The 71,302-nt window shown below is 39.7% G+C and overlaps 6 protein-coding genes, 1 long non-coding RNA gene and 1 pseudogene across 11 annotated transcripts in view; 4 read left to right on the top strand and 4 right to left on the bottom strand.

Moving 5' to 3' along the window:
• Positions 1–3,211, top strand: part of LOC128621065 (olfactory receptor 2AT4-like) — an 8,344-nt gene extending 5,133 nt beyond the window's left edge. Inside the window, exon 2 of the mRNA XM_053646544.1 lies at positions 3,141–3,211. Within this exon, the coding sequence (XP_053502519.1) occupies positions 3,141–3,211 (71 nt within the window). The remainder of the gene's footprint in view (positions 1–3,140) is intronic.
• Positions 3,031–4,718, top strand: LOC128621438 (olfactory receptor 2AT4-like; annotated as a pseudogene).
• A 19,641-nt stretch (positions 4,719–24,359) lies between these two features.
• On the top strand, positions 24,360–25,933 carry LOC128621434 (olfactory receptor 2AT4-like). The gene has a single exon (XM_053647197.1). It carries the CDS (start codon positions 24,863–24,865, stop codon positions 25,847–25,849), a length of 987 nt encoding a protein of 328 aa, XP_053503172.1. The 5' UTR covers positions 24,360–24,862; the 3' UTR covers positions 25,850–25,933.
• Positions 25,934–32,717: 6,784 nt separating this feature from the next.
• LOC128621064 (protocadherin Fat 4-like) lies at positions 32,718–35,186 on the bottom strand. The gene is made up of 3 exons (XM_053646543.1): positions 35,116–35,186; positions 33,342–34,441; positions 32,718–32,834 (listed from the first exon to the last, which is right to left on the bottom strand). Exons 1-3 carry the CDS (start codon positions 35,165–35,167, stop codon positions 32,718–32,720), a joined length of 1,269 nt encoding a protein of 422 aa, XP_053502518.1. The 5' UTR covers positions 35,168–35,186.
• A 10-nt stretch (positions 35,187–35,196) lies between these two features.
• Positions 35,197–38,888, bottom strand: LOC128621876 (uncharacterized). Its single transcript, XR_008388325.1, has 3 exons — positions 38,590–38,888; positions 36,510–36,689; positions 35,197–36,018 (listed from the first exon to the last, which is right to left on the bottom strand). It is a non-coding gene; the product is annotated as an uncharacterized LOC128621876 (long non-coding RNA).
• Positions 38,889–38,891: 3 nt separating this feature from the next.
• LOC128621063 (protocadherin Fat 4) lies at positions 38,892–44,664 on the bottom strand. The gene is made up of 5 exons (XM_053646542.1): positions 44,592–44,664; positions 39,819–44,153; positions 39,336–39,437; positions 38,954–39,180; positions 38,892–38,912 (listed from the first exon to the last, which is right to left on the bottom strand). Exons 2-5 carry the CDS (start codon positions 44,131–44,133, stop codon positions 38,892–38,894), a joined length of 4,665 nt encoding a protein of 1,554 aa, XP_053502517.1. The 5' UTR covers positions 44,134–44,153; positions 44,592–44,664.
• Positions 44,665–56,395: 11,731 nt separating this feature from the next.
• Positions 56,396–59,930, bottom strand: hmgb1b (high mobility group box 1b). Its single transcript, XM_053646757.1, has 5 exons — positions 59,798–59,930; positions 57,596–57,752; positions 57,329–57,474; positions 57,059–57,233; positions 56,396–56,970 (listed from the first exon to the last, which is right to left on the bottom strand). The coding sequence occupies exons 2-5, from the start codon at positions 57,740–57,742 to the stop codon at positions 56,842–56,844; spliced, it is 597 nt and encodes a 198-aa protein (XP_053502732.1). The 5' UTR covers positions 57,743–57,752; positions 59,798–59,930; the 3' UTR covers positions 56,396–56,841.
• Positions 59,931–60,571: 641 nt separating this feature from the next.
• LOC128621176 (testis-expressed protein 26) lies at positions 60,572–70,874 on the top strand. Of its 5 annotated transcripts, XM_053646752.1 has the most exons (9): positions 60,578–60,611; positions 62,125–62,232; positions 62,331–62,454; positions 62,880–62,961; positions 64,080–64,242; positions 66,293–66,425; positions 66,634–66,789; positions 67,925–68,086; positions 68,195–70,874. In XM_053646752.1, exons 3-9 carry the CDS (start codon positions 62,442–62,444, stop codon positions 68,329–68,331), a joined length of 846 nt encoding a protein of 281 aa, XP_053502727.1. In that variant the 5' UTR covers positions 60,578–60,611; positions 62,125–62,232; positions 62,331–62,441; the 3' UTR covers positions 68,332–70,874. The 5 variants fall into 5 exon arrangements, with proteins under 5 accessions (XP_053502728.1, XP_053502729.1, XP_053502727.1 ...); XM_053646753.1 differs by lacking the exon at positions 62,125–62,232 and having other exon boundaries at positions 60,572–60,611; XM_053646754.1 differs by lacking the exon at positions 62,125–62,232 and having other exon boundaries at positions 60,575–60,620.
• Positions 70,875–71,302: the final 428 nt, after the last annotated feature.

Here is a 71,302-nt window from a genome sequence, read left to right as displayed (position 1 = left end):
CCTCTGCCAGAACTATGGAAACTGTGGGTCTGGTCCCAAAGGGGCACCAACTCATAGATTCTGGTCTCAGAACTGAGGTTGTAGAGACCATGTTAAATGCTAGAGCACCATCCACAAGGAAATTGTATGCACTCAAGTGGCATATTTTTGTCTTGTGGTGTGAGGAATGTTAACTAGACCCACTGAACTGCGTAATATCTACAGTCCTGGAGTTCTTACAAGAACATTTCTCAGCGGGGTGGGCTCCTTCTACAGTCAGGGTTTACATGGCCGCCATTTCGGTCAGCCATGCCTATGTTGATAGAGCCTCTGTGGGGCAACATCCTCTAACTTTGAGGTTCATGTGTGGTGTCAGGTGGCTGAGGCCGATCTGCAGGCCATGCATACCTTCCTGGGACCTTTCTGTGGTCCTGGAAGGTCTGTCAGGGGCCCCATTTGAGCCCTTAGAGTCAGCCTCTGAAGAGTTTCTGACTCTGAAGGTAGCTCTTCAGCTGGCACTGACATCTCTCAAGTGAGTAGGAGATCTACAAGCTCTCTCTGTTGCCCCTTCCTGCCTTGACTTTGCCCCTGGATTGGCCAAGGCCTTCCTGTATCCTATGCCGGATTATATTCCTAAGGTGCCTACATCGGCTGCCCACCCTGTGGTGTTGCAGGCTTTCTGCCCTCCTCCATTCCCCACACCGGAACAAGAGAGAATGCACCTACTGTGTCCAGTAAGGGCTCTCTGTACTTTCGTCCACCGCTCCGGCCAGTGGCGTAAGTTGGAGCAGCTGCTGGTCTGCTTTGGCGGCGATAGTAGAGGTGATGCTGTGTCAAAGCAGCGCATCTCTAATTGGATAGTGGAAGCAATCTCTATTGCTTATGAGGCACACAGTCTCGCTACGCCTCTGGGCATAAGGACTCATTCCACTAGGGCGGTCACCTCCGTGAAGACTTTGTCCAAAGAGGTTTCCATACAGGATGTCTGTGCTGTGTGGTCTACGACACACACATTCATTCATTATTACAGCCGGGATATTCATTCCACCCTGGGCTCGAGTGTCTTGCAGTGACCCTCGGGCTTGGGTCTTTTTGAACAAGCCGTACCCTCGGTATGACGGAGTGGGTATTCTCATTCCCATAGTGTTATGCTAAACGCAACATCAAAGTTCCCTTTGAAAGGGAACGTCTGGGTTATGCATGTAACCCTGTTTCCTGAGAAGGGAATTAGATGTTGCGTAGCTTTGTCATACCAGGGCAGGCCTGTGAATTGCGTCTTCGCTTCAGATAATAGAGGCTGATGGCTCGGTTCACAGGTGCCATATTTATATCATGCGACGCGCTTAATTGCTACGTCACCTGATCATGGCAGGCCTATAAATAGGCATGATTTTACTCAATCTTCAGATGCCGGTCGTGTGCAAAGGGCACTCCCCATAGTGTTATGCTAAACACAACGTGGAGTTCCCTTTGAAAGGGAACACAATTACTAAGCACAACAAAATCTAAACTGTGTTTACAACATGTGGAGTGAAGGCTTATTAATTTCCATGTTGAAAGCAGGAGCAAGACTTTGCAAATATTTGTAGAATGTAGGAGTGTCATGGGGAGGCCAATGGATGTGTGGATCAATGAGTTTTAGGGGTACTCACCTCACGGAAGGTACCTGCTCCAGTTCTGTTCATTATTAAAGCAGTATTTGCAGAGGAATCAGCTGTTCGTCTGGTTTCAATCTGTCCATTTTTATTGGGGGAGATCATCTACTGAGGATAGATTAACACTTATGTTAAGCCACTTGCAAAAAGATTACCAGCCTCGAGAGGTGAACAGGACCTCAGCATTTACATTGCCATGGGAAAGGGAATGAAGTGGCAAGTGATGGAAAACCTATGGAAAAAGTCTATGGTTGTGAGTATGGTAGTGTGGCCCTGTGAATCAGGAAGGTCAGTAATAAAGCACAATACAATATGTGACCAGGGACAGGAATGGGAAAGGATTCTCACAGCTCACTTGATGGTTGATGAGAGGATTTGGTTTGTGTGCAATAATGACATTCCTTGACCTACTGCTTTGTGACTCTTTTTAAAATCCCCCACCAGAATTGTTTCCCACTATTCCAGAGTTGTGGGGTCCTCCTGATGTGCCTGCTGGATATCCGCCATGATTTCCCAGAGTACCAGGGTGTGACGACGAGCCTGTAGCCCACGCACTTCAAGGATGCAGCACTCCTCACACAATTACCCACAGGGTGCTAGAAGGACAGCACCACTTCAGTATTGTCCCTCTATCTATATAGAGGAGAAATAAGTCACAAACATGATGGTTGGCGTTACTTCCACGAGAGCTTTACTCGAATGAATTACAAAAATACAATATACACAAACAAACAGTTGTACAAAACAGTGAACCTAAAGTGCATTAAGACATTATTTAAATAAAAATACAAAATACGCCTTTCATGTCCACATGTTCAAATTACGGCTAAACACAAGCTAGCACTGTTCTGGTTTTCAGTACAAGGCGAGGACCTGCACGTGCGCGCGCGCACACACACACACGGCAAAACTTACTTATATCTACTCAAAAACTATCATAAACAAAATATAAGTACGTTTCTATATTTCAGCAAGTTAACACGAATAAAACAGGTGAATTAAGCATGCACAACATACCTATATAGAGGAGAAATAAGTCGCAAGCATGACGGTCAATGTTACTTCCACGACAGCTTTACTCGAATGGAAAATTACCGCTTTTCCTCCAGGTATTTGGGCGGAGACTAAAGCAATTGATCCCAGAGTGCAGGATTCAGATCATCCTAATAGATGACTGATCAGCGTTATACTTACTTGAATCGTCAATGTATTAACACATTAAAATGGAACAACAGCAAAAAATAAACACTCTTTTAACTCTCTTTTTTAAACATTTGAATATTTAACTTGTTATATCAGAACGCTAAATGTTTTGGACAGTATGAAAGCACATGGCTGCTAGGGGGGTCGGCAGATGCACACATGGCCGGCACCTGATGAGTGGAGCAGCTGCTCTTCACCCTAACAGGGAAGACAGGAGGATATAAAAGGACACAGCGAGCATGCTGAGGTGAGCTGCCTCTCCTATGATAAATCTAATAACGCGTTTCTCTGTCTCCCGTCTAGATGTGGACCAGGAAGACGACGACGTAGAAGTCAGCGCTCCCCAGCCTCCCCGCGCTTTTCGCTGGTGCTGAAGCACCGCTGCCGTCTCTCTTGGCACTGTCTCAACGCTGCCACATTTGTGTTCTGTGTTCTGTGCAGCTATTTGCTCTAAGAAGCCACACAGGGCTAGGATACAAGACATGAAATGAGAAATCATACAAGAAATGATATGTTGAGGGTTTTGTTGGAAGTTAGGGCTTTCAAAGCTATATGACATTTGGTCTGTAGGTGGTGTTAAATCAGTAAGTTTCTCAGATGAATTTTACTGCTGTTCTGGAATCTAGGAGGGATGGGAAAACATGAGATTCAGGCTGGGGTGATTTTTTTTGTTTGTTTTTGTTGTTGTTTTTTAATTTAAGAAATCTTGGAAGAAAGCTTCAGGCTATCGGAATCCAGCAGGATGAAATAAAAAAAATTATAACTGTGTAATAATTAATGGTCTCAGATCTCTTGCCATATATTCTTCAACCTCATCGGGCATTACAGGAAAAGATGCAGAGCCGTTGTCTTGGCAAAGGGCGGTAGCACAAAGTATTGAATAAAAGGGTATCAATATTTGTTGCACACCTATATTTAACAAGATTTTTTTTGGATAAACCTGTGTTGTGTTTGCAATTGTTTGCTATCCATGAGAGTAGAGAATTTTGGTGATTTTTTTTTAACAGAAGATCAAAAGGTTAAACAATAAAGGCAATCTGTTGTTTGCAACAAACAGAAGTCTTTATAAACCCATGTATTTTATTTATATAAGTCTCATGTTGTCTGATGTGTTGTTCAGTACATGCACCTTACCAAAGATCATTGCTCAATATTGGTTCCAAGATGGGACCATTTCTTTTGCAGCTTGTTTTTTTCAGATGTACTTAGTGCATTATTTTGGTACAGTCAATTCATACACACTAGCTGTAATGGCCATAGATCGATATGTAGCAGTCTGCTACCCATTTCGTTACCATTCTATTATGTCAAATAGAAATATATTAATTATGTGTATTGTAGTCTGGGTTTTTGCTCATTCTAGCATTATAATGATGGTTGTTCGGGCTTCTCCCCTCCCTTACTGTGGAGCCAACACCATTGTTCAATGCTATTGTGATCATGTATCTGTTACCCGACTTGCATGCACTGACAGGACTCCATATTGTTTTCCTGCTTTTGTTTATGCCATGGTAGTACTGTTGGGATCTTTTGCCATTATTGTGTTCTCTTACTCCTGTATTATTTTAGCTGTCCTACAAATATCAAGTGCACACGGGCGGCTAAAGTTTTTTTCCACATGTAGTTCTCAACTTATTATATTGCACTCTTCTTCTTAGCCAGGTGTTTTAATTACTTGGCTGCGAATATAGGTATCACCTTTAATGCTGATTTGCAAATAGCCATCATTATGCTGTATAGCCTGCTACCTCCAATGATCAACCCTTTACTCTACAGTCTAAAAACAGAAGAAGTTAAGAAAATCTTGATAAGAAAAGTAAAAAAAGCCAAGTTAGCTTGACCTAATATGAAAGATCTTGAAATAATTTATGGTACATGTGGACTGGGTTTTTTGTTGCTCTGTTTGTACTGTAATTGGATTCACACATCATGCCTGAGTTCGGCTGATGATAATCTGAATTCTGTGGGAAAAAATCTAAATGTTTTTTTTTAAATGGGCAGGTAAAGAAACATACAGTACTTAAATCACAAATGTTCAATTTATTTTTCACAAGTGGGCAAGGCCAAGTATATTCCATGCTTTAACATGCTTAATTCAATATCACTCAAAGCTTGAAAATATGATGCACTTTTATTAAAAGTGAGAATAAAAAAACAGTCCATGGTCAAACAGGTAAACAGGATAAAAAACAGAGAGAAAACAACGCGTTGAAACCAGAGATGCAATAAGGTATTAATGCTCAGAATTCATTTATAACAATTAGCCACAATTTTCTGCCAATATTCCAATTTTTTAAAACAAACTTAGATGACAATTTTTAGTATAATATACCTTTATTAAATTTGATTTTAGTATGTGTCCACCATACAAAATAGAATTTATGGATTAATATCATATGCAGACCCACTACTCATCCAGGAGCAACTCTGAATCCAGCCCAGACATTACAATGCTCACATGCACCTGAATTCTAACCCCCCTGTTTCCTGTTTTTCTTCAACCACTCTGTGTACTTAAACAGCTTTTTCATGTATCTCCTTTGCAAGGTTTGTGATTTTTTTTGTGTGAAGTTATCATACATTTTAATGTAATACATTATAAATAAAGTGCAGTGTAATACTTAAAATACTGAATAGTCATTGTAAGACCTGCTATTAGAGAGAAGGTTGAGACTCCAGGTGCAGAATGCTTATTACAAAAAAAGACCACAAAAATAAATAAAGTTTCATCACAGGATCTGCTAGTAATTGAAATGTTGTAAGGCAGTACATGCAAGAAAACCCTCAAACATCTACAGTCATGTGAAAAAATAAGTACACCCCATGGAATTAATTTTTTTAATACATGTTTGGATAAGCAAACATTTGATAATCTTTGAAACTGTGCCTATTAATTAAGTTGACGTACCTGAACAAAACCACAAGGAAAATTAGCTTTTTCAATCATCAATCATTTATTCAACTGTGTCATATCTCAGCCCAGCCACGACTCAGTTTCCCAGGAGGCACCGCTAACTTCAAACATGACCGCTGAGGACTACACTTCCCCTACACGCCTGCGCTCGCCTTCCCCGGAGTTCTAATCAGATACACCTGCATCCCATTACAAACATACTCACACCACAGCATAAGAGAGACTTTGGAAGCGAAGAGACTTTGTGAAGTAATGTTCAGCTGAATTGTTTCTCTGCCATTCTCTAAGCCTTTTGCTCGTGCATTACAAAGTTACTTTTGACCAGTGTTTCCGTCCCCGCCCTCCTATTTTTGCCTAGCCTCGTTTTGTTTGTTTGCCTGATCTCCTGACCCTCGCCTGTTTATCGACCACAAACTTTGTCTTTCCCCTTTGGATTATTCTGCCTGGATTCTGTCACCCGCGACTGCTTCCGTCTCCACCCACGGTACATGACAGATTACTTCACCTTCCTATGGAAGCATCGGGTGATCCGCTGTGGCGTCAAGCCATTAAAGGCCACGGTACAATGAGTAGCGACCAGAACCAGCAGCTAGCCAACCTGAGTGCGCAGGTGGCTAGGTTAGTTCAAACCGCGCCGGTCACTGCACCGACGCCTGCGCAGTTTCCTCCAATACAGGCACCGGAGAAATATGACGGGGATCCGGTATGCTGTCGGGGTTTTCTCCTCCAGTGCTCCCGGTTTTTCTTGTGCTACCCAGGGATGCCGGTGAGTCGGAGAATTACCCAGTTCATGGAGCTGTTGACTGGGAGACCTTTACTCTGGGCCACGGCTGAATGGGAGCAGGGAAGCAGCACCATCACATCTGTGGAACAGCTGATGGACCGCTTTCGGATGGTCTTTGATCACTCTCCAGTTAACGAGAAGACAGGGGAGGAACTGCTAACCCTAAAACAAGGTGCACACTGCGTTGCGGATTATGCCTTAGAGTTTCGCACTGTCGCAGCCAGGTGTGGATGGAACGAGCCAGCTCTTAAGACTATGTTTCACCTGGGATTGAACCCGGATATAATGACAGAGCTGGCATGTCGCGACAACCAACTCACCCTCGATTCACTCATTAACCTGGCTATCCGCCTAGATTGCCTGCTACAGAGACGCCATCCAGTATGCAGCGAGGCTGCTGTTGCCATGCAAAGTCTCCCCACTGAACCCATGCAGCTGGGGCGTGCGTGGCTCAACGCAGATGAGAGAGAGAGATGGCGTCACAAGTTTCATTGCTTCTACTGCGGTGAGGAGAGGCACCTCATCAGACAATGTCCTCTCAAGCAGTGTCGTGACCTAGGAGATAGCGGAATGGCTAAACCACTTCAGCCAGGGATGAGTTCGGGTCCTTCACCCAGATCGCATCTCAACTTGCATTTGTGTTACCTGTCGTAGTGGAATACTCAGGGTTGTCCTGTACCTTAGAAGCGCTGATTGACTCAGGATGGCCCACTCCAGTAACCGTGAAGGAGCTACAGAGATTCCTGGGTTTTGCAAACTTCTACAGGCGGTTCATCAGAGACTTCAGCTCCATAGCACACCTGTTGACGTCCCTGCTGAGAGGAAATCCCAAATGCCTGCCCTGGAATCCAGCTTCCCAAGCAGCTCTAGAGCTACTCAAGAAGGCCTTCAGAACCTCCCCATTGTCAAACACCCAGACCCGTCCAAGCCGTTTGTGGTGGAGGTCGACGCGTCCGAGATTGGCGTAGGAGCCGTCCTCACACAACATTTCGGAGAGAGGCCCAAGCTCCATCTAGTGGCCTTCTTTTCGCAAAAACTATCACCAGCAGAACGAAACTACGATGTGGGCAATAGAGAACTCTTGGCTGTAAAGCTAGCCCTGGAGGAATGGCGACACTGGCTGGAGGGGGCAACCCACCCCTTCCTCATATTCACCGATCACAAGCACCTAGAGTACCTACATACCGCCAAACGGTTATCTCCTTGTCAAGCCCGATGGTCACTATTCTTCGCAAGGTTCCAATTCACCCTGTCATACAGACCCGGGTCCAAGAACACTAAGGCTGATGCCCTTTCTCGTCTGGACAGCACTGAGGTTCTGAGGAAACATGAGGAGTACATCATTCCCCCCTCCTGTATTATCAGTGCCCTGTAATGGGGGCTGGATCAAACCTTAGCAAACATTCCCCAGTCACAGGTTCCAGCAACATGCTCCTTGGGAAGAAGATTTGTGCCTGAGCGGCACCGGCAGGAACTCATTGTCTGGGCCCACACGGCGGTTGCCACAGGCCACCCAGGTGCACACCACACCTACCATCTGTTGCGAGCAAAGTACTGGTGCCCTAACCTGGAGAGGGAGGTACACAGAGTAGTGGCTTGATGCTCTTCGTGTGCTCAATGTAAAGTCCCACGGACATTACCGGCCGGCAAGCTCAAGCCCCTACCTGTACCGGAATGCTCTTGGTCCCATATCTCCATTGACTTTGTCACAGACCTACCAGAATCCCAGGGTAACACAACCATTCTGGTGATGGTGGACCAATTTTCGAAATCTGTAAGGCTCATTCCACTACATGCCCTTCCCACCACCTTCATGACAGCCTAGGTACTCTTTCAGTACGTGTTCAGGTACTTCAGCATCCCGGAGGAAGTAGTCAATGATCGGGGACCTCAATTCACGTCCAGGGTATGGTCCAGTTTCATGGAGAAAATGGGGATCACTGTCAACCTCACATCTGGCTACCATCCACAAGCCAATGGCCAAGTGGAACGAGTGAACCAGGAGATAGGCCGGTTCCTTAGAACATTCTGTGCCTCAAGCCCCGAGGACTGGAGCAGATTCCTCCCCTGAGCCAAATACCCACAGATTTCGCTGCGTCACTCAGCCACAGTGCTCACACCATTCCAATGTGTGCTAGGATACCAGCCTCCACTGTTACCCTGGAATGCGAACCCCACGGAATCACCAGCAGTTGACCAGTGGTTCCAGATGAGCAAACAGGTTTGTGCCAGCACACACCAGCGCCTGGTACAGACAGCACACACCTACAAGCACAAGGCTGATCGTCGTCGCAACAAGCACCCACAGTACCACCCGGTGATAGAGTCTGGTTGTCCACCAAGGACTTAAGACAGCCACATGGCTGCAAGAAACTCACCTCAAAGTACACAGGGCCATTTAAAGTTGTCAAGCAGATCAATGAGGTCACCTACTGTCTGGAACTACCTCGACACAGTCGCATAGCTCCCGCCTTCCATGTGTCACGAGTCAAGCCCGTCATCACAGGACCTCTAGCTAAATCCGTCCTGTCCTACTGGAGATCGATGGGCAACCCGCCTACCTCATCAAGAGTATCCTAAACTCACGGTGCAGGAGGGGTAAGCTGGAGTATTTAATCGAGTGGGAGGGCTACGGGCCAGAAGAACAGTGCTGGGTGCTGGCGCAAGACATCCTGGACCCGCAGCTATGTAAAGACATCCACGCATCACACCCCGAACTTCCAGGACCACGACCCTGGGGGAGACCCAGAAAGGACTCTGCTCCCGGAGTGAGCCCTTCGGGGGGGCTCTGTCATATCTCAGCCCAGCCATGACTCAGTTTCCCAGGAGGCACCGCTAACTTCAAACATGGCCGCTGAGGACTACGCTTCCCACACACACATGCGCTCGCCTTACCCAGACTTCTAATCACACACACCGTTACAGTTACTTTTGACCAGTGTTTCCGTCCCCGACCTCGATTTTTTCCTAGCCTTGTTTTGTTTGTTTGCCTGATCGCCTGACCCTCACCTGTTTATCGACCACGGACTTTGTCTTTCCCCTTTGGATTATTCTGCCTGGATTCTGTCACCTGCAACTGCTTCCGTCTCCACCCACGGTACGTGACAAACAGAAATATCAATAGATGTGATATTTTTCTATGGAAAAATTAAGTACACCCTTGGTCTCCGAAGCTTGCCCCCTTTAACAGAAATTACTCCTTGTAAGTGTTTTGCATAATTGTCCACCAGGCTTGCTGGAATTTTTGACCATTCTTCCAGGCAATATTCTTTCAGTTACATTTACATTTATTCATTTAGCAGATGCTTTTTTCCAAAGCGACTTACAAATGAGGAAATACAAGCAAAGCGATATATCAAGCGGAGAACAATACAAGTAGTGCTACCATACAAGATTTTTAATTTAGTTCTAGAAAAGCAGAGTGAGCAGAGTACAGGTGTAAAAGCCAGTGTAAGGTTGTTTTTGTGTTTTGTTCTTTAAGATAATGTTTGGTTTGCATTTTAGGGTTTAGTTATGTGCTCACGGAAGAGGTGGGACTTTAGCTGTTTTTTGACAGATTCTGTGGTCCGGATTGAGGTTGGAAGTTCATCCCACCACTGACCAAGGGACAGTCCATGTGAAGGTTCTGGAAAGGGACCTTGAGCCACGCTGAGTAGGCACTACTAAGGTCACAAATCGATTGCAGATTGCGTTGGGGGATGTAAGCCTGCAGTTGCATTATGTTTGAGGTTTTTCCTGCATGTACTGCTTATTTCAAATCCCTCACTCCATTTCAATGGGATTCAAATCTGGGCTTTGTCTAGGCCATTCCATAACCCCCCATTACTTCTTTTTGAGCCATTCCTTGGTGGATTTCTAGTATGCTTAGGATCATTATCCTGTTGAAAGGTCCACTTTCAGTTCAACTTCAACTTTTGAACAGATGACCTTAAATTATCTTCAAGCACTCCTTGATATGATGCGATGCAGAATTCATAATTAAATCAGTGAATGCAAGCTGTCCAGTCCCTGAGGCAGGGAAACAACCCCAAACCATTTCCACCACCAAAGCTCTCTTTGCTCTGCGCCAAACATTGCTGTTACTGTGGCCAAACAACTCTATCTTTGATTCGTCTGTCCAGAGAACAGAATTCCAAAAGGCCTGGTCTTTGCCTATATGCTCATTGGCAAACTGTAGTCTTGCAATGGTTTTTTCCTGGGACACCTCCCATGCAGGTCAAATTTGTGCAATCTCTTTCCGATTGTAGTCGCATGCACTTTTATACCAACAATTGCAAGACTTATTAGCAGATCCTGTGATGAAATTGTGGGCTTCTTGGAGACTTCTTTTGTCATCAGACAGGCTTTTTTTGCATTCTTGGGCTAAAGAGATCTTTTTAAATCCCTTACTTTAAACCATACTCCAATGTTAAATTGCAGTGCTCCTATACCAAATGCATAAAAGTTGGTAGGTTTGGTAATATAATATTATTGGACTAAACATCACTGGATATTCTCATAGTGTAAAGTCATGTAGAGATGATTAAATTATTATATTGCATAAGCATAATCCCAGGAACACTACACGTGAAGCTGGAATACACCCTGAATGGATCACCAATCCACCGCACCACACCATGCAGTTCAACAGAGCCAAAACAATTACAGGCACAAAACTCAGCACATATACTAACCTGTAGAAATTGAGTAGGAAACCTGGATCACTGGATTTATTTAAAGACATCTCTCTATCCAGCACAACACAACAGCATTACTGACATGTACTCAAAATGTAGTACAGGAAAATGGCCCTTGAGTCTGTTACTAAATCAAATCTCTATGAGATTGATCACTCAGTAAGTAAATCAAGTCCCATCAGTTGAAAATGACTTAGGACGCCTACAGATCAGGCAAGCTGCCACAAAGCTAGGGCTTGTAAAGTAAAGCTAAAGTAAATAATTATATTTTACTAAATGTACAATCTAAAGAAAAGCACAGAAGCTGTACACTACTACTACCAGTATTTAATTAAATAAATAAATAAAAAATCTGTGTTACTAATAAGAACACTATATATTTAAGCAAAGATAGTCTCTCCAAACCTTTGGACTGTAGTGAATATCTAGCAATTGTGCGGTTTGTATAAACAAAGCAAGCATGCTCATCTGAACTCTCTAAGGATGTGATCAGATGTAAATGATATTCATTACACCAAATAATGCATAATGCCTCAACAGTAAGTGTTTAAAAACCCCTAGCCATGGTAAGTCTTCATCACTTAGTCTGTGGACAGCATTGTAAGAGCCTGGATCAAAATTTAGGCAAGGTATAATTAAATTGTTGTGGATTTAATGATACTGCATTTTGTTTCTGCATAGTTTTATATATATATATATATATATATATATATATATATATATATATATATATATATATATATGAACCAAGAAAGATTTTTAACTTTAGTCTTCTGTAAAATATATTGTAAACAATTATGCTCTTTTTTGTCAGATGTCTATCTATACTGAAACATTGTACAAAAACAGCACGGCCAATATTCCTGAATTTGTCCTCGAAGGATTCACAGGAATTCCTGCTAAATATTATGGATTGGTAGGAAGCTTTTTTTTCTGCATTTATCTGATGCTGGCATCTGGGAACGTTTTCATCCTTGTATTTGTGGCATGTGAAAAAAGTCTTCAGAAGCCAACGTACATCATCTTCTGTAATCTTGCAATATCAGATCTTGGATTTGGAAGTACAACTCTGCCCAGAATCATTGCTAAGTACTGGATGTCAGAGAAGACCATGACATTCAGTGGTTGTTTCACACAAATGTACTTTGTCCATTATTTTGGGGCTTGCAGCTCATTTCTTATGGCATTAATGGCCCTTGATCGATTTGTTGCCATATGTAACCCATTGAGATATCCAGTTCTGATTAAGCACTCCACTATTGCGATTCTTTGTTCAGTGCTTTGGATAGGAAATCTCCTCCAGCTTGGTGTCATTACTGCGCATGCCCTTAGTGTGCCTTACTGTGGCTCAAATATTATACGTCACTGCTACTGTGATCATATTTCAATAACTAATCTAGCATGTGCAGACATAACAGCCATAAAAGCCACTAGTACTGCCATTGCTATGACTGTACTGTGGGGTCCTTTATTTTATATCATATTTTCTTATGTGGCCATCATTATTTCAGTCATGAAAATCTCAAATAAAGATGGACGCTATAAAGCCTTTTTAACATGTACTCCACAGCTATTTATCATCTGCCTGTACTATCTCCCCAGAAGTTTTGTGTATATTGCATTTACTGCTGGATTTCATTTTGAATCAAACCTCCGCATTGCAGTGGTAATGATGTACAGTCTTTTCCCCTCTCTCATCAATCCACTCATATACTGCTTTAGGACCAAAGAAATTAAGGAGACATTAATGAAGAAATTAAAACAAAAACAGGTGAGGGTAAATAGAAAAACTATTTTAACTTAAAGAAAATTATATCTGAATCAAATATTTATCATGCATAGCTAATCAGTAGCATGCTACATATAAATCTGTACCTGCTATTTCTTCTTATTTTTGTTATTAATAACACAATGCTGATGCTTGTACCTTTGTGGCTATTTCAGTTTTTACAAGGTTTAACTTAGAGTGCTGCTGTAACTAATTCAGTACTCAAGTGATTTTTTCCCCCAAGGTTGCTATGTGTATTTTATATAGTATTTTTTGTTTTTGTTTTAAACAGCTTAGTCTACAACCATATTTGATTGCAAGATGACTGGTTGAGTATATACACTATTACATTTACCTTTTATTATTATATTATTTTTATTAATACATGAATTTTTATAATACATTTTTAACCATTCTGTTTTAATGCAATATTCCAATATTTTAAAACAAATTTAGATGACGCTTTTTAGTATAATATCTCTTTATTCAATTTGATTTTAGTATGTGTCCACCATACAAAATAGAATTTATGGATTATTATCATATGCAGACCCACTACCCATCCAGGAGCAACTCCTGGATGGGTAGTGGGCCCAGCCCAGACATTACAATGCTCACATGCACCTGAATTCTAACCCACCTGTTTCCTATTTTTCTTCAACCACTCTGTGTACTTAAACAGCTTTTTCATGTATCTCCTTTGCAAGGTCTGTGATTTTTTTGTGTGTGTGCAGTTATCATACATTTTAATGTAATACATTATAAATAAAGTGCAGTGTAATACATAAAGTACTGAATAGTCATTGTAAGACCTGCTATTAGAGAGAAGGTTGAGACTCCAGGTGCAGAATGCTTATTACAAAACAAAGCCCACAAAAATAAATAAAGTTTCATCACAGGATCTGCTAGTAATTGAAATGTTGTAACAGGCAGTACATGCAAGAAAGCCCTCAAACATCATGTGAAAAAATAAGTACACCCCATGGAATTTATTTTTTAAATACATATTTGGACAAGCAAACATTTGATAATCTTTGAAACAGTGCCTATTAATTAAATTAATGTAGCTGAACAAAGCCACAAGGAAAATTAGCTTTTTCAATCATCAATCATTTATTCAACAGAAATATCAATAGATGTGATATTTTTCTATGGAAAAATTAAGTACACCCTTGGCCTCCGAAGCTTGCCCCCTTTAACGGAAATTACTCTTTGTACACGTTTTGCATAATTGTCCAACAGACTTGCTGGAATTTTTGACCACTCATCCAGGCAATATTCTTTCAGTTACATTTACATTTATTCATTTAGCAGATGCTTTTTTCCAAAGCGACTTACAAAAGAGGAAATACGAGCAGTGCAACATATCAAGCGGAGAACAATACAAGTAGTGAAGTGACGTGCGATGAGGTTCGTGGCTGGGGAGGCACTGACTCTTTCAAAGTCAGATTTACAAATATATGAATTCAACAGAGTAGAATAAATTCACCATTCAACTGGCTGCTTGCACACTGACTACTGGTTATGTTTCATATCCCACATCAGCATTCTTTACACACACATAGGTAAGGTACATATTTGGCCAAAGAAGAACGTTAAATTTATAGCGGCTCAGAGAGAGCGCATTTGCTCTGCACCCTCCGTGTGTTCTTAATTTGCCATCACAATTCCACAATTCATACTCATTCAATACAAATGAAAGTAAATACAGTCCACAACAATAAGACAAATGTAGTTGTATTCTTTAAAATAACTTTTTTTTTTTTTCTTATCTTGTTTTATATAATTTTTTTTTAGTTATTATTAAAAAAAAGGGCTGGTCTTTTATTTTTGTCGTGGACTGTACAGCAGTGTATGCATGGTCTTCCCTTTACTCGTTGGTCATTACTCACATCATCAAATCCCAAAAACGCCTCCCTCACTTCACAGGCCACCTCACTTTTAGCCACATAATACAAAATAACAGATCTGGGCTTTGTCTGTGACATCCGTTGTCTTGTCTACTTCTACAGCAACAAATAGGGCTGCATTAATCTCCTTTTTTATATCATTTCTAATCACATCACTTATTGCTTCAATTTAATCGTTCTGAATTCTGTTTGATAAGCCAGAAAACACAGTGAATGTTTTTAAATGTCTATCATCTTTCTCAGCAAAAGCATGGAATAGTTCTGCATAGTTGCCACGATTAGAAGAGGTCGTACTCTCACCATTACCACGAAATGCTAATTGCTGTGTGGCTAGGAAGTAAGTTGCATTAATGAGGTCTTTTAAAACCTCTCAGTTTTCCTTTACCTAATCATTGTGGATGCTAATATTTAGTCTCTGCTGTTCGGAATGTGAGTAGTTGAACTTTCATGTCTGCTAAGGCTTCTTGGTATATTTTTCAAGTCACAAAATCCCGTTGAATTCCAAACGTTGTGACTCGTTGACAACAAAAGGCAGGGAAAGCAGAAAAGGCAGTTTCTCGTAGCACAACCGCACAGACAGTGTTTTCAGGTGTACCACTCCGTTTGAAACGAGCGTGTTATCTTCTGTCCCGTCATTTGAAGCAAATCTTTTAGCTCCGGCATCGGTCTTCCATTATTTATCACTTCCAGTTTTTATTGAAAGTCCAGTTTTAAGAAATGTTTTACCTTACCTATATAATCTTCCATTTTTGCAGTCAGGGCAAAAAATTAAAATAAATGGACGGTGCACTTGACTTTCTCTATTTGACTTTTTAGCTAGCATATTACCCACAATGACATTTGTCTGTAATATGTGAAGAAGGACAATAGCAGAACAAGCCCATATGCTCAGACATGCCCCCTTCAGTAAGGCAGAGGTACTTTGTCACTAAGTGCTTTTTCACTGCGGTATTATGTCAGATCCATCCACCCATCCATCTTCTATACCACTAACTCCTTTTCAGGGTCATGGGGAACCTGGAGCTTATCCCAGGAAACATCGTACACAAGGCGGGGTACACCCTGGACAGGGTGCCAATCTCATACACATTCACACAAGAAGATTCACACACCCATTCATACACTTTGGACACCCTACCATGCATGTCTTTGGACTGGGGGAGGAAACCGGAGTACCCGGAGGAAACCCCCGCAACACGGGGGGGACATGCAAACTCCGCACATATAGGGCCATGGTGGGAATTGAACCCCTGACCCTGGAGGTGTGAGGCGAACGTGCTAACCACTATCACTATCAGATCAGTAAGACTAATATGTTATACACATAGACTATGGAATGTGAGGACAAACATTACATTGGTGACATACAGAGAGATCAATTGCATGTGCTCAAGTTGAGAAAAAAAAAGAGCAGCTCAATCCAGTTTGTGAGGGATTGCACAATCCGAGAGGAGGCTCAGCCTGTCGCTGCCTCCCTTCGCGTCTTTCCCCCGTATTTGAACAGAAAAATACACAAATTCAGCGATATTGACTATAAAAATCATTGGAATGATTGGAATCATACAATAATTACATTTCTATCACCGATCAGTGGACAAATATATATATATATATCATTATTTGTTTTTTACATTTCATGATGACACTGCCTCCCCTGACCGCACGTCACTTAAGTAGTGCTACCGTACAAGATTTTTAATTTAGTTATAGAAAAGCAGAGTCTGTAGTGTAAGCAGAGTAGAGGTGTAAAAGCCAGTGTAAGGTTGTTTTTTTGTTTGTTTGTTTTTTAATATAATTTGGGGTTTAATATAACTTGCTTACGGAAGAGATGGATCTTTAGCTGTTTTTTTTGACAGATTCTGCTGTCCGGATTGAGGTTGGAAGTTCATTCCACCATTAAGGGACAGTCAGTGTGAAGGTTCTGGAAAGGGACCCTGAGCCACGCTGAGTAGGCACTACTAAGGTCACAAATCGATTGCAGGTTGCATTGGGGAATGTGAGCCTTCAGTTGCATGATGTTTGAGGGTTTTCCTGCATGTACTGCTTATTTCAAATCCCTCACACCAATTCAATGGGATTCAAATCCGGGCTTTGACTAGGTCATTGCATAACCCTCCATTACTTCTTTTTGAGCCACCCTGATTTTAGGCCGGCGAACTTGGCTCTCGCCAAGATAAGCACCAACTAAGACGTAGCTTCACAGTAAACTAATGTGCCTTAATGTTGCAGGTGATGAACACAAAGGACATGAGGGATCCTCTCCTACCCAAAGATTTAGGTTCTGTAGTGATGGGAGAACATCATATGTTGACCTTATAAGGAAACTGATCCTGCTCTGTTCCATGGACCATAGGTCTTGCCAGCCAATCTTGCGTTGTTCCACACTCTCCCATCTCATCCATTCTCCCTACTTGCCCTGGGAAATTGCCTTTATACACCTCATCCTCTCCTCCTGCTTTTGCACCTCGTTGACTACAAGCATCCTCCGTTGCGCTGGGGCTGCCTTGTGCCATGTAGGAGTAAGTAAAGTAAGTATGTAAAATTTATTTGTATAGCACGTTTCACACAGCAACGCTGACCAAAGTGCTGAACAGAGTACAGAAAGTAAAATAGAAACAGAATTAGACCAAATAAAAGCAGACAATAGACAATAGAAAAAATCAATGAAAAAATGTATTTAAACAATTAAAAATTTGATCAAAAAGCCTGGTAGAAGAGATATGTTTTAAGCCTATTTTTAAAAGTAGTAATAGAAGGTGCAAGGCGGATGTCCAGTGGCAGTTGATTCCATAGATGGGGGGCAGCAACAGCAAAAGCTCTATCCCCCTTTGTTTTTAACCAGGAATGAGGGACATGCAAAAGAAACCTATCAGAAGATCTTAGACATCTGTTTGATGAATGTGGATTAAGAAGATCCTCAAGATACGAAGGAGCTTGATTATTAAGAGTTTTAAAAACAAACATCAGAACATTAAACTGAATCCTAAAACAAACTGAGAGCCAGTGAAGCGATGCTAAAATTGGGGTGACACGATCAGACTTCTTTGCCCTGGTCAACAGCCTTGCAGCTGCATTCTGAACCATCTGAAGACAAGTCAGAGATGACTGAGGAAGACCCAAGTATAATGAATTACAGTAATCTAAGCGAGAAGTAATAAAAGCATGAATAACCTTCTCCAAATCCTGGAAAGACAAAAATGTTTTGAGTTTTGAAATAATCCATAGTTGATAAAAACTAGTGTTAATGACCAAATTTATCTACTTGGTTAGGCATAATTCTGAGTCCAGAATGAAGCCAAGGTTCCGAACCTGGGAAGAAATTGAGGGAAAGTGTTTATGGAGCTCGTTAATGAGACCATCTCTCAATCTCAGGGGGCCAAAAACAATTATTTCAGTTTTGTCTTCATTAAATCGGAGGAAATTATTTGTCAACCATTTTTTAATGTCATCCAGACAGTCCAACAATGGCTGAACGGAGTCACCAGCTTTCAAAGGAATGTACAACTGGGTATCATCAGCATATAAATGAAAAGAGACATTGTGAGCCCTAATAATATTCCCCAACGGCCGCATATATAAATTAAAAAGAAGTGGGCCCAAAATGGAACCTTGAGGAACACCACTAATAATAGGACTAGAAGAAGAGCAGAAATTACCCAACGCTACCGAGAAAGACCTGTCCTTAAGATATGAGCTGAGCCATTGTAGGGCAGTGCCTTTGATACCAAACAGATGCTCTAAGCACCAGAGAAGTATGTAATGGTCTACAGTATCAAAGGCAGCTGTAAGATCTAGTAGCATCAACACAGGAGGAGCTGAACTGAAACCAAGACCCTCTCTTCCATGCTGAACTTGCCCCATAATATCACCAATTTGAAGGGCAGCCTTTGCATCCTCCACAGCTTTCTTTGCCACCCACTTTCTTCCAGTTTTCAACACAGGTGCTGCCTCCCGTACGCATTTGTCACATAACTCTACTAATGTCATTTGGGTTCCAAGGTTATGGTTAGGGTTGGGGTTAGGGTCAGCGTTGGTGTTCAAAGGTTAGGTTTAGGGTTCGGGTTGGGGTCAGGCATAGGGTTCAAAGGTTATGGTTAGGGTTGGGGTTAGGGTCCGCCATCGGGTTCCAAGGTTATGGTTAGGGTTGGGGTTAGCGTCAGCGATGGGGTTCAAAGGTTGGGTTTAGGGTTCGGGTTGGGGTCAGGCATGGGGTTCAAAGGTTAGGGTTAGGGTTGGGGTTAGGGTCCGCGATCGGGTTCCAAGCTTATGGTTAGGGTTGGGGCCAATGATCCGGTTCAAAGGTTAGGTTTAGGGTTGGGGTTGGGGTCAGGCATAGGGTTCAGGGGTTAGGGTTAGGGTCAGCGGTAGGGTTCAAGGGTTATGGTTAGGGTTGGGGTTAGGGTCAACGATCAGGTTCAAAGGTTAGGTTTAGGGTTAGGGTTGGGGTCAGGCATAGGGTTCAAGGGTTAGGGTTAGGGTCAGCGGTACGGTTCAAGGGTTATGGTTAGGGTTGGGGTTAGGGTCCGCAGTAGGGTTCAGAGGTTAGGGTTAGGGCCTGGGTCAGAGATAGAGTTCTAGGGTTGGGATGGAAAATTGCGGATGAGGGATTGAGTTGTGTGTGGAGTGGTTCTCTAAGTTCTCTAAGTGGTTCTCAAACAGTATGCCTGTTTGCCGATCGTGTGAACTTTGCATGTTACTGGATTATGTTTTTGGATCACGTTTTGGATTTTCCTGCCTGTGTCTCTTAAATAAAACTGTTAACCTGCGATTGCATCCATCCTTATCTCCATTGCATCATGATACGTGACAGAATATTCCGCCAAAAACATGGATGCAGCAGGAGAACGGAGAAAACGCAGAACCTGGAAGTCGACGCCAACCGTCCCCGCTATGGACTCAGTCCAATTCCCACAACGGACATTTATGGAGCTTCCTGATCCATTTGACGGATTTTTCGGTGCCCCGGAATATTTTCTGGTACACTGTCAATTTTATTTCTCCAGCCTGTTAGACCCTAAGCCAGAGGAGAAGCAAAGGCTCTGATTCATGTGGTCCCAGTTCTTTGGACCGGCCCGTCAATGGGTGCAGCTCCTACTGGATAAGCACTGTAGGACCCTGGACAGTGTAGAACAGTTTGTGGGGGAGTTCATGATGTGGTTCGGGAGTCCGGAGGCGCGGGTCAAGCTAGAACAACTTTGGGGGGGGGGGGTAAGTCTGGCAGGCAAACCTGCCCTGCCGTTTACCCACTACTACAGGCAAACTCATGCAGAGCCCCAGCAGGAGGTTAACCTGGCGACCTCAGAGCTCGAACCTGAGACCCACGAGGTGGGCTCACCTGCCGAGCTCCAGCTAGAGGTCAACAGGGAGGCCCCAGCATCAGAGCCCCAGCCGGAGGTTAACCTGCCGACCTCAGAGCTCGAACCTGAGACCCACGAGGTGGGCTCACCTGCCGAGCTCCAACTAGAGGTCAACAGGGAGACCCCAGCACCAGAGCTCCAGCCTGAGTTTCAGGAGGGGGTCTCAGCTCCACAGATCCACTGTAAAGCCCAGTTACTGTCCCAACTGTCTGTTAACCCGGACAACCAAGCCCTGCTCAAGCCCAAGTCTACTGACACAGCCGACCAAGTTCTGCTCACGCCCAAGTCTACTGATACGGCCGACCAAGTTCTGCTCAAGCCCAAGTCTACTGACACGGCCGACCAAGTTCTGCTCACTCCCAAGTCTACTGATACGGCCGACCAAGTTCTGTTCAAGCTCAAGTCTGCCGACACTGACAGCCAAGTTCTGCTCACGCCCGAGTCTGCCGACACTGACAGCCAAGTTCTGCTCACGCCCGAGTCTGCCGACACTGACAGCCAAGTTCTGCTCACGCCCGAGTCTGTCGACAAGGACAGCCAAGTTATGTTCATGCCCAAGTCAGCTGATGGGGACAACCAAGTTCTGCACACCCCTAAGTTTGTTGAAACAGACAACCAAGCTCTGCTCACATACATGTCTGCTGACATGCACAACCAAGTGTCTGTTGACACGGACAACCAAGCTCTGCTCACGTCCCAGTCTGCTGACATGACCAGCCAAGTTTTAGCCTGCAGGCTCTGCTGAGTACGTTGCTCTGCTTTCCTACTCAACCGAGGACGTCACTCTACTTTCCTGTTCTGCTGGGAACTTCGCTCCACTTTCCTGTTCCACTGCAGACGTCCCTCTGTTTCCCTGCACGGCTGCGTACGTCGCTCTGTTTCCCTGTTCCGCCGAGGACGTCGCTCTGCCTTCCTGCTCTGCCAAGAACGTTGCTCTGCTTTCCTGTTCTGCTGAGGACGTCACTATGCTTTCCTGCACCGCCGAGGACGTCGCTCTACCTTCCTGTTCGGCCGAGGAGGTCGCTTTGCCTTCCTGTTCAGCCAAAGATGTCGCTCTGCTTTCCTGTACTGCTGAGTACGTTGCTCTGTTTCCTCGCTCCATAGAGGACATCGCTCTGCTTTCCTGTCCCGCAGAGGACGACGCTCTGCTTTCCTGCACTGCGGAGCCCGTCGCTCTGCTTTCCTGCTCTGCGGTGAACGTTGCTCTGCCTTCATGTACCGCCGAGGACATCGCTCTGCTTTCCTGCTCTGCTGTGAAAGTCGCTCTGCTTTTTTGTTTCGTTAAAAATGCCATGCGGTCTCCTGGTTCAGCTTGGAACATTTTGCCCAGGGGGCCGGGGCCGCCAATGGAGATGGATGTTTCATGGCACACCGGGAGGAGTGCCTTTGGGGGGGGGGGGGGGGGTTCTGTCACGAGTTCCCCTTTAAGCAGCGCGCTGTGGAGCATGTGAGCACGCGTGCACGAGCAGGTGCGCGAGCACCTGCTTTTCCCTTGTTGATAATTGTGACATTTCGACACGTGCATTTGTTATGTTTCTGTTATGTCTCCTCCCTGTTCTGTCGTTGGTTGTTGTTTCACGTGTGTCTGAATTGCCCTCAGCCGTCAGCCATTACAACGCTGATTATGTTTGTATATATACCGCCCGCCTCCCAGCACACGGTGCGGAATATTAGATAAGATAGATTAGAGTAAATATAGATAGTCATCGTCATAGTCATAGTCAGTTTAGTTCACGGTAGTTTCTCCGCTCTCAGTCCCGTGCTATTGTTCATGTTTCTTGTTTTGTTTCTCGACCCTGTATCCCGTGACTGCGACCTTGATTCCTGCCTAGCCCCATGTATGCCTGTTTGCCGATCGTCTGAACTTTGCATGTTACTGGATTACGTTTTTGGATCACGTTTTGGATTTTCCTGCCTGTGTCTCTTAAATAAAACTGTTAACCTGCGATTGCATCCATCCTTATCTCCGTTGCATCACAATACGTGACACCATCAGGCCCTGGACATGATGAAGCCCTTGCTTTTTTTACAGCTTGCTCTACTTCTTACCACTTAGGTACACAGTCCTCCATTTGGTATTCTGGTGGATTGATAGGTGGAATGTCTGAAGGAATTGACATAGGCTCCTGCCTTTTTGAATCTGTATGCGTTTCCTCCAAATATCTCTCCAGCTCAAACTTAGATGCCTTTAGCGCACCATTCTTCTCGCTGGTGAATAACTTCTTTACAAATTTGAATGGGTCTTTATAAAAGTTAGTTCTCGCACACTCCTTCTTTTTGTAGCGTTTCCGTAGGCGCTCAGCTCTGTGCAATGTTGCAAGCTTATCTTTTATGACTTCTGACTTTCTTCTGCTCTTCTCCATTGCTTCCTCAGCTGTCTCCTTTCTCTAACTGTCTCCTTTCTCTCCTGCTGCCGTCTAGACTTTCCAGGAATAGTTTGTACTTTTTCCTTCCTTTTTCAACTCTAAACCTCTCACTTCCATGCGTAAATTATGTCCCCAAATTTATCCAGTTTCTTTTCAACTGTTCCACTTAACCTTTCCAATGTAAAACAGAGATCTGTGTTTACTTTGTCCCATGCAGTTTTCTCACAAGCTCTTGGCCATTTAACTCCAGGCTTGTGCCCGTTGAGGTTCTTTTCTCTCTTACGCTGGTTTGTCTGATTGGGTTCACAAGGATTATTAGGTTCATCACTAACTGTGTCCATGCAAGTCCTCCTCACATCTATGACAAGGGTGCTGATATCCTGCGAACTGTGGTTTGCTTCCTGTCGCTGGATTTCATTCAACTGACTTGACTGACTTCTTAAGAAGTACTGATCAATGCGAGGCCCTTTTCCCTTCTCCCTCAAGTATTTCATTCTCCCTTGATGAATCTTCAAACCCCTGAATGATGTCGCCTTGCTCCAACCACAGACACACACCTGGAGTTCCATGTCTTTGCTAACTGCAGATCTTGAACTAGCCTTTTGTGAAGTACTCGCCATACTTATATCCATTTCCGTTCCTAAGTCCTTAACCATGTTGTCCAACGTTGAGTCATCTTCCGTCCCCATTCTTGCAGACTCTAGCGGTATTTTCTTTATTTTTTTTAAAGCTTTGGGCGGGTGTCTCCAGCATCCTGTAAACTCAGAGCTGGATACTGCCGACGAGGGTAGCTAACCCTTACCAGCCCCAATGGGGTCTCTTTGCTCCAGTCAGCTGTCTCTCCAGGCTGTCACGAGGTCTTTCCCTTGTTGCCAGCTGCACTATTCACAGCAGTCACTGGACCTATCCAGATCTTCATGATTTCCATTACATGAGAGTAGATGTTAAATTTCTTGCTGATTTTAGGCCGGTGAACTTGGCTCTCGCCAAGATAAGCACCAACTAAGACGTAGCTTCACAGTAAACTAATGTGATCCATATGTGTCTCCATCCATTTATGCTTCATTCCATATAATGATATCCTTCTGTCTGGTGTTGATGGCTGAAGTGTAATGCTGGCTCCAGGGATAAGCTTATTAGCAGATCCTGTGATGAAATTGTGGGCTTCTTGGAGACTTCTTTTGTATATATTTATGTTAAGGTAAATAACATTACATTGCAATATATAGTTACTTTTACATCATAACATGTGTAAATACATTGTAACAGGAATCGATTTACTAGCGTTTAAAACATGTATTTGTATGAGTAATTCCATTATGTTATACATTAAAATACGTATGGAAAGTGATGAATGGAATTACACAATCGAGTCATGGTTCTATAATTAATTTACATGACAGCAAACATGCGAGGATGAACCCTGCCCCCAAATGAACCCAAAATCCATCCAGAGAGCGCAGACGATTGTTCAGACCAAGTGTAAAAATGTCCTTAGATTCAAGCTGGATTTAGAAACATGCTGATACGTGAGCCTGATGATTTATATTTTCAGACATGTTCCGAAGTAACAGCACTTCAACCTCATGATTAAATTAGTTCTGTGGGCCCGACTTGAGGGAAATGCAAAATGCTGCTCATTAGAAAGAAAAAAAAAGGCTTGGAATATATTAGAAAACAACATATCTGCTAAAACATCCTGAAAGAATAGCTTGAATATGTCAAGCTGTCAAAAAGCTACAGTAAAGCAGGATATGTTGATAACTGTGCATTTTAAAGCAAAGTTAGCTGTACCCTACTGTGACAGATATTTAATCAAAATACTTGTTCTTTGTTAATAAGAAGAACGCTGAATATTTATGGAAAGGTAGTGGTTCAAAATCATAGTGTATACTGTATCTAGCAATCATGCAGTCTGAATATGTAAAGCAAGTGGGTTTACTCGCAAAGGGTATGGTCAGATACAAATAATTACGTCAAAAGTATGCGCAAAGCCTCAACAGTGAGGGTTTAAAAGGCTCATCCCTCAGTCTGTGGGCAGCTTTGTAAGAGCCTGGATCAAAATTTAGGGAAGGTATGATTCAAGTGTTGTGGATACAGTATCTTTTATATATCTTTATTATATTTTGTATCTTCCACATATACATATATGATTTCACTAAATGAAAAATTCATTTTAAACCAAGAAAGATTTTTTAACTGTAGTCTTGTGTAAAATATATTGTAAACAATTATGCTCTTTTTTGTCAGATGTCTATCTATACTGAAACACTGTACAAAAACAGCACGACCAATATTCCTGAATTTGTCCTTGAAGGATTCACAGGAATTCCTGCTAAGTATTATGGATTGGTAGGAACCTTTTTCTTCTTCATTTATCTGATGCTGGCATCTGGGAACGTTTTCATCCTTGTATTTGTGGCATGTGAAAAAAGTCTTCAGAAGCCAACGTATATCATCTTCTGTAATCTTGCAATATCAGATCTTGGATTTGGAACTACAACTCTGCCCAGAATCATTGCTAAGTACTGGATGTCAGAGATCATTTCATTCAATGGTTGTTTTACACAAATGTATTTTGTCCATTATTTTGGGACTTGCACCTCATTTCTTATGGCATTAATGGCCCTTGATCGATTTGTTGCCATATGTAACCCATTGAGATATCCAGTTCTGATTACACACACCACTATTGCAATTCTTTGTTCAGTGCTTTGGATAGGAACCCTCCTCCAGCTTGGTGTCATTACTGCACATATCCTTAGTGTGCCTTATTGTGGCCCAAATATTATACGTCACTGCTACTGTGACCATATTTCAGTAAGAAATCTAGCATGTGCAGACATAACAGCCATAAAAGACACTAGTTTTGCCATAGCTATGACTGTACTGTGGGGTCCTTTAATTTATATCATATTTTCTTATGTGGCCATCATTATTTCAGTCATGAAAATCTCAAATAAAGATGGACGCTATAAAGCCTTTTTAACATGTACTCCACAGCTATTTATTATCTGCCTGTACTATCTTCCCAGAAGTTTTGTATATATTGCATTTAATGTTGGATTTCGTGTTGAATCAAATCTCCGCAATGCAGTGGTAATGACGTACAGTCTTTTCCCTGCCCTCATTAATCCACTCATCTACTGCTTTAGGACCAAAGAAATTAAGGACACATTAATGAAAAAATTAAAGCAAAGACAGGTGAGGGTAAATAGAAAAAGTATTTTAACCTAAAGAAAATTATATCTTATCCAATTTGTTTTCAACTGTAATTACATTTAATAACATCAGTAACATTTTAAAATGCAGGAAAACATGAATCTGTACCTGCTATGTCTTATTAAATTTAGGTTTATCAACTACAATATGCAATACAATTAGTTGAAAATGATTAATCAGCCAGAAAAAAATGTTCAACCAAATAAAAACAAAGATTCTGTATTAAATGGAAATGCAGACTACTGTAATTTTGTGTAAGAAAGATAAAATTGCACAACTAAATTATACAAAACACCAATGCGTGTACCTTTCTGGCTATTTCAGTTTATGCATGGGTCATGCATGAGTCATGTTAGAGCACTGCTGTCACTTTTTCAAGTAGCTTTTTTTTTCCAGGGTTGCAATGTTTTACATTTTTAATTAGCAAATATATATTGTTTTTATGGCCTAGAATACCACCATGTTCAACTGCAAGATGGTTGCTTCTTTAAGTATATACACTCTATTCTCTATTGCATTACTTTTTAGGGGGCTAAGCATGTTTTTCTTTCTCTACTGTAAACTGTAAGTGATTAAAAAAAAAATAAATACAAAAATAAAATAAAAAAAAACTTTGGTCAATAGGTAGTACCCCCTCCTGTTACTAAGGCTACAGATGAGCCTGGTCGTCCTAACAGTGGAGCTGTAGCGAAATGTTTTACATCCTGGTTTATATCTTAGAATGGCCTACAATTAATAATATTTTTGTCACTTATTCCTTGGTTTCTCCAAACAAAACGAAAAAAAAAAAAAAACAAGAGCCATTTAGTTCTGCCTACTTTTTTAATTAATGTGCAAAATATGTAAAACCTGCTTTTGAGAACTTGTCCTAGGAATCTTTTTTTTCCCAATCTTTACAAAATTGGTGTCAAACTACTCAGAAGTCTGAGCACTTCAATAATTATGAAAAACATGTTGATATTTTTTAAATAATATGGCTACCACATGTTTATCAGTTCTAGCTTGGCGGAGCCCAATTTACTTAAACTTTACTCAATTTACTCAAGCAGCTGTAACTCATGTCTGGCTGTACTGATTCATACAAATCAACAAATCAGTACAATTCTGAGGTGGTATGTAAAGTTTAGGGTGTGGTCATACATAGGTGTGGGGCACACTTCAGCTAATTGTTTCTCAGGACCTCTAAGTCTGAAACTTGATATACTGTATCTTTATGTTAATCTGGAAGTGGATTAAACATTGAACTCTCGTCACAAAAATTGAATGATCGATACCTTGAAAGACCCCTTAGTAATTGCTTAAAAGCAAGCATATCTTGTCAAGTAAGAGGTACAGTGAAACCTTTGCCTTTTGGGTTATTTAGCTCTGCTCTTTAGCTCTTTAATTTGGTTAAAATATGCAAAATGTACTTTTGAGAACTAAGATTTCTTTGCCATATCTTCAGAAATTTGGTGTCAAATTACTCAGCAAAGTCTGAACATCAATAACTATCAATTTTTAAATGTATAAATAATATGGCCACCACACGGGCCACCACATGCCAATCAAACATAACAGAGCTATCACTGAGCTATGTACACCAAACTTGAACGGTACATCCCTCTATGGATTTGCGAGTAGCTGATGCAATCTCACTCAAATAAATCACTATGGGTTGCTGTTGTGTTAATGCAAACAAAACAAGCATGTCCCTTATAAAATAAGGTGTATTGTGAGACTTTCTTTCTCCTGATTCTGTGGCTTACTGCATAAATATTTTTTGCTATATCAATAAAAAAAACAGTAAGTCAAGTCAATATTTATCAAAAACATTTTACATTTGTAAACAACATGGCCACCTCATGCCAGTAAAATATTCCATGGCAGAGCTTAATTAACTTTAATTTAAATAGTTATAAAAAATTGCATTTTAGAAGGATTTTGCATTATACTAGTTGTGTTTAGGATTAAATGCTGAGGCTGTCTACTAATGTTGGGGTGTGGTTCTCCATAAGAGCAGAGTTAAGTTCAAATAGTTTTTCAAAAATATTTTCAGGCATTGTACGTCTGATTGATCTGGAATTTGGTGTAGTGCATCTTTGTACTAAACTGTTTGTGGTTTTCTACTGTTGACTGGGTTACGTCAAAGACATAGCTGCCATCAGCCAATCAGCTTGCAGCAGACACTTCAGTGTTAGCCGTGAATTGCCATCATCTATGGTTGCTTTCGTGTAATACGCAATTTGGCCAGAATTAGCCACTAGGGGCACTATTTGAAAAGGGGGCTTGGCCCTTCACATAGCAGATCACATATTTCTGAGTAATTTTATGTTATTCTTTAAAAGGTTTCTGTGGAATAATTGTCATGTTAATGGATAAAACTAAATTTTTTGCAACATAATTTGCAATTCTATATATATATATATGTATATATATTCATGAATGGAATTGATTCTTTATTTTTATTGTGGGAATTCAGGGCCTTCACCAACTACAAAATAGCACAGAATAATAATAATGACCTTATACGGAAGTCAGCCCATTCTCTGAATGAATAGGTACTCAGACCACAGTTGATGTTAGGAGAGCTGTGCATTCTCATAGCCAGCTGATTTTAATCTTTCGTTTTAACAATACAGTCTTCCCTGCATGCTGCATGTCCACTAGCGTTCATCAGTTGGCTAAGAAATCACCTATATGCTGCTTTAATAATTACCGTTAGCTACTAACTTCAGGAAGACCATTCCACATTGTGTATGTAATTCAAAGACCTCCATAGGGGAAAAAATAATTCTACATTTCCGGCAGTGACTCAATAGAGCAAGCCAGTATATGGTATGGGAAGTGCAACATCTCAGATAACAATGCAGTGGATAATGAGCCAAAAACATCATCTGGAACTCAATCCCTTTTATTTGGGACATTTGATATGTCAGCAATTCACCTTTTGCAGTGCAAATAATAAAACTAGAGTACAAAACTACCCAAAGCTTTGCACAAAAAGACCGTTGTAACAAAACACACTAAATAAATATGATTCTGTAAATACATATGTACAATATAGGCCTATACACTCATGCCAAAGTTGTCTGTGGCAGGGAATCCAGAAAAGCAAAATTGGCCATTCTCGTTAAGTGGGAGGGGTGGCATACTCTCTCTCTCCCTTGTCAATCACAGTGACACTAACCAATCATGGACATCTGTGAGCTCATATACGTATATGCGGAAGAGGGCAGGTAGCACTTTCCTGTGACCCAACATGAGCAGCAGTTTGAAAAAAATGCGGCTGGCTGGCTTCACGTGTCAGATAAAGCACGTCTCAGCCTTCACCCTGCCTGGTTGGTAAAGGCAGGGTATATGATGGGGAATAGTTCACTGGTGGGTTTGAATCAGCCAAGAGTAAATTGGGGAGAAAATTGGGGGAACCAAAACCGGTTCTACAGAGTAGGTTTAACAGCTACATGTACCTAATTGTAAATTATTTAATTTACTTTGAAAATGTTTCCATAACACAGGGGTTCCCATGTTAGGAGTCACAACCCCAGAATGGGTCTCTTGGTTTTCAAATGGGGTTGTGAGAGAAGCTCACAATTGCCCCTTTTGTTTTATTCATTTACTTTACAGATTATTATTATTAGATATATTGTACTAACTATAAAGAGAGATTTTCTTCTTTTTAGCATTTTGAATTGTTACTGTAGTGGCATTCAATCAAGCCACACTTAAATGAAGACTGTATGTGCTATTTCACTATCCTGCAAAACAGTGCTAGCATGGGTATTCAGCAATAAAAAAAAAAGATTGTTGTGCATGATCTTGCTAAGCATTTTACAGTTCGATTTGGATGAACAGGGAGGTTTTGGCTCTGATGCTTCATCTAGTGAATGTCGCATTTGATTTTTCATCTGTAAATAAAATATGCAGGCGAGTGTGTGAAAAATGCCACTCCCATTGCCACTGCAAAGTTATGCTTCAATTATAAACCATGCCCTTGATGTATTCCTTATGTATCATTTGAAGCTGGATATGATATGAGAAATAGATAGACCCTTTCAAACATGCCCCCTGACATTTGAAAAGTTGTGGACTGGGAAGTCAGTTCCCAGTCCAGTAACAGATGTTACAGTAGTCCTAAAATATAAGTCTGGAAATTTTAAATATAGGGTGGTCAAGGCATGGTGTCTCAGAAGATTCATAATGTCCATTTGGGGTCATTTCCCAAAAAGTTTAGGAAGCCCAAACATAACAGTTTCAATAAAGATTACAGTCACAGGGCACTTAAACTATTTGTATGTTTGTATGTTTTGAGTCATATTAGCAGCATCATGTGGTCATCTCAGGAACTGCAGCATAATATGTATATTTTGTTCTTATATGTCTGACACCCTGGGGAAATTCTTCACATGATCAAATTTGGACTATTTTCCCATATATACTGATCTGAAAAATACAGATTTTACTGAACTAAAATATGTTTCCTCTTTTTTACACGTACCTCAACTACAAGTAAAGGTTTCATTCAACTTCCTACTTCTACATTTTTCACAATGTACTTACTGTATAGAAAAACAACCTTACTGCAAAATTGTAAAGACTTATGAGTTTGAAATTGGAAATGAGTTCCCACTTTGATTATCAGCATCATGATCAGGCTCTGACTCATCACCTGAGGTAAAAGTCACTCACTGCATTTAAACATGAGCTTTATCATCACCTCATCACTTGATAAATCTCTGACTGAATCCTTAACTGATTAGGCTTACAGTGCCCTACACTAATATTGGCACCCTTGGTAAATATGAGCAAAAAAGGCTGTCTTTATTGTTTAACCTTTTGATCTTATGTTTAAAAACATCACAAAATACTCTGCTCTCGTGGATATCAAACAATTGCAAACAACACAGGGATATAAAATAGGTGTGCAACAATTATTGGCACCCTTTTGGTCAATACTTTGTGCTACGTCCCTTTGCCAAGATAACAGATCTGAGTCTTCACCTATAATGTCTGATGAGGTTGAAAAATACTTGAATACTTGGTGAGGGATTTGAGACCATTCCAGACATTTGAGACAGAATCTCTCCAGAACCTTCAAATTTCGAGGCCCATGCTGGTGGACTCTCCTCTTCAGTTCACCCCACAGGTTTTCTATGGGTTTCAGGTCAGGGGAATGGGATTGTCATGGCAGGACCTTGATTTTGTGGTCAGTAAACCATTTTTGTGTTGATTTTGATGTATGTTTTGGTTCATTGTCCTGCTGGAAGATCCAACCACGGCCAATTTGAAGCTTTCTGGCAGAGGCAGTCAGGTTTTCATTTAATATCTGTTGATATTTGATAGAGACCATGATACCATGTATCCTAACAAAATGTCCAGGTCCTCTAGCAGAAAAACAGCCCCAAAACATTAAAGATCCACCTCCATATTTAACCATGGGCATGAGGTACTTTTCCATATGGCTACCTCTCTGTGTGCACCAAAACCACCTCTGGTGTTTATTACCAGAAAGCTCTATTTTAGTTTAGCTCTTTAAAATCTGACCATAGAACCTGATCTCATTTGAAGTTCCAGTAGCTTTTTTCTTGAAACCCTTCCAAACAACTTGTGGTGATGTAGGTGACTTCAGATTGTAGTTTTGGAGACTTTCTGACCCCAAGACACAACTAACTTCTGCAGTTCTCCAGCTGTGATCCTTGGAGATTTTGGGGCCACTCGAACTGTCCTCTTCGCAGTGTGTTGAGACGATATAGACACTCGTCCAATTCCAGGTTGATTCATAACATTTCCAGTTGACTGGAACTTCTTAATTATTGCCCTGATGGTGGAAATGGGCATTTTCAATGCTTGTGCTATTTTCTTATATACACTTCCCATTCTGAGAATATCAACAACCTTTTGCTGCACATCACATCTATATTCCTCGCTCTTACCCATTGTTATGAATGACTAAGGGAATTTGGCCTGTGTGTTACCTCATATGTATACCCCTGTGAAACAGGAAGTCATAGTTGAAAAATTTCCTGGTCCTAGTCACCCAGGTGTACTAATTTTTTTTAAATATCAGTGTGAATATATTTTTCTCATATGAATTCATAGGGGTGCCAATAATTGTTGCACACCTATATTTAACAAAGTGTTTTTTTTATTAACCTGTGATGTGTTTGCAATTGCTTGATATCCATGAGAGCAGAGTATTTTGTGATGTTTTTTAACAAAAGATCAAAAGGTTAAATATTAAACACAATTTTTCACAGCCTTCTTTGTTCATATTTACCAACTGTGACAATATTAGTGGAGGGCACTGTATGCCCATTAAATTAATCAAAGCATCAAAGTTTTAGAATATGTCAAGACTTTGATGGCTGGTACATAGCATATAAATATAAAACAAATTAAGATTTTTTGTTTGTTTGAGAATTTGACTACTTGGGAAATTCCTTGTACTTATGTCTAAAATTGTACTTAAGTGAAAATAGATAAAACTAACAGATAAACCCCACTGGACTATATTTCTGGAGTGCTGTTTTCAATTGCTGAATTGTTACAGAAACTGTGGAACCAGTGAATTTATGTCTGGGCAAAGAAAACACACTTTAAATCACTTTAACTTTAAGCTAACTGAATTTGTTCAGTTACAGTAAATAAAAGTAAATTCATATTATATGAGGCCTTCAACTTCCAAACAAAAGGAAAAGAGCACTTTGACCAAAGGAATATAGAGAGTGTTATATTGTCATTTATGAGCAACTGTATGCGTAAAAAATCTCAAAGTCTTATAGCTATAGTTAATACTGTTTTCAAATAATATGTTCTTCATCACTATGAACATCAGAATCATGTGTTTGCATGACAGGGAGGCTTGCTATGTCCTCAAAAACATCTGAATAGCTATTAAAGTGGACTCCTAAGTTGAGTAGGCTCTCCCAATGCTGGATGTTCCTAGACGCAGGTCTGTCTGAAGGAATCTGGACGTCTCTGAAGGGTGATGGAACAGCCAGTATGAGCTGTCCTCTTGACCAGTCTGTAACATAAAGGAAAAAGTGGGCTAACAGTCCAGTGACTAAAAGAACAGAAAAAGTTGAAGATAGAACTGTACACTTTCTAAATGGGTAGAAACACCAGTGTTTGCCACCTTTTAGTGGAAAGTAGCTAATGGATGTGCAAAAAGTTGCTATAAGTTGTCTCAGGGAGTAATTGGTTGGTGGGAATATCTGCTTGTGTAAGCACAACTCATCCAGGCTTTACACACTGGTGCCTGCTCCCTAAACTTGTATAATCAGGAGCTGTGATGTGAGCCTCTTTTTGAAATAAAGTTGATAAAGTAGTCTAAAAAGTCACCAAATCTTGTGGCAAGGTTGCTAAGCTGGCAACACTGGGCTTCACTAATGTTAATATGGAAAATCAAGATGTCTAAAATAGTTCTGTAATAGTTCTGTCAAATAATTGTAAGCAATAATGAGATAAATATTGCCCTTTGAACCCATTCCTTACAAATAAAATCTGCTCTAGGGTACATACCTTCACTCACATGCTCATGGCACTTGTCCTGTGCACACAAAAAGCGGAGTTCTTTCTCACAATCATATTCTGAGCAAGTGAAGGAACTGTGGCTATCACTTTCTGATGAGCTCTCTCTCACTTTAGCTTGGCCAAGAGGAATGCTTAGTATTTTAACCTCATCTACCGAGAGGAAACTAGGGGGATCTGTTTGTTCAGGGGTAAGCTTGGAAAGGAGGTGGGCCTGATGGTTTTTGCACCCATCAACCACTTTACCACAAATTCTTGTAGTATACGGTATACCATGTCTAAGAGCTGAGGATTCAGGATAGGTGTGAGACTCCGTCTTTGTTGTTTCTTCACAAATGGATGGAGAAACTTGAGAGTTTTGTGTTTGTGGAATACCATCTTTTCCCAAACGCTCAATCAGGCCTAACCTATCATAATTATCTGTCTTTATTTGCAGGGGCTTCATGTTAGAGCAGCATGTTGTGTATGTACTGTCAATTTCATAGTACTCTAGCTCACTTCCCCCAAACCCTGTTAAGTGGCTATGGCTAAAGCTTTCAACTCGCTGCCTCAATTCCCCTGCAACTATCAAATCTGGTTTCTTGCTGTTCTCATTGCAAATGTTTTGGACACTACCATCGCCATCATCTGGACTGAATGCCATATTATCTGTGCCATGCTGTTTTGTTGGTTGACTTCTTGGTTTGATGTGCCAAAGAGTACCCCATCTCTTCATGACAAAGCAGAGGCTTAAGATTAGTAGTATGAGAGTTATAGGAAATACAATAGCAATAATCCATAAGGGGGGATGTTTCTGGGTTGGGAGACAATCTTCTTTGTACTCAGTGGGAGATGAGCATGGTCTGCACGGTGAAGAAGAGGCATTCTGTAAACAGACACACCAGCCATTTTCTGAAGAAGATGAAATACAGTCACTGCTACTTATACAAGACTGAGTCAGACAGGATTCCTTAAAGCAAGGCGAGAGGATGCAGTCGTCTGCAGACACACAGTCATTCTGGAAGAGTGAAGGACTGGGTTTCACCTCTACTATCTCATTGTGCCCGCTGAAGGGTAGGATGTATCCATTCAGTTTGAGGTAGTCCACACACCCTACAAAATCTGAAGACAGGAAGATAAAAAGAATAAGCGCGCAAATCATTTTAAGATGGCTACAGAATTTTCAGTTTATACCCAAGTCTCAGCCCTGCTTCAGTGGATAATCTCACCTGGATACTGTAGACTTGTACCTATGAACTGTTGCTGTAATCCTAAAGACTGTGCTGTGCTATTACTAGCACTCTTATTCACAATATGCACATATAATATGAACATACTTCCTACACACATAGTATTGTATTACATAGTATAGTATATAGTTGTTGAAGACTAATAATTTCTAATCACCACCCAGTGTCACTCTGGTTAGTGGTTCTGTTCAAGGTTTCCTTCTCACATTGTCTCAGGGATGGTTGTTTTTATTTGTTTTGTTTTTTTGTTTGTTTGTTTGTTTGTTTGTTTTTTGCCTTTGTCTAGTTCATTAAAGATATAAATCTACATCCAGAATTCTGTAAAGATACTTTGTCACAATGTCTGTTGTTAAAGGTGCTATATAAATACAACTGAATTGAGAATCTATGCCAGTTTTATTATATTATAAAAGTGACATCTAAAACAATTTCTAAATTTTTAGTAATATTTTGTTTCCAGTAGAAAGGTACAGTTATGTGGCCATTTTTAATAAATCATATTGTCACACATCAGTATCAGTCATGATATCAAAAGATGTTACTGACCTAAATCTAGATCTCTTGAATCACCAGATGCTGCTGACCCCAGTGTGATCATCTCTATTAAAACAGCAGTTTGGCTAATAATGCTATGGGTAATATTCCTAATGATCTGCTCATCCAGGATTAAAATGATGTTTGGTCCATGTCTGCGCAAGAGGAGGACATGCCATTGTCCATCTGACACACTACTCTCCACACCAAGCTCCCACTGGTGTCCTGACATTAAATGTGTGAACTTGTACAGAGGTTTCCCATCAAGTATCTGAATAGGTAAAAAATAAAATAAAATCAAAGATTCAACGTTACTGTGGCCAACTATGCTATTAGAATCAGTGTGTATGCTTGTTTTTTGCTCAAATTCCACATGCTATATTGAACTAAGGCAAATTGCTTACCTTAAGTTCTAGGTGCACTGTTTTGCTTCGACAAATAATTAAAATACTGTCCTTTTTGATTGTCCTCATTTTTATCTCAAAACTGGCAAACCCTTGACTGGCTCCATCTTCTTCATTCAGAAAGGCTTGAAGCAACTGGTTTCTAAGGTAGCTTTCCTTGACAACAAACTCAATATATGTCCCCTTACTGAGAAATAATCCATGATTCTCAGAGACATCTGTTGGGTAAATTAACATTATTCAAAAACTGCTAAGACGTTTGATTTTTCTATCATGTTCAATGTTGATCTTGGTAATTCATATAATAAAATAATCAAATAAAATATAAATTCTTAAAATAATTGGAAGGAAATGGGAGAAACAAACAAACAAAAACACATTACTGCTATCACAGTTAGGTCCAGTGAAATTCTCAGCACACTGGCAGTAGTGATGAGACCAGAGATCTTGGCAAACTCCTCCATTAAGACATTTACTGCTGCTGCAAGGAGCTACATCTGTCCGTGGACAACTATAAAACACACAAAGAAAAAGACATCATATTATAAAATATATTCTCAAGATCGGCTTTGGATTCATCATGACTCTAATCAGGATAAAGTGGTTACTGGAATGGAAAAATGGAAGGAGGAATGAATGAATTACAGTCTAATGGTGCATATTATAATGTGACTAAAGGCAGTGCCAGGGATTTCTAAGACAGTTTCATATTAAATAAGATGAATCTCCAAAAAAATAATACTTTTTATTGTGAGTCAAAGTTACACCATTATTGGTTGAACTGATTGCAAGAATCAAACCACTATCATTTATTTGTTAAGAATTTTGTTTTTAACAGCTTTTAGACTTTTAGTTCAGAGGTTGGTTTGTAATTTCATGCCTCAAGTCCCTTCCTTCAGTGTATTAAAAGAACCTGTTCTGAGATTACTGTTTAGTTTTTCTGACAAAAAATAATATAGATTCTTTTAATCCAGTTAAGTTTGTCATGTCAAGAAAACTTACATTTCAAGTATCTTGTGAGTCGCCAGAGCCTTTGAAGTATCAAGCAAGACATCATTTAATTTCATATTTCTCACACATCCAACAAAGTTATGAGTTCTCACTTGATAAGGCCTCAGCAAAATTACATCAATGGACTTTACACCACCCAGTGTTAGGTTGTTGGTTCTAACATCCAGAGTCCTGCATGCAAAAATTAAACAAGTTTTATAATTTCACAGTTTCTACAGCTTATGACTAGTCACATAAGATCAACGATCAATCAATCTATTGACTAAGAAAATGTAAAAGAAAAGAAATTATATAAACATTCCACTGCCTAGTCAGGGGTGGGATATTTTGCTCAGGCATCTTGAACAAGCAGATTTAATGTGTGGGATATTTGTATTTTATTTGTAGTTGCCTAGTGAGCAAGTAGGTTCAGCAATCAGAAAATAAACCCTACTATGGAAATAAACCTTCATACTTCATTTTGACTTTTGTCAACATAATTGACAATAGTTTTCTTTTAGTATGTATGTTTAAACATAATGCACTTCATGTTAACACACATCAACGCTGTAACTGTAGGACATGCCTCAGAATCCCACTGACTGCTGCACTACACACAATCAGGACAATCAGAATTGGGGCTTACAATTGAACAATTTATGCTAGGTTGATTAATTAGCGTGCATGGATGACAAACAACCTTTTCAGAATCAGGATATGCAGACGTGTGGGAAAAAATATAGTGCAAGACTTTCATATAAATCCTGCTAACACAATACTGAGAGAATATCGAGAGAAATTCAAGATGCTAGCCATACTCGAATATGTTTAATTGTGATGTGAATAGAGAACACCACAGCTCAAAAATTTTTTGACTTTTCCTCAGTGTTGTAAACATCATGTGGTACTTTATCAGGTTTGGATACGGTCTATGGCTACACTATTATCCCCTCTCCACAAACTTGTTCATTTATTTAACTAGCCTGACCTAGGTCATTACATTATGTTGGCTACCACTTTTTAGCTTGGTTGATTAGGTTTCCAGGCAACCAAAACATGGGAATGGGCAGCACATTGGAGTTTTCACTTGCCTGGTTGGTAGTAACCTACTACATTTACTTCGTTACATTTATTTGAGTAACTTTTTGAAAAAAATACATTTTTAGAGTATGTTTAACTGGCCATACTTATACTCTTACTCAAGTTAATTTTTAATCAAAGAAATGTACTTTTTCTTTGCTACATTCGGTGGCATTCATCCGTTACTGTTAAATGTTAAGTAACCTATATAGCTTTCACAAATCAAAGCTTAGGGACCTGCTTTTAGTAGCGTAAGGGTTCGTTTGTTGAAAGAAAAGGATGGCTCTACCCACAATAGCACTGTCGTGCAAGGTGTAAATTATTTACAGCTGGAAGATATATACAAAAGTCCACGAGTGTTGGTAATTCCACGAGTTATTTCCCCCACTGTGTGTGTATATATATATATCGTGGACTTTTGTATATGTCTTATATGCACACACAGCGGGGGAAATAAGAATTGAACGCGTCAACATTTTTTTCAGTAAATATATTTACAATGAGGCTATTCACATGAAATTTTTGCCAGACATCAGTATTAACTCAAAAAATCTGCAAATATAAAGAATTCACAACATTATAAATAAACATAAATAAAGTTATGTGTAATAAAGTGGAATGACACAGGAGAAAAGTACTGAACACGTTAACTGAAATTAATTTAATACTTAGTGAAGAAGCCTTTGTTTGTAATGACAGCTTTAAGACCCTTCCTGTATGAAGAAATTAATCAGCCGCATTATTCGGTAGTTTTCTCATTGGATACTTTAGTAGTTTTGTCATTGGTTACTTTATTACTCTTACATAAGTAATTATTAACATTATTAATTTTCCTGTTGCTTGAGTAATTATTTTTATAAGTGGCTCTACTTGTACTTGAGTAAAATTGTTGGTTATTCTACATACCTCTGGTTAGCATAATGAATTTTTCATTTCTTTACCCTTTTAAGGGAATGTTAAGTTAGAGACACAAAAAATTTCTAACTAAAAGGGACCTGATACCATATCCTACCTCTGGATTCCAATACCTTCATGCTGTGACAAACAAAAATCTCTGGGCTCATCAGCACTGCAGCTGTCAACCTCCAAAGAAGCTATCTGCAACTCACAAAAAATTTGTATAATTATATAAGATATGTATTTAAGAAATTGATCAGTGGATGACAATTTGTTATTGTTTGACATTCAAACTTAGACACAAAAGCCTTTGGGACATAAGTTTAAGGTTAATTAGTCCAAATGATAACAGCAAGTATAAATGTAATACATGTTTGGTGTGTGTGTGTGTATAAATGACCCACATTTCCAATTCTCCTAACAGTGACATTGTGGAAACTCCCATCAGCCACTGGTTTGGCTGTCTCCAATCTTGTAACACCTGACCCAAGATCAAAAGAGAGGCGTAGCCTTCCATTCACAATTTCGAGTGCAAGAAACTCTGAAGTTGAGAGCTCTCCCGGATTGTACAAAAGCAAAGAGTTCTGTTTCACAGTTGCAAATTCCAGAGAGATAAAATTGTATCTGGGATTTAAAGGGGGGAATTCCAAATAGGACAACTCCTCAAAGCCATAACTGTGCTCTTCACAGTTAACTCCACTGACACCTGAGAATGAATGTTACCGTTAAAATCTAAATATCACATACTGTGATAAAAAAAAGCATGTCAATAAAAATTATTTTAATTATATTATTTTGATGCCACATGAAATAATGAACCTTAATGAACCTTAATGAACCACATAAAAGAATGAACCTTACCAAATGAACAGTGACAAGCATACCCTGTTAAAAAATTTGAGCATTGGCCATGGAGGCAAGGGGATGATGCACAATGGTCTATGATGTAGTCACAAAATCGCCCTATGGAAAATAAAGATCACAATTATTTTTTACCTCTAATTGAAATGCTCAAATGATTTTCATTTCATTCATTCAACTGCGGTGGATCTGGAGCCTATCCAGAGAATACTGGGTGTGAGGTTCATCTAGTCCATCACAGGGAACCATACATACAAATTCACACATTCATTCACACCTAGAGGGAGTTTAGCCTAGACAATGTTTTTGGGAGGTATGAAGAAATCAGAAAACTTGGAAACCCACACAAACACAGGGAGACTATGAATCTGTGGGTGGGAAGGATGGCATTACTCACTCCCTCACCCTCATCGAGTGGTAGCTGTTGTGAGATAGTGTGAGAAAATTAATAAATAAATAAGCAGATGCAAATGTCCTAATTACCTTCATATCCAGGTCTGCAGTCACAGAAGAATCCTCCTTGTATGTTCCAGCATGTCCCACCATTTGAACACACTACTCTCTGGCACTCATTATCAGCAATAGAACAACGCAGTCCAGAGAAGCCCTCTGAGCAATGGCATAGAAATCCTCCAGGGTTGTTAAAGCAGCTTCCTCCATTTTCACAAGGTTTTTCCAAGCATTCATCTATATCGTACTCACACCTAGTTCCCGTAAAGCCAGCAGGGCATGTACAGTTAAAAACCTCTGCATACTGGGGAGACACAAATATGAGACGAGGACTCTCTAAAACAGCAATGTCTTGAGTGATGTGGATATTTTTGTTACAGGTGGCACCATTTTGGCATGGCTTGAGTGAGCAAGGATCACTGGTTATTTGAGATATAGTCACATTGCTCTGTACCTCAAGTAATTTCTTATGCATGCGTGAGATGCCACTTGCCACTATTCCACTCAGATACAGTCCATTATAACTTTTCATTACTGCAAGAAGAACTGTTTCATTGCCTTGTATCCTCATTCCAAATACATGACTCTTAGATGCTTGTAGATTAAAGAGGCTATCCAGAGCTTTTGCAAACTTAAGGTAGTTCAGTGATAAAAAGTTCTCAAGATTGGAAAAAAATACATAGAACAAGACGCAATTGTCCAATGACAAATTGGTAAAGCCTTTATAATTAACATAGATGCTATTGTTCACTGGTGGGTGGAAGTGGTCGCTTGCTTCCACAGTGATATTGTGCGTCGCCTCTCCTTGAAATGGCGAGGACCACAAGTCACACATCCCAAAAGGAAAACTAAACATCTTCATCTGTCCATTTATAATAGTACAATTAAATACATCTAATTCATCCAAATCATCTGGTCTCACATTACCAATCAGTCCTCCATGGAAAAACGTTCCATAATATTTGACAAAAATATTGATGGTTCTTTGTACTGGTGGATTGTCATTTTCATCTAGAACTTTAACATGAAACATGATGGTTGATGACAAAGGAGGTGAGCCTGCATCCTGGATTACCACATGTATATCAAAAAAAGGACTGACTTCACGATCCAGTGGTCTTGAAGTGAAGAGAACTCCATCAGATGTGAGTGTAAAACTGTTTCTCAAGGCAGGCCTTATCAACCAGTATGTGAAAGGACCTTGATTTGGAGGGAGATCAGCATCACTGGCTGTCAGCGTAGCCACTAATGTGCCATGTGGCTGATTTTCCCTAACAAATCCATCTGTAGATGTAAGTCTAGGGGCATTATCATTGATGTCAATAATGGTAATAACTACAGATGTGCTGCCTGTTACAGGAGGTAAGCCTTCATCAATAGCAATAACTGTGAGGTTATAAAAAGGCCACAACTCTCTGTCCAGCTCATTGTTTACGGTAAGAATTCCATTGACAGGATCAATACTGAAGGAGTTGTTAACATTTCCACTCTCTATGCCATAGGAGAACCTGCCCCATTTCAGTACCACATCTTGATCTGAGGCAGTTACTTTAGCTATAGAGGTCCCAACTGAAGTATCCTCACGTACCATTACAGTGTAGAGAGCAGAACCAAACTCTGGAGGATCGTTTTCATCAATTATATGTATGTGAACAAGGGCCTCATCAACGTTGAAGCCAGTAATGCTCCCTCTGTTTTTAGCGATTATGTGAAGAGCAGCATGATTCTGTCCTTGATTTCTCATGTCTTTGGAGGTGTATATTTTTCCACTCCTTTCATGAACTACAAAGCCAGCTTTTTTACTTTGACCAAAAAGTAAGTAATGAATCTCACCATTAAACCCCAAGTCATAATCTATAGCCACAACGCTTCCAATCTCTGTTTGCAAAGGAACGGTTTCAGGTACAGAGAAATTATAAAGATGTCTCTGGAAACTTGGTATATATTCATTGACATCTATCACCTGAATGGTAACATGAGCTATATCATATAAATTTTGATTATCTAAGTTAGAGGCCTTGACAGTAAGTTCAAAACTCTGGTGTTGCTCAAAGTCAAACATCTCCAGAGTGGTTATAGTGCCATTTATGGAATCCAAAGAGAAGTAAACTGTATGCCCTGATATTAGTGAATATGTTACGTGTGCATTACTTCCAGAATCTTTATCAGTGGCGATGACCTGAATCACTGAAGATCCTATTAAACTGTTTTCTGCGACAGAAGTCATGTACTCAGTAAAAGTGAAGACTGGTGGATTATCATTAATGTCTGTTACATTTATGGTGACATTGATTCTCCCAGTCTTAGAGAACCAGGCTCCATCTTTGCCAATGATAAGAATGTGATGAATTTCTACCTTCTCAAAGTCAAGGGGTTTAGCTAGCTTGATCAGTCCTGAAAGGTGCTCCACATAAAACAGTCCATCCTTATTCCCGCCTTCAATTGAGTAAGACACCAATCCACTCAACCCAGCATCTTGATCTTGTGCCTGAATTTTCCCAATGACCGACCCCAAAGGGAGGTTTTCAGGAACAGAAAATGCAATGTGATTTTCTGAAAACTGTGGAGTGAACAGATTTTCCTGTGTTACTTCCAACTTGATGTCAATTTGGGAAGAAAGAGGAGGGTAGCCTCTGTCTGTAGCTGTAACTACAAGATTGAGGAAAGTGCTGAAACTTTGCCTGAATTTTCTATTCAGACGTACTTTCCCAGTAAAATGTTCCACCTCAAAATAATTTGACGCATTTCCTCCACTGATAATGTACTCAACACTATTGTCCTTTTTTGGAAAGTCTGGATCTATGGCTGTTAACTGGAGAACCTCTGTTCCCATAGGCAAGGTAAAAGGAACTGACAAATTTGGCATAAGGGGCAAAAAAGAGGGTGGAAAATAATTATACTGAACAAAAATTACTGTTACCATGACTGAGCTGCTCAAAGGTACATTGCCACAATCTACAGCTACAACAGTAAAATTAAAGCTTTGAGATTCATGTTCACTGAGGATAATCAATTGTTTTGTAGAAACCTCTCCAGTGGATATGTTAACAAAGAACTTCTCACTTGGTGGTTCTATAAAGTACATAATTTGGGCATTTTCTCCAAGGTCCCTGTCCACAGCAGTGACTTTTAATAGGAAAATGTCCTGGTCTCTAGTCTCAGGGATGGTTACAAAGTACCTGGACTGATGAAAATATGGAATATTGTCATTTATATCTGTGATGACTATGGTGACATCTGTACTGATACTCCAAGCTGAATCGTTGGCATTAACTCTCACAATATAATGGTCTTGGTGTTCTCTATCCAAAGGCCCCACCACAATTATTGTTCCACTACTTCTATCAATACTGAAAGGTATTTGCTCTGTTTGGTCTTCAATAGAATAAGAAATGATAGCATTAACACCAATATCTTCATCCATGGCTGTTACATGAATCACCGGAAAGCCAATTAATGCATCCTCAGAAACCTCTATAAAGAAGATCTCAGAGAAACGAGGTGCATGGTCATTTGTGTCCAGAACAACTATATTTACTACTGCAGTAGAAGTGTACCTACTGTCATCTTTATCTACAGCTTTAATAATGAGTTTGTACTGTGGTATGTTCTCTCTGTCTAAACTCCTTTTTGTTCTAAGAACGCCATTAGTTTTATCTATTGTAAATGCACCATCTATGTTACCAGACAAAATGGTATATTGTACTTGTCCATATGCATGAGAGTCAGCATCAGTAGCTGTCACATCACATACCCAACCCACGGGTAAGTTCTCAAACACCTCGCACCTATACTCTTCCTTCATGAAGACAGGTGGGTTATCATTCACATCACTGACATTCAAATAAATTTCAGCATAAGTGGAAAATGGCGGGACTCCTGAGTCTCTAGCCTCAACTAAAAGATGGAAATCTTTGTTGCTTTCAAAATCCAAAGATCCTTTAACCTTCATCTTTCCAGTCTTCTCATGCAGCTCAAATACTTCTCCAATGTTTCCACTTGCCAAGTAAAAAGATATAGGTCCAAATCTACGTGTGTCTGCTGTAGCTACTGCCACCATGGTTCCAGGAAGTGTGTCCTCAGAGAGCAAATGCTGATTGACATGCACTACAATATTGGGAAAATCTGAAGCATTTTGAAATCGCACAGTCAAGGTGGTGGTGTCCATTTTAGGATTGGCGCCTCTATCCTGTACATGAACATTGACTGTAATGTCTCTTGTTCTTTTGAGGGCCTCCATGGTGAACACGGTTCCTCTGTCAGAACTGATCATAAAGAGATGGGCATGTTGTCCATATAGAGAGAAATTCAGCTGTCCATTCTTTCCTTCATCTGCATCCTTGGCCATCACTGCACACACTACTGATCCTGCAAGAGTGTTCATAAAATACAGATTTAAAAGTCAGATGTATAGAATATAATGTTCAAATATTAATTAGTTTAAACATTTTTATTGTGTGTACACAATCACTTTCCAAATGTGTTTTATATGTCATCATATGATGCCTTTCTAATAGAATAAACCTACCTCTGACTGAATCACAGTAAATTCCATTTAATTTTTCTATTGTCAAAAATAAATAAATTAGCCACACAAGGGCATATGCGTCAGTGATTTTCACCTGGGGTAAGCGTGCTCTTAGGCACAATGCAAAGCAGAACAAAAGGAAGTGGAGTGCCTAAGATCCCCTTAGCCATGGTAAATTCACTGTAATTGAACCAAAACTATCCATTTTACAACTGGATGTTAAGTATAGTGACCATGATTACATGATTACTATGCCCATTCTTACAGGTGACTCTTACCTTTGGCCACCTCAGTAGGAACATTGGCCACATATGGTCCATAGAGTATCTGGGGTGAGTTATCATTTACATCCCCTACTATCACTCGTACAGTAGCCGAACTTGAGAGAGAATTCCTGCTGTTCCCGTCATGTGCAACTACAGTCAAAATGTAAGAGTCCATTGTCTCTCTGTCCAGGACGTCAGTGTTGAATAGCTCTCCGTTTGTATCATTTATGGCAAACGGTGCGTTGGATCCTTCTAAAGAATACCTGAACAAAATATGGGAGTCAGTTTGCAGTACATTTGAGTTAATTCATTTAAGACATAGAGTATCTGTCTAAGTCTGGGAAAGCCCGTCAAATGTCATGGTGGCTGAATTCTGGTGAACAGCTATCATGTCGATGCTGGAATCAGTGACTAACTACACATCCCAGAATTCAGCATGGCCTACAAACATAGCTACTGAAGACTACAACACCCAGACCTTCTCATGGTCACACGCTCCTGATTACTGATTACACACACCTGGAGTCAATCACCTGTTCTACCACACTCACACTATATAAGGACCTTCAGTATGCGTTTTCATTGTGAAGTATATGAATGGTGTTTCTTGTACCAGGTTATACTAAGTCATTTGATCTGCTGCCTTTCACTGTTTACAGTTTTGCTCTTGCCTGCCATTGTTTATGCTGCTTGTATGTTGCCTGGCCCTTGCTGTTTAATGACTGTGTTTATGGATTATGTCTTTGTACTGTTTTCCATGTAATTAATACCATTGAGTACCTGCACTTGTGTCCTCTACTGCTTTGTGACAACAGCTAAATAAGAAACCATGAATATATTTCACCAAAATGGTAGAGATGTTGCCTAGGCTATCATCCTACAAAGATAATGTTGGATAAGGAGCCAATTTATCAAACAAAGTTGTAAAAACAGCGAGTATGTCTAAGAAGGTAACTAAGCTAAGCTAGCTAAGAGTTATTTGCTCATGTAGTGAATATCACAGTGTCATCAAGTGGTTGTAAGGAAACAACATAATCAAGTGATTAAGTGACGTAATCAGTTCGGTTTGTAATTAAATGCTGGCTTTCAAAATGTCTGTAATGCTCCTGTGCTGCAGTTGAAATGAAATCTTTAAAAATATTTAAAAGTGAGTGCATTTAATGTTCAATTTTAGGGGTAAACAGGATTTAAAATGCTACATCCTTGATTTCTGGTTGAGATGTAAGCAAAAGAGAAACATATTTTATGTCAGGAAATCCTGGTGTTTTCAAAACTACGTATCTATAGTAAGGAAATGTCACAATTTCAGTATGTGAAAGTTCCACAGGCCTCTATCAGGCCTCTATAAGGACCATTAATACACACTGATCTCTAATAGGCTCGGAGAAAGTTCAACCACCTACCTTATTTGTCCATTTACACCAGCATCTTTGTCTGTGGCTGTAATCATTGCAAATATTGTTCCAATTGGCTCATCTTCTGATATAAATGTACTAAATTTATCATCATCAAATACAGGCTCATTGTCATTGACATCATCAACAAGAACATGTATAGTTCCTGTTCCCGTCAGTGGTGGGAAACCTAGAAGGTAAAAACCATTATGACCAGGATTTACCTGAACTTCCATAAGGTCCCTCTTAATTCATATTTCACATTTTATTCATTATAGTACACCTGATTCAAGGCATCAAATCTAAATCTAAATCCTTTGATTCTGTGTTCATTCTACTAAGCAACAAGTCATTCATGTCTCTTGTGGGCATTCACTGTCCATCTTTTTTTTATATTTCTGATGTGAATCATATAATGGCATGCACAAGATACACAACACAATAGACATATTTTAAGTCTAAGTGGTCAGTAAGAATGTCAAGGTGACAAATGCAACCAGGAAATTCAACTCATTGTAATATTGCATAGTATAATTAGTATTCAGTGCTGTATCAATGGAAAATAAAATATTTTATTACCTGAGTCCACAGCAGTAATCGTTATTATGTGGTGACTTTGTACCTCCCTGTCAAGTTTTTCTAATATCCGGAATGTTCCATTTGGATGTAATATGAACAACTCCTCTGAATTTCCATTCTCTATAAAGTATGTTAAATGGCTGTTTACTCCCAGGTCACCATCAAATGCAGTTATCTGGAAAAGACATTCAGTGTTTATAAATTACGTAGACATTGTTGTTGTGAATTCTACAGTATTAAATAACTAAAACTAATAAATGCTAGTTTTATTTCCATGGATTTGTAAAAGAATAGAAACCTGATGGGTGGTTTGTGAAGGCTCTTCCTCATTCTCTAATACATGTAAAGTGAGTAATTCTTGGGAGAAAACAGGAACACAGTCATTTACATCCAGTAGTGTGATATTGATGGTGGCAGTTGAAGATCTTTGAATATCCCCCTTGTCCATTGCTGTAACGATGAAAGAATAGAAAGAATTCCTCTCTCTGTCCAACTGATGTATTACTGAAATGACACCCAGGACTGGGTCCACTACAAAGCCACTCTCAGAGATCTCATACCGCACTTCTCCATTATGCCCAGTGTCATTATCTTTTGCTTGAACAGTTAGCAGGCTTGTTCCACGAGGAGTGTCTTCATATGTAAGCACACTATATGAGGCCTGTGAGAACACTGGGTCATGGTCATTGATGTCCTCAACAAGCACTGTCAGGTTCATAGAGCTGGACAGCTGAGGAAATCCTTTATCTCTGACTGTTACCGTTACCGTAATTACCTCTTCAAGCTCCCTGTCCAATTGTTTCTGCAGATATATGACTCCAGTTGTCCGACTGATGCTGAATGATCCCCTTCCTAAATTTTCTAGACTGTATAGAACATCCCCATTGGCTCCAGAGTCTGCATCGACTGCTTGTATAACTGTAACAACAGACTGAAGAGGGATATCCTCTGGACAGGAAACAGTATTGTCCGAGATGAAGAGTGGAGCATTGTCATTAATGTCCTCAACATAAATAGAAACACGAGCAGTGCTTGTGAGACGTGTGTCTTCAGGTAGTGCAAGGTCATTGGCCTGAATTAAAAGACTGTACATTGCACATTTCTCTCTGTCTAGCTCTTGTTTTAGACACAAATTGTCCCGTTGGTTTACTGAAAACATGTTTTCGTTGTCTCCTGATATTACAGCTATGTCCAATTCTCCATTTATTCCTGCAAATTAAGACAAAAGGGAGAAAAATATTAGAAGAAATAAATTCCCAGATTGCTGACAGATGTACAGTATCTCAGAAAAGTGTGTACACCTCTCACATTTTTGTAAATATTTGATTATATTTTTTCATGTGACAACACTGAAGAAATGACACTTTGCTACAATGTAAAGTAGTGAGTGTACAGATTGTGTAACAGTGTAAATTTGTTGTCCCCTCAAAATAACTCAACACACAGCCATTAATGTCTAAACCGCTGGCAACAAAAGTGAGTACACCCCTAAGTGAAAATGTACTGGGCCCAATTAGCCATTTTCCCTCCCCAGTGTCATGTGACTTGTTAGTGTTACAAGGTATCAGGTGTGAATGGGGAGCAGGTGTGTTAAATTTGGTGTCATCTCTCTCACACTCCCTCATACTGGTCACTGGAAGTTCAACATGGCACCTTATTGCAAAGAACTTTCTGAGAATAAGAAAAAAAAGAATTGTTGCTCTAGATAAAGATGGCCTAGGCTATAAGAAGATTGCCAAGACCCTGACACTGAGCTGAAGCACAGTGGCCAAGACCATACAGCGGTTTAACAGGACAGGTTCCACTCAGAACAGGCCTCGCCATGGTCGATCAAAGAAGTTGAGTGCACGTGCTCAGCGTCATATCCAGAGGTTGTCTTTGGGAAATAGACGTATGAGTGCTGCCAGCATTGCTGCAGAGGTTGAAGGGGTGGGGGGTCAGCCTGTCAGTGCTCAGACCATACACCGCACACTGCATCAAATTGGTCTGCATGGCTGTCGTCCCAGAAGGAAGCCTCTTCTAAAGATGCACAAGAAAGCCCGCAAACAGTTTGCTGAAGAAAAGCAGACTAAGGACATGGATTACTGGAACCATGTCCTGCGGTCTGATGAGAACAAGATAAACTTATTTGGTTCAGATGGTGTCAAGCGTGTGTGGCGGCAACCAGGTGAGGAGTACAAAGACAAGTGTGTCTTGCCTACAGTCAAGCATGGTGGTGGGAGTGTCATGGTCTGGGGCTGCATGAGTGCTGCCGGCACTGGGGAGCTACAGTTCATTGAGGGAACCATGAATGCCAACATGTACTGTGACATGCGGAAGCAGAGCATGATCAGTATGCAGTATTCCAGCATGATAATGACCCCAAACACACCTCCAAGACAACCACTACCTTGCTAAAGAAGCTGAGGCTGAAGGTGATGGACTGGCCAAGCATGTCTACAGACCTAAATCCTATTGAGCATCTGTGGGGCATCCTCAAACGGAAGGTGGAGGAGCACAAGGTCTCTAACATCCACCAACTCCGTGATGTCGTCATGGAGGAGTGGAAGAGGACTCCAGGGGCAATCGGTGAAGCTCTGGTGAACTCCATGCCCAAGAGGGTTAAGGCAGTGCTGGAAAATAATGGTGGCCACACAAAATATTGACACTTTGGGCCCAATTTGGACATTTTCACTTAGGGGTGTACTCACTTTTGTTGCCAGCGGTTTAGACATTAATGCCTGTGTGTTGAGTTATTTTGAGGGGACAGCAAATTTACACTGTTACAGAAGCTGTACACTCACTACTTTACGTTGTAGCAAAGTGTCATTTCTTCAGTGTTGTCCCATGAAAAGATATACTCAAATGTTTACAAAAATGTGAGGGGTGTACTCACTTTTGTGAGATACTGTATGTGTCATATGTCTCTAACATTATCAATAGCTTGTCTTTTTTTTTTGTCCAGAAAGCTAGTCAGAGTCCTCCGTTTAAGCCTTCACCATGTAAAATGTATATTTATTTCAACCTTATGAGCATTTAATGTGTACAAAAAATTATATTGAGTCTACAGTAAATTCTGCCATCCTAAACACAACACAAAGCAAGCAGAGGGGCTTTTTCATTGTTAGCACAGGCAGGCAGTTCCCCTGAGACAGCTCCTCTATTCATCTTCTCTGGGAGGCTACAAAGGATCTATGACGTAAGACTTAATGAGACCGCTTCCACCATTTCAGCTGGGGTAAGCCTCTCAAACTAAATGCATGAACCGTAACTCCTGAAGCAACAAACAGCAGAGTGAGTCAGCTACACCAGGCACATTTTATTTATTTATTTATTTATTTATTTATTTTACGTCTAAGTGGTACTCCAGTAGACTAAAAGAGCTCATTGAAAGCCATAAAATATCATTTTGATATAAGAATGTAACATTTGCAATGCTGCACAATTTGTACTAACCATAATCAGCATCTGATACATTCAGGTTGAAGAAACACAGGCCAAAACGTGCATCTTCTGGCAGGGAGACAGAGTAGACATTCAGTTTAAATACCGGTGGGTTATCATTGACATCGGCCACGTTGAAATACACCCTAACCCTAGTAAGCTGACTATCCCTGTACTGCACTGCTGCTGTTAGGATGTAGAATTGCTCTGCCTCAAAATCCAAAGTGCGGGATAAAAGGAACTCTCCAGAATGCGGGTTGAGAAGGAAAAGGCCATCTCCATCATCCTCCAGCACTGAATACATTAGGTTCCTGTGTCCTTCATTATGCACTGCTTCCAGATGTCCCACAATTGTTCCTGTGTCAGAGGACAGATCAAGGACACAGAAGGAGTCCCTTTCAGATGGTCTTGCTTTACATAATGATTTTGACTGATGTAGAAATTCAAAAATCTCATGTCATATGCCAAAGGTTTCAGTGTTATATTGTCAGGTTTCTTGCATGTTGTAGAGGGAATGTGGTGGGGAATTAGTTAAATTAATAAGGATCATGCTCAGTAGGAGGTGGCACTCAATCTCATGGGAAAACAATAGGTTGTGTTTGTGGAATGCTGCACACCACATACACATAAGGCTTTATATGTAACCCAGGCTACAGACATGGGCTGTGGTTTTAAGAAAGGATTTTTTTTTTTTTTTTTTCAAACAGAGTTACTGCTACCCTGAAGTTGATTATTTTTTTCCTAAAACAGCATGTCCCAAGTATACCACAACAATTTTCCATACTAACATTTTTTTTTCCATTATAATGTGCTACATCATTTTTTGTCCATTTATAGTTACATGTAATGTTGTGGAAAGTCGGAGAAACAAGGTAATTTCTGTTGTCATTTATCTTATAACAGCTATAAACTGCCTCTCTTTTTTCTCATTCTTGAAGTTATAAAAAAACAAAAAACAAAAAAAAACAAAAACAGCTTGTAACCACAAAGCCCTCTGTCCCAAGGATTTTCCTATGTCAGAAAACCTAAAGTTATAGCTCTGTCTCTGACTGTTACAAAGCACTGACACTGGAGACTCCTTCCAAAACATTCTTCCACCTAACAGAAAACGTCACCACATCAACGCTTTTTTAATTCGTCTATGTGGAGCATCTGCCAGTCACGTTGTTGCAGTAGAAACGATACTATATTACAATAAGCACATTAATATAAACCTGTGATTTGAATTACAGCCACCACTACTGTCAGAACTACTGAAAAGTAATCAGCAAAACCTTCTGATCAATCAGAACAGTGCTGTTGTATAAAGGAACATAATCTCAAGTTAAACCCACCTGGCTGTGTATCTTCTTTCAGTTCAAAAGAATATACAGACTTCGAGAAGTATAAATGAGTGCTGGCTCTGTTCAGAGGAATGGATATGTTCAACCAGTCATTAGTGGGAGAAGCCAGACCTCCTACCATATTTGTGCAATTCACCCCATATACAGCCAGTGTGTAGAGAATCTGTAGAACCAAGAAGAAATGGTTGGAGCCACAGTTAAATGCATTTTTGCTAATTGTAAAACTGACATTACCACCGTGGGAAGCACTACATATTGTGACATTTGTAACCAGTTCCCCCAAGACATGCAGAAAAAGGCTCTTTGTGAGCGACCTTTTCTAAAAGCAGAAACACTATCCTTTCATTTCGAAGGTCTCTTCTTTGTGAGCCCTTGTTTTTCTGCCTTTTGCGGTATCCCTCACCAACCTAAGTGTGTTGTTGGATTCCCCAAGGTACTGGGCAAGTATACCAAGATTCAAAGATCATATAACTGCAGGCACACTGGGACATTAACTAACATACTCTTATAAACTTTGAAATGTCAATTTGGAAGTAAATTGAAAAGGTTAAAAAATATGAATCAGTAAAAATAAAATTAAATAAAAGCGCATTACCATAATGACGAGGTACTGGAGGACACAACTTAAAATAACCTTTTTTAATTTTATTTTATTTATTTATTTTGAAAATAGAATTAAAATGGCACTTGTTTTCCCAAGGAACCAACACAGTATACGAAGAGTCAAAGATCATATAACAACAAGCACTTTCAGACATTCAACCAACATATTCAGGTATCTTTTATATGGAAATGTCAATTTGGAAGTGATTTTGTGATATTACAAAGGTAAAAACAAACAAATAAATAAATAAATTCCAAGTTGCACTGCCATAATGCAGAATTACTGGAGTACAAATTATATATATATTTTTAAGTCAGTTATTTATTTATTTAGTTAGTTAGTTTTTATTTAAAATATAAACATATTGTCAGTTACTTTGGTCCTATATTACTTGGCAACCCTCCTAAATGAGAACAAATCAAGGACAGCCTAGAAATGACTTAGTCTAAATATATCATTCTGAAGTCTTGAAAAACCAAAACTGTGGGTTAACTGTAAAGCAGACAAAACTGTGCTTCAACACTACTGATATTCAGAGCACATCACTGAAGTTACCTGATTAATGTACTCACCAAAGAGAGCACAAGGAACATGAGGCTCATCGATCCTAAAGGAGCCATTGGTTGTGTGCATCCATTTACCTCTCTGTGCAGAAAGTAAAAGTCTTCAGAAGTGAAACATGAGAGATATCTGCTGTGCATTCGAAGTTTAACATCCTTAAAACTGATGCAAGTCCAGAGGAAAGAAGTCTGTGAGACGAAGGGCTCTGCTGTAGAGCTATGTAGGAATGAAGAGGGGGAAAAAAAGCCTTTGGAGTCCACCCCTGGTGAGCAAGTAAACTTGCTTTATGGACTGTAATTATCTCGCAACTGTTGGGTGAAATCTGACCCCTTTTACCTAATTAAAAGAAACATAATACTTTTAGCCTGCTTAATTAATATCTATACTATAATGTCAGTCTAAAGTACAGTTTTTACATGATAAAAAGTATAACTGTAATGAAATGTGTTAAAATGCACTTGAGTTAACGTGCTTGCAGTAAAACTGACTAGTTTTTATTTAAATCTCAGAAGATTCAATCATTAATCATTTTCCAGTAACTATTTTTTTTTTTTTTCTGACAAATTCTTTGGAGGCAAAGTCAGTGACTTTTAATTGGTCTTTTCATTGAATATTTTCTTGGTACATAAGTAAGTTAATCATGAATATACAGTAGGTATGTCATTCTCCTCTAACGGTCAAATTACTTTTTTCACAAAATGCCTTATATAAATAAAAGTCCTAAAACTAAAAGTATTTTTTTTTATTTAGGCTTACCCACACATTTGATAAGTCACACTCACAAACACCAGCGTTGTATTTACTCCTGCATATTTATTGCTCTGGTTGCTGTTCCTGTGTGTCTGCCCACTTTTATTGTCAAGTTGACAATGATCTATTTAAATCATTTCCCTCCCCCTCTGCCCCCTCCTTTTAGAGGATTCAATTCACTGGGCACCAGCATGGCACTCACCCAGAAGGTGAATAGAGAGGCCGATGTGTGAAAACAGACTCGGCAGATGGGCTTTGGACAGTTCTCCAAAACAGGAACACAATGGCAGAGAATATTAATCCATGTTGTATCAACAGAAGACGGATTTTATAGACATGCTCTCATAGTCTTCTGCTTTGCTGCTTATGTTGCTTTGTTGCTTGTCATTTACCAACACGTGAGATTTGCTTTACTTTTCTGGGGGCAGGCTTTTCAACAAACGGGACGGAAGAATTTGACATCTTAATAGAAGCCTGGCTGTACAAGAAGCATGATAAAGAGGATATATTCTTACACTGGCAAAATATTCTAAACCAAAAACAATAAATTTCCAGAGCCATATCTCCCTGCAGTTCTTGCCTGGTTTCCCACTTGAGCAGGGTTGGGCCTGGCCATTACCTGGATGGGAGACCTCCTGGGGAAAAAGGTTGCTGCTGGAAGTGGTATTAGTGAGGCCAGCAGGGGGCGCTCACCCTGTGGTCTGTGTGAGGCCTAAAGCCCCAGTATAATGACGCGGACACTATACTGTAAAAACAGCACCGTCTTTCTGATGAGACGTTAAACCGAGGTCCTGACTCTCTGTAGTCATTAAAAGTACCCTACAAACTGGTGGTGGTTGAGGACCCCCACCCCCACCCCACTATGTAAAGTGCTTTGAATGTCTAGAAATGTGCTATATAAATGTAACTGTAATAAGTGTTTTGGTTGAAAACAAATAAGCAGTTCTCTGCATACATTACACATACTTTCCTACAACAGCTCATCATGTAGGCCTACAGTGCATTCCCAAAGTGAATATGAAAAAAAATATATACATCATAATCATAGTCGGTCTTATCTTACAAAATGCCAGCATCAACACCCTGGACCATCCTTCCTCATTTCCTGTGTTCAAATATTTGAACAAATCATTTACAGTGAATGTATGAAACCCTTATCTTAAATTTTCTTTGAAATCGTACTCAACATTGTGTGATAACACCATTACTAAAGGTATTGATGTTATTACAAATCACATCCACTAGATGTCACTGTAAATGAAAAGCCTCAACCGAACAGGTTTTAATTGCAATTTCTTTAGAATGTAATAAATAAATAAATACATACATACATACATACATACATACATACATACATACATACAAAATGTCACCTTCTGAATTACAAGATAAGCATCATTCATTTAATAAGGTATAACATTACAGGTAGAAACTATCATTTTGGTCATGTCAATCATTTCTCTTATTTTTTGATAATTTGCATCTATAATATCTCATGAAACATAATGTCTTAAACTGTCGAATTTTTAAAAAAATAAAAACTCGAGAAAAATATTAACTTAATTTAATTTAACTGTGGGTATATGCATGTATACAAATACAACAATTTGCCATAATATTAAAACCACAGGCCTAATATTGTGTAGGTCCCATTTGTGCCGCCAAAACTACTCTGACCTGTCTAGGCATGGACTCTATAAGACCCCTGAAGGTGTGATGTGGTATCTGGCACCAAGATGTCAGCAGCAGATCCTTTAAGTCCTGTAAGCTGCGAGGTGGGACCTCCATGGATTGGACTTGTTTGTCCAGCACATCCCACAGATGCTCAATAGGACAGGATTATTCTGCTGAAAGAGGCCACTGCCAGTAGGGAATACCGTTGCCATGAAGGGGTGTACTTGGTCTGCAACAGTGTTTAGGTAGGCTGTACGTGTCAAAGTGACGTCCACATGAATGCCAGGACCCAAGGTTTCCCAGCACCATCCTGATGCCAGCTCTTCCCCAAGTAAGTGACGCACATGCACCTGGCCGTCCACATGATGTAAAAGAAAACGTGTTTGGTCCAGTTCTGATGCTCATATGCCCTTTGTAGGTGCTTTCGATGGTGGTGAGCATGGGCACTCTGGCCGGTCTGCAGCCCCATATACAGAAAGCTGTGATGCACTGTGTTCTGACACCTTTCTATCATAGCCACCATTATCTTTTTCATCCAGCCTTTGCTCCACACATGCATCAATGAGCCTTGGACACCCATAAGCCTGTCACTGGTTCACTGGTTGTCCTCCCTGGACCACTTTTGGTAGGTACTAACCACCACATATCTGGAACACCCCACAAGACCTGCTGTTTTGGAGATGCTCTGACCCAGTCGTCTAGCCAACACAATTTGGCCCTTGTCAAAGTCGCTCAGATCCTTACACTTGCCCATTTTCCTGCTTCCAACACATCAACTTGGAGAACTGACTGTTCATGTCACAATGTTAATTCTAACATCACAAGACTAGACTTTACCTGCATAATTATGTAATCATGAATATTTAAACAAAGCCTCATTTGCATAAACACCACTAATTTCCAATGCAAATAATACTTTAATATTATCAGCAATCTATTGTTTGATTTTTTTTAACCCTATTCCTCTGTAGTAGCTTATCTTGATTCAAGAACAGTTAGTATAACAGTTACAGAAGTCAATTACTCTCTAAAATACAAAAATTTATCCCATCATTGAATTTTTTTAATTAAATAAAATACATGAATGACACCCTAAGTAGTTTGTGTTCCCCTTTTCCAAGACTGTGCCTCCCACTGAATCATTACCCAGAATTGCAATTAGCATTTTATGCATAAAGTACAATCTAATTTGCAGCAGGCACTGACACTTAAACAAAAGGCAACTTGAAATTGCATATTTGAGAGCAGTTGTGTGAGATGTGTTTACGTTTAAAAACAAATAAATGCCTTATCTTTACTACTCCTGGGGGTGGAGTAAGAACCGATAATTGTGTGACTACTGGAACTGTTTCTAAGGAATATTTAAATATAAATAAATAGTTATGGCTTGCACATCTCACAAAGCACAGTCTAAAATCAGCTTACAAGAGGTCATGTGTTAAACATGCACAAACAGAAGAACAGTAAACAAAAGACACCGGTGAAACATTTTTCTAAAAAAAGAAAATGTTTATTTTGGACACATTCTTGAATGTCAAACAAAGCTGCATTCTTGTAATTAGAGTGGTATTCAAAGTACAGTTAAAGGACCTTATGACAGCAAATACAAAAAGAAAAAAAATAAGTTTAAAAACTAATATGATAATGCACTACAGATCTACGGAAATTGTATAATTGTGCTATGCACCTTCAGAGAAACAGTTCTCCTCCCCCTTAAACTGCTTCAGGCAAGAGCTACCACTAACCAAAAACAAAACAAAAAAACCAGACTGAAGACACATAGTGTTAACTTTACAAAAGGAGAATAACACTGTACATCTTAAAAACGTCCCATATACACGCCTAACAACTGGTTCTGTTGTATTACGTTTGAAGATGTGAATCGTGTACAATTGGGTTTATGGCATGAACGAAAAACCAGGCTCCATCATTAACTACTCATCATCCTCGTCATCATCATCGTCCTCATCGTCTTCCTCCTCGTCCTCTTCCTCGTCATCGTCGTCACCAGGATCTGACTTGGACAGGCCTGCAATGCCCTTTGTGCGGTATGCAGCAATATCCTAGAAATTATTTTATTTTAATTCATATGCTTAGTTAAGGGAAAATAGTCGCACATGTCAAATGCCAGTCTCAGAGAGGAAACCTCACCTTGTCATACTTCTCCTTCAACTTGGCAGCTTTCTTCTCATAAGGCTGCTTCACCTCTGCTGATGAGCTGTTCCACATCTCCCCAAGCTTCTTGGCTATGTCTCCAATAGTCAGGCCCGGATTCTCACCCTTGATCTTGGGGCGATAGTCACCACAGAAAATGAAGAATGCTGACCTGGGTGATAAGAGAACATACATGTTTCTAACACAGTTCGTTATTTATTTATTTATTTGTATGTACAAAAACAGTGTTCAGTGAATTGCACATACGGAGGTCTCTTGGGGGCATTGGGGTCCTTAAAGCGCTTCTTCTTCTCCCCCTTGGGAGGGATGTAGTTCTTCATCTCTCTCTCATAACGGACCTTATCCTGCTTCGCCATGTCCTCAAACTTGCTCTTCTCTTTGGGTGACATTGTCTGTGAAGGAAATCACTCTGTTATAATAAAAACACATTTCGGCTTATCAAAACTGGGTAAGGATATGCTTAAATCTACAATCGATATGCAAATTAAAAGGTTTCTGGCACCCATCATGTACCTTCCATCGCTCTGAGCACTTCTTGGAGAATTCAGAGAAGTTGACAGAAGCTTCCGGGTGCTTTTTCTTGTGCTCCTCACGACAGGTTTGCACAAAATATGCATAAGAGGACATTTTTCCTCGAGGCTTCCTTGGATCCTTAACCATCTTGACTAATCTACAAAGGAATATTTGTACGGGCATTAATGAGCTGTTTAAATACAACCATCTGGAAAGTTAAATCATTAATCTTGGCAAGGAAATTCAAACAAATCTGACCACTGAGATCACTGATATTAGCTGACCATTTTTACAGGATAAAAAGCCCATCTAAGTTTCATTATTAAGTGTCAGTCAGTCGTTCTCGATAAAAATAAAAAAATTCCCTTTTATATTTTACCAGACATCACACATAGAACAAAGGGAACATAATTCAAGCACAGAGGAGTTATTAGTAATACTCTTTATTTAAATAATCACCTCTCACAATCAAGGCTGCTTTTCAATTCCAGTCATGCACAAGGCATAAAGACAGTCTGGAGCTCGGGGTGAAAGATAAGAATGACCTCTAATTCATGTACACTTCAATTCCAGCTGAATATTAAACGTCCTTTTTTTTTTAAAAAATTTATTTCAGCCATTTAATCAATGCATAATATTCAAGCAATCCATTAAATCTAAACAGGCAAAGATGGTCAGTCTAGACAGTATGATTAAACAATAATATTTCTACATTGTTCATGAAAGAAAGCACACCCCCCCCCGGTAACTGACGAATCTTGTGTACCAAGATCATTCTGGTGCCTTCGATGGTTTTGTTGATCAGGTTCACTTGTGAAGATTGATGACAAGAAAGACAGACAAGGAATGCGTGTAATAGAAGCAGGCAAAAACCGAGGAGCTTGCATCGTCCGTTTTGGTGTACTTATGATAGGCATCTTGTCCGTCTCATGTAATAAGCGCAGTTTTCAATAAAGGAAGAAAGAGAAGAAAAAAAACAAAAAAAAAAAACTCATTCTTTAGCCGTCTGCAGTCTCTAGATGGCTGCCTGCCACACACTGGCTCCATTGGGGGAAGGGGGTGGAGAGACACACAGAGAGAGAGAGAGAGAGAGAGAGAGAGAGAGAGAGAGAGTGAGGGAGAGAGAGAGAGAAGGGGGGGGGTTCAGCATCCTAGCTTGGATCAATATTATCCAGCTCGAAGTGGAAAGACAAAGCTGGTGGACTTGAGATGTGCTGCTGCTGGATCATTTTAATGAGAGGAGGGCTTCAGACACATCACAAGCATCATACTAATACGGCTTCTTTTGCCTTTATGTCTACAAAGCAAATAAACCCACACATCTGGCTGCGCTAAAGATTCAACCTCATTGTATGATTTCCGTAAAGAAATTCCGACGTAAACAATTTATTTTTTTTGTATTGGGCGCTCCCATCCCCCGCCAGTCTCATTAAAACGCAGTGACGCGCTGAATAATATCTATCTGCCATATTACGTTATTGACTTGCACACATTTCCATTTGGTCAAGGTGGGAAAAAAATATATTTCTCGCTTTTTTTTTTGTAAATTAACCATGTAATTCTACATATTTCCGGTTTTCAGATTTTAAAACAAATGTATATATATGTATATACCGCCCTTGCAGCATTGTGATATTAAAAGCGTAATTCCCCGTCTCACACAAGGGCTCGATCTCAAATGGCTCCCCACTAAACGCGCTTTGTACTATCTAGGGTGCATAAAGCATTATTTCATAGCGTATGTAGTGCGGTTATGGAGGGAGCACGCAGCCATTTGGGATGCAGCCAGTAGCTTAGCGGCTAAGTGAAATGGCCGGCGGTTAGTAACGTTCACGCTAGCAGGCTATGCTAATGCGCTATCGGGGAAAAAAAAAAAAAAAAACGCAGAAAACTTACTTTGAGCTAGATACGCCGGGGAAAATCGTAGATATACCCACGACGTCACGGGTTGCAGCAAATTCTTGTGCGTTTAATAAATATAGAGTTTCGCTATAGCTACAAACTGACTGACAGACTGGATGGCTGGCTAACGGCAAATTGACTCTGACAAAAGATGGGCCGGCTATTTGAATACCAAACATCCTCCTAACAAAGGAAATCTTCGGAAAACGCCATGATAATTAGAGACTAGACAAACGAATCTGTGTCAAATATATACATATGTGTGTTGTTGTTGTTGTTTTTCTTTTTAACAAAACTCACCAAGGGGAAAACTGGCTCCTCTATCCGTAGATATTCTGTGTGTATTAGTAGATTGAAGTACAATACAACAGCGTCGCGCGCTCTTCCCAAGTGCGCGTGTCTGCGTCCTTCTGCCCAAGAGAATACGGAATACAGTGGAGAGTTCCTATTGGCTACCGCCAAGTCCGAGCAGCTTCCGATTGGTTGCGAGCGGCCTATAGGACATAGCAGGGGCAAGCGCGGATTGGTTGGTTCTTCGAAGAAACGTCATAATTTTTTGAATGGCGGGTTAACTTGAAAAAGTCTCCAGTCCAGTGCTAGCCTACATACAGATTTGTAGTAGCGGAAGCCTACTACATACATACACACACACGGTTACAAGAAGCACGTTATATATATAACAGTCTGTATGAAGGAGATAGGGGAAGATATTTGACGTGATTCATCTGGAAAAATAAAGAGCTCACAGTAGAGTCCTTTGTGATGGAGTGTGGTGGATTTAAAGACAAAATGGCTTAACAGGTCTCTCACTAGCCGATTAAAACGGTTTATTGTTTACTCACAGTTTAAAAGTGGTAAAAATGAAACATTTAATATTCATATACTTTGATACGCATATTCTAGTGAGATTATTTATGAACTTCACAAAACAATACCCAATAGTAAATGCATGCTTATGGTAAATATTTATTAATAAATATGTAAAGAAATACCCCTGCCCCCAGGGTTAAACTTGTTGACAGGGGGCGTGGCTTATGGTGACCATAGCAACAGACCTTAGTGCGTCTGGTCACACAGAGCAGCAAGCTGACAGTGTGAGTTTCTTCAATTAAAGGTACATTGGGTAAGATTAGACAAGATTAGGTCTTTAATGGTTAGGTGGGTTTGATATTTAACTGATTCCTGTCCATATTCACAAAGCTCTGCCCCTAGGATCTATTCTACGGTGATCCATAAAGTGTCTATAAAATGACTGGCAGGAGGTGCGTCCAAATACAAACAAGCATTCAGGACCAGAAGTCAGGGTTTTCTGAGTCACTTTCGCTAAAGCCATGGCTTTTTTATTATTATTATTATCATGTTCGATATATTTTAGGCTATCCGTACAAGTAAGAAATAAACAAAACAAATAGACTATTGCACCTTTAATATCGTAGCTGTTGGTTAGTTTGTGACTAAACTTACAGTTATAGTTATATTTACAGCTTTAATAAATATAAAAGGTACAGGCCTGCAAAACTTTTACCTCAAGACTAGCATAAAAGAACAGGGGTGTGGCCACATGGGTGCCACTGGGTGGCTGTTGCCATCCTTGAAATAAGTCTTCTTGTGTCAAAATAAAATGACAGCGTGTTTCTTCACATCAATATTTGCCATGTAAAAAAAAAACCAGACCCATAGACTGGGTGTTTCTCGAATCTCGGGTCTGTTTTTTTTTACATGGCAAATACTGATGTGAAGAAACACGCTGTCATTTTATTTTGACACAAGTCCTCACCGTTAGTAGAGTAATGCATGTGTAATTCTCAGTGCTGACCATGTGGTGGAGCCACGTTCAAACAATTGAATGTAGAAAACTAGATTATAGTCAGAAAAGTAAATTTTAGCATGGTTATAAGATATTTTCATCTTAGTAGGCCAGTCAGTCATTTGTGCTAGACGTTTATAGTACACACATTTTGTAGTAGAAAGACTGCTCCTAAATGTCAAGTACGAGTACTATTAAATGAGAGAGGCTATTTTTTTGTTGGGGGGGATTATTACACAGGAAGTGATTCTTAGTCATTAGATTGTGATGGGATTATAAATTCTTGTTGAATTGAACCTATTAATAAATATAAAGGAGAATATTTTCCTACTGCTGATTTGGATATAAGTTTTGTATTTTACTGGGTGTATCCCATATATAAAAATACAAAGATGAAATAGAATCAAACTCTTGGCTATGAATGTCTATCAAAGCAGTATCCAGGGAGATACAAATCATAAAATCCAAAGTAAACACAGTGTGTGTTTTTGTTTGTTTGTTCTGGGAAATGTTTTAGTTGATTCTAAATGAGCTAAACATTTGAATTATAAATTATAATTTTTTAAAATAACATTTTATTAATTTTACTTTATTGCTTGCTGACTGGTTAAAAGGTCTGACTCAGCGTTGCCAGATTCAGAGAGTGTTCAGTACACGTTTTAACCACATTGCAATAAAAATGTGATTTTACTTATAAATACATTTAAATTGCTGTGTTGAAATACACCTATATTTAAATAACAGCTAGGGGAGATTCACAGTGAAATTGTGTCTGTATTGAAACATGGATATCCTGCTCTACAACCTGGCAACCCTGCAGTCCACCAATCTCTCAGCACCCTCTTTGTTGTTGTTGTTCGTCTCCTATAACAACCGCACTTTCACTCCACTGCACCAGCGCACATCTTGTTTGAATTCATTATAAAAGGTAAAGAATCCCTGGAGAAAAAAAAAGTGCAAATATCTGTGATAATTATGAAATCTTTTGTTATATTTACATTTTTTTTTTTTTTTTTTTTCTCTTAGACCATGCATGTACCAGAAACTGGATGCTATCATCTGATCAGAATTCTTTAAGTCATCTGTTACAGAAGAGGATCCAGTGGTGACCAGACAACTCAATCGAGAACAAAAAATATGGCCAGCTGTGGTTAGTTTTTTAAAGATCTTTTTTTATTCATTTTTACACACTTTTAAAATGTAGTCATATTTATTCTCAGAAATAAAGGTATCAATAACTGTATACTGTATCAAACTATATCAAACTGTATACTCGTGGCTAAGGTGGTACCATCAAGGGACAATCTTTTGTACCTTTAGTATGTATCTTTCACCTGGGAAGCTGCATGTGGTGTAATTAGAGGTCTTATTATATACCCTAATTTTTACAGGCATAAAGATACATGAAGGTACAAAAGATGTAAAAGCTGTACTTTACCTTTCCCAACATGTTGACACCTTTATATCAGAGAGTATGCCTAAGTTAATTAAGGTTACATTTAGTAATACTAGTCCTCTGACTTTGGATATCTGGTGGTCTCAGTTAACAGCACTGTACTGATTATAATTTTTAAGATGTCAGAAAATGGGACCCATATGAGACCTCGCAGAAAAGGGATTTTGTCGAAAGACCCAGTTCACCGATTCCAGTTTTACGGTAGGCCTAGCATTTGGAAATAGGAAGTACACAAACATAATTCCAGAGATACTCTGTAAAATATTATGATTGTAGACGTTGCAAAAATGAAAATTTCAGAAAAGTCTCAGACATGAAACAGTTACAGTGCGGTGAAAAAGTATTTCCTGATTTCTTCTGTTTTTGTGTATATCGCATACTAAATAGTTTTAGATCTTCAAACAAAATACAACATAAAACAACAGCAACTTGAGTAAACATACCATACAGTTATTATTTTATTTTATTTTTTAATTGAAGCAAAACAAGTTATCCAACACCTATCACCCATCTGTCTTCCAAACAGTTCCACTCAAGGTTTGAGGATCATCAAGGTGTGTTTTGGCAAAATTCATGTGAGCCTTAATGTTCCACTCTTCCTGATAGTGGAGTCATGAACAGTGACCTTTGTTGATGCAAGAGAAGCCTTTAGTTCCTTTGGTGTTGTCCTTGGCACTTTTGTGAATTGCTGGATGAATAGTCCCTATGTTTATGGAAAAATTTTGGAAGGTCGGCCATTTCTAGGAAGGTTCACTACTGTGTCGTTTTTTTCCGTTTGGAGATAATGGCTCTCTGTGGTCCTATGGAGTCCCAGAGCCTTTGAAATAGCTTTGTAACCCTTCCCAGACTGATATATTTCAATCACCTTCTTCCTCATCATGATTTTTAAAATAATTTTAACCAGCTTCATGCTGTTGAAAAAGTTCTATTTAAGTGTTGATTTGATTGAACAGGGTTTGCAGTAATCAGGCCTGGTTGTGTCTAGTCCAGCTGATCTCCATTATGAATGCAGTTCCATAGCTTTGGGGAATTAGTAACATACATTTTCACACAGGCCCAGTTCGTATTGGATAACTTTTTTTGCTTCAATAAATAACATTATCATTTAAAAACTGTATTTTGTGTTTACTCAGGCTGCCTTTGTTTTATCACAGATTTTGTTTTAATTTCTGAAACAATTTAGTATGAGATACACACAAAAACAAGAAATCATGGCAAATACTTTTTCACAGCACTGTAAAATGGAGAGTGTGTATTTTGTTGCTATTATAATTATTGCATAGGATTCAACAAGTGTTTCTGTTTTCTCATTGTATTAGACCTCCTACATCCAGGGCCTATAGAACTCCATATGCTTTGGCCGATCCCATTGGTGTCACTGGATATAGCGAAGACTTTAGCTGGAAACCTCCATCTAAGCCTGAGTGTATCCGGACCGGGACAGCCTCTGGCAACAGGAGAAACAACCCACACCCAAGCCAGGTGACAAGAATGTGTTTATATGTGTACATCTGCATGTATATTCCAGCTCCAGGGGGAACTACAGCATAGTGCAGTAATAAATGTAGGAATTTCTGAAAACCTGGTAACAGGTAATTTACAGAGAAACAAAATACATTTCAATCCTCCATCCTCCAAGTCTTTCTATGTTTACTATAACTCAGCAGTTATTTTATCAGTTATTTTATCGATTATACGTGCACATTGTACATAGATGATCTGTTGCTATGCACAATGTGTTAGCGCCACCCCCCCACCCCCCTTCACCCACACAGTCTTTTAATTTTTTTATTTATGAGCCTCTTTTTGCTGCCAATATTGCTGCTAGATTTACTGCACTCCACTACACAGTAGTATACAGAACATTGCTGCAATAGCTTTCCTGCATAACACTCTTCTGTTGTCCTTGTCTATCTGTTGCTCTGTGTGTTTGTTGTTCTGCTTATTTATTGCTTTGCTTATATCGTTCGGTGTATTTATTGTCCTGCATTCATCTCGCAATGTTGTGTATTTGCACTTTATATAGTCTTGTGTACTGTACTACTATATTGTTGTGTTGCACCATGGTCCTGGAGAAATGACATTTCACTCAAATGTACAGTATACTGTACAAGTTATACAGTGGGATGACAATAAAACCCCACTTGACTTGATTTTTTTGCTGGATATTTTCCTACATTTTCTCCTAATTTTTGGTCATTTGCCAATTCTTTCCCACAAGCCAGCTGGGGAGGAAGTGACACATGAAGCCACAGCATCTTTTCAAATTGCTGCTCATGCTACTTCACAGGGCAGCATAACACACTTGTAGGAAAGCACTATCTGCCCTCTTCCACATTCATGAGCTCTGATTGGCCAGTGTCACTCTGATTAACAGATCAGATGCCATTTCTCCCACTCAAAGAGCACAGGAGCCCACTGTATCGCCATCTGTCAACAGAAAGGGACCACCTTAGGACCAGATATTATTTGGATGATGGACCATTCTCAGAGCAGCGATAGTGACAGCGGTTAAGATATTATTTGTTAACAAACAGTTTCTTTACCCTGCACTCTCACTGAGGTGACTAAAGAACCCTAAAATGCTGTTGTGTTTCATTCACTCATTCTAGCATCTACATACCACATACCGCTATGTGAGTGTTGCTGCCGTGATGAGAATGGACCGCCACTCAGATAATATCTGATCTGACCACTGACATTGAGAGAGCTAATAAAATGTCTCCTGAGTGTAGGCAAATCTATATACTCCATCCATCCATCTTCTATACAGCTTTATCCTTTTCAGGGTCACGGGGAAACCTGGAGCCTATCCCAGGGAGCATCAGGCAGGGTACACCCTGGACAGGGTGACAATCCATCACAGGGCACAATCACATACACATTCACACGCTATGGACACTTTGGACATGCCAATCAGCCTACCATGCATGTCTTTTGACTGGGGGAGGAAACCGGAGTACCCGGAGGAAACCCCCGCAGCACGGGGAGAACATGCAAACTCCACACACACAGGACCACGGTGGGAATCGAACCCCCGACCCTGGAGGTGTGAGGCGAACGTGCTTACCACTAAGCGACCATGCGCCCTATCTATATACTCTTCTTTTCTTATGCTGTGCTCAACTTAACTTGGAAGTAGGGAGTTGGAGCTTAGAATTACATCATTTTCTACCTCCATGCGTTCGATCTACAAAAAAGTGGGAAAACAAAGATGCTTCCATGTTCATCTTTTGTTAGCAACAATATAGCCAGCAGTCATGTATATTTACTGCCCCAAAACAGCAATCTGTATAGCTAATGTTATAGGTTTAAAAAATAATATTTGTATGTTGATTGATCTAAAGAAAGTTCTTCTTTGTTTACTATTGATGTGAGCAGGATTAGTGATTTGATGTCATGTTCTAAACTCAGCGCTGATGAGAGTTGAGAGGGCATTTTCTTTGGTTTTTTTTTTCCTAGGTCACAAATTCAAATTATCAATTTCAGTCGAATGCAACATTAGTAAAAACAAAAATGTTATCACTTCCAGAGTTTTATGGTATGGAGGCGTCCCCCTGGACTGAAACTTTGTGAAAACCCCCCACCTGAGGATGAAGTCAAACATGTTCTGTCTGCTCAGTACAAGTCAACATACAGAACTGATTTCTTGGGCATCCCTCAAGGTACTGTAGGAATACTAACTATACTGAAGGAGACATGCTGAAATGTTGTCTATGCTCAAAACCAGTATATTGGTGTGTAGTTTGACAAAACATCTGTGTATTATAAAGTATTTTATATATATTATATCTCTCATTGGTTCATCATATCAGCTTGTCTATCACCCAGCATCTATGATATCTTAGGTGGCATATTTCCTCTCATCTGCAGGGATGATGATGAACCATAGAGCCTTAGATCCTGTTAAGCACATCCCTGAGGTCCCTCAATGCATCCAGACTGAGATGAGATACAACTATCGTAAGCCTGTTCAGAGACCGGAATTTCGGGGAAATTTATCCCGCCCTGAGGCATCAAAGGGGATAGGTAAGCTTTAGCAATTAATGTCATGAAAAAATGCACTCTGGAATAGTGTTCCCAAAAACATTAGTGTCTTTTTTTCTAAATTAAAAATTTAGTATTAATAATTAAGGAATAAAACACACTGGGGTGTGCTGTTATAAGAAAATAATCAACAAGAAGGTGACGTGATGTAGCGGATATGAAGCATCTAGCTGATTATTTTCCCATAATAGCATGGCCTGAAGTGTTTTCTCTCTCTTAAATCATATCAATTTAAAGTTAAAAAAAAAATAATAATAATAGAGAATGACACATTTTATCCATTTACAGTTATGGTTAATGTTGTGGAACCTACAAAAAAGTTAGTTCCAATTATATGTACATTATAGCATCTAAAAAACATTTTTTCTCTCTGTCTCTCTCGAAGCTAATGAGATAAAAACACACAAACACACACACACACACACACACACACACACACACACACACACAGCTTGTCTTGTTACAGAGAAACTAGAAAGTAAAAACTCCTCTGTGGTGAAGCCTTTCCCATGTTAAATAATGTTACATGTGACGGTGTGTTTCATTAAAGAGCTTATCATACTTTGTTTAATCTTTATTTTTTTCTATGCAAAGCATAGATATAGATATAGATAATTATTACTGTTTTACATTCAGTAGCTAGATTTTGTTTTTAGGGCTGCGTCCGAAATCACGTACTGTGACAGTACCTACTGCATTTGATTCAATACCCAGTTCTTAGCCATTGATAAAGTACGTACTGATCAGTATATATGTGTGTAGTATGAACACAATCTGGATGTACTACATCCTCCATGCTGGAATTGTCATGTGACCTACAACTTAAAAAATGCAGATGAGCTGCCTTCTGCCATTTTTGATTCTGACAGCTCTTCTGCACCATTCCTGTTTCCTTATTGGATAGTGCAGTGTCCATTGCTTCCACGATGCAGAATCTCGGTGGAAGAAATAGGTCATCCGGATATTACTGTTTTATGAATACTGAGAATTCGGAGATACTACTTCTTTGGCGTACCTATTTTCACCTACTGTATAGTATGGTAGTAGGGATATTCGGACACAGCCTAGGTCTTCATTTTACTATAGAACTCAACTGTCTCTCCTTTTTATGTTTTAGTCCCTACAGTAGTTCCAAAGCATATCACTAACCAGGAAAGCACGAAGCCCTTGACCACCTACGACAGACACTTCAGTGGTAAATCCACAGACTTTGCTTCAGTGCTCAGTTCTCTCAAGCCTGAGGAACTCCAGCACTTCTACAAGCATTTACCTGAAAAGGGTGAGGAATATATGAAATAATGGGTAATCTATAATGGGTAAAAAAAAAAAAAAAAAAAAAGGATTTAATTGAAAACAGGCTTGATTTCTTTTATTTTCCTTCCAACAGAAAAAATGTTGGTGCAAACATTTTTGCAAAAAAAGCAAAGTCCACCTGGTCAAGGAAAGAAAATAATGGAGCCAGTGGCATTCACACAACCTCCTGCAGCACTAGACAGGATATCCATCTGGCCTGGGCCTCTGTGACCGATTCCCATGATGTGTATGTGTGTGTGCTAGAAAATAATAAATTGCTTCTATTGCAATGGATTGTGCTGTTCAGATAGATGTTAAGGATTAAGTTTTTGTCCGCACATTACCTGCATATTAACATACACCAGATATACATACTAGTCAGTTCCTTGTCAGGTAGTAGCTAACATCACAACTGAGTCAATCAGTTTAATGTATCCTGATTGATCAGAAGGTGTTGATTAATTTTCCATAACATGTGCTCTGGCAATAGTTCTAGGTTTATGCTAATGCATAACATTCCACACAAACATATTAACAAAATGTGCATAATCATTGATATTGTGATGCTTCTGTGAGGGGACATTTATTTTACATTTATGGAAGGAGTCTCCAGTGTCAGTGTGTCATAACAGTCAGAGGTAAATCTGTAACTTTACGTTTTCCTACATGGGAAAGTCTTGGGGAAGAGAAATCAGCACACATGCGGGTGTGCTATTATAAGAAAATAATCAACAAGAAGGAGACGTGATGTAGCCCGACATGAAGCAGAGTTACTGCAAATATCCTGATACCATCCAGTTGATTATTTTCCTATAACAGTATGGCCTGAAGTGTTTTCTCTCTCTTAAACCATATCAATTTAAAGTAAAAAAAAATAAATTAAAGAACGAAACATTTTTATCCATTTACAGATACGGTTAACACTGTGGAACCTCCAAACAAGTTAGTCCCAATTATACATACATTATAGCATCTAAAATATCTTTCTCTCTCTCTCTCAAACACACACACACACACAGCTTATCTTGTTACAGAGAAACTAGAAAGCAAAAACTCCTCTGTGGTGAAGCCCTTGCCATGGTGGAAAATGTACTGACCTTTACGAAGCATAGAGACTCCTTCCATAAATGCTACGTGAGCGTCAACATATGAACAATTGCACATTTTTTTTGTTAAATAACAACACATTTGTAATCTATTCATAATTAGTCTTAGATTATGTGGTATATCTGACATACAAGTCCCACTGTGAGTTGTTACTATAAAAATGATAACATTAGAATTAGTGGGAAAAAGTGGGATTTGCATTTTTTGTTAATGTTAGAAGCTGCATTTTTATTTTATCTTACAAACTTTTACAAAATAATCAAATTATTTTTTGCTTGTATTTCCTCATTTGTAAGTCGCTTTGGATAAAAGCGTCTGCTAAATGAATAAATGTAAATGCAAATGTAACTTCAAGAGAAAGAAAAAAGAAGCCGATGAGGGAACAACTGTTTATATATGTTATACAACATTAAATGTAATTACAGTGCTGTGAAAAAGTATTTGCCTGATTTCTTCTGTTATTGTGTATATCTCATGCTAAATAATTTTAGATCTTCAAATGAAATACAACATAAAACAAAGGCAAACTGAATAAACACACAATACAGTTTTTGTTTATTTATTTTTTATTGAAGCAAAAAAAAGTTATCCAACACCTATCACCCATGTGAAAAATTAATTGCCCCCTTAAAATTAAAATCTGTTTGTGCCACCTTTAGCAACAATTTGTTGTCTTGCTGCATAATCCAGTTACGCTTGAGATTCAACTTAGGGACATTCTCCTTTAAGATTTTCTGGTTGAGAGCAGAATTCATGTTTCCCTCAATTATTGCAGGTTCTCCAGGCCCTGAAGCAGCAAAGCATCCCCACACCATCACACTTCCTCCACCATGCTGGACCGTAGGTATGATGTTCTTTTTGTGGAATTCGGTGTTTGGTTTATGCCAGATGTAACGGGACCCCTGTCTTCCAAACAGTTCCACTTTCCACTCATCAGTCCACAGGACATTCTCCCAAAAGGTTTGAGGATCATCAAGGTGTGTTTTGCAAAATTCAGACGAGCCTTAATGTTCTTCTGGGTTAGCAGTGGTTTTCACCTCACCACTCTTCCATGGATGCCATTCTTGCCCAGTGTCTTTCTGATGGAGTCATGAATAGTGGAGTCATGAACAGTGACCTTTACTGATGCAAAAGAGGCCTGTAGGCCATTGGATGTGGCTCTTTTGTGATTTGCTGGATGTGTAGATGCTGTGCTCTTGGAGGAATATTGGAAGGTCGGCCACTTCTGGGAAGGTTCACTACCGTGCCGAGTTTTTCCATTTGGAGATAACGGCTCTCGCTGTGGTTCTTTGGAGTCCCAGAGCCTTTGAAAGAGCTTTGTAACCCTTCCCAGACTGATGTATGTCAATCACCTTCTTCCTCATCATTTCTGGAATTTCTTTAAATTTTGGCATAATGTGTTACAGAGTAAAAACCTTTTAAGCAACTTCATGCTGTTGAAAAAGTTCTATTTAAGTGTTGATGTGATTGAACAGGGTTTGCAGTAATCAGGCCTGGTTGCGTCTAGTCCAGCTGAACCCCATTATGAATGCAGTTTTGTGGACTTAGTAACTTTGGGGCAAATATATTTTCACACAGGTCCAGTTGGTACTTGCTTCAATAAATAACATTATCATTTAAAAACTGTATTTGGTGTTTACTCAGGTTGCCTTTGTTTTATCTGAGATTTTGTTTTCATTTCTGAAACAATTTAGCATGAGATATACACAAAAACAGAAGAAAATACTTTTTCACAGCACTGTATAAATGGATAAAATCTAGAATATGTTGTTCATTGATCAATAAAAAAAATTGCAAATTATTGTGGTATAAAAGAAATAAAACACTTCAGGATGTACTGTTATTGGAAAATAATACATTTCAGGTCACATTTTCCATTCATCCATCCATTTTCTATACTGCTTATACTATACCACACAGGGTCACAGGGAGCCTGGAGCCTATCCCAGGGGACTCTGGGCACAAGGTGGGGGTCACCCTGGATGAGGTGCCAACCCATTGCAGGACACAATCGCACACACACACTCACACACCCATTCACACACTACAGACAATTTAGAGATGCCAATAAGCCAACAACACATGTCTTGGGACT

Source organism: Ictalurus furcatus, chromosome 17 (assembly GCF_023375685.1).
Source record: "Ictalurus furcatus strain D&B chromosome 17, Billie_1.0, whole genome shotgun sequence".
Taxonomy (NCBI): Eukaryota; Metazoa; Chordata; class Actinopteri; order Siluriformes; family Ictaluridae; genus Ictalurus; species Ictalurus furcatus.
This window is presented reverse-complemented; position numbering and strand designations above follow the sequence as displayed.

Excerpts from the sequence above, each read along its gene's own strand:
- LOC128621434 (XM_053647197.1), top strand. The coding sequence starts at position 24,863 with ATGTCTATCTATACTGAAACACTGTACAAAAACAGCACGACCAATATT.
- LOC128621064 (XM_053646543.1), bottom strand. The coding sequence starts at position 35,167 with ATGATCACACTGGGGTCAGCAGCATCTGGTGATTCAAGAGATCTAGAT. Across the intron at positions 34,442-35,115 it reads TTCAAGAGATCTAGATTTAG|ATTTTGTAGGGTGTGTGGAC; the intron begins GTCAGTAACATC and ends TCCTGTCTTCAG. Across the intron at positions 32,835-33,341 it reads AGGACAAGTGCCATGAGCAT|ACTGGTCAAGAGGACAGCTC; the intron begins GTGAGTGAAGGT and ends TTTATGTTACAG.
- LOC128621063 (XM_053646542.1), bottom strand. The coding sequence starts at position 44,133 with ATGGCCAAGGATGCAGATGAAGGAAAGAATGGACAGCTGAATTTCTCT. Across the intron at positions 39,438-39,818 it reads CTGCAGACCTGGATATGAAG|GGCGATTTTGTGACTACATC; the intron begins GTAATTAGGACA and ends TATTTTCCATAG. Across the intron at positions 38,913-38,953 it reads CTTTTGATCTTGGGTCAGGT|TTTCCACAATGTCACTGTTA; the intron begins GTTACAAGATTG and ends GGCTGATGGGAG.
- hmgb1b (XM_053646757.1), bottom strand. The coding sequence starts at position 57,742 with ATGGTTAAGGATCCAAGGAAGCCTCGAGGAAAAATGTCCTCTTATGCA. Across the intron at positions 57,475-57,595 it reads AGTGCTCAGAGCGATGGAAG|ACAATGTCACCCAAAGAGAA; the intron begins GTACATGATGGG and ends TTTCCTTCACAG. Across the intron at positions 57,234-57,328 it reads AATGCCCCCAAGAGACCTCC|GTCAGCATTCTTCATTTTCT; the intron begins GTATGTGCAATT and ends CTTATCACCCAG.
- LOC128621176 (XM_053646753.1), top strand. Across the intron at positions 66,426-66,633 it reads TTTCTTGGGCATCCCTCAAG|GGATGATGATGAACCATAGA; the intron begins GTACTGTAGGAA and ends TCTCATCTGCAG. Across the intron at positions 66,790-67,924 it reads TGAGGCATCAAAGGGGATAG|TCCCTACAGTAGTTCCAAAG; the intron begins GTAAGCTTTAGC and ends TTTATGTTTTAG.